Source organism: Cibotium barometz, chromosome 41, assembly GCF_041138505.1.
Source record: "Cibotium barometz isolate CiBa-2024 chromosome 41, ASM4113850v1, whole genome shotgun sequence".
NCBI lineage: Eukaryota > Viridiplantae > Streptophyta > Polypodiopsida > Cyatheales > Cibotiaceae > Cibotium > Cibotium barometz.
The window spans coordinates 36,391,794-36,463,882 of NC_141086.1; the positions used below are offsets into that span (position 1 = coordinate 36,391,794).

The 72,089-nt window shown below is 41.1% G+C and overlaps 1 protein-coding gene across 1 annotated transcript; it reads right to left on the minus strand.

Annotated features, from left to right (window-relative positions):
- Positions 1–7,530: 7,530 nt before the first annotated feature.
- LOC147614918 (uncharacterized) lies at positions 7,531–47,115 on the minus strand. Its single transcript, XM_086780002.1, has 5 exons — positions 45,918–47,115; positions 45,398–45,773; positions 26,984–27,010; positions 11,423–11,445; positions 7,531–9,145 (listed from the first exon to the last, which is right to left on the minus strand). The coding sequence occupies exons 1-5, from the start codon at positions 47,113–47,115 to the stop codon at positions 7,713–7,715; spliced, it is 3,057 nt and encodes a 1,018-aa protein (XP_086636128.1). The 3' UTR covers positions 7,531–7,712.
- Between the last annotated feature and the right edge of the window lie 24,974 nt (positions 47,116–72,089).

A 72,089-nucleotide genomic window follows, 5' to 3' on the forward strand; every position in this document is an offset into this window, starting at 1 on the left:
TCCCAAAACATAATATCAATCCCTCATTATTGAAATGACTTCTCACAGGGTTCTTTGTTGAAAACAAAGAGAACGCAAAGGTGCTAAACTTTCATTCCAAAAAAACAATATGCCCAGGCAGCCCGCTTTTGCATCTCGGGTATCTTTAGTTACTTCTAATCTCTATGGAGCACACTACATAGTTTTTTCACCCTTGAACCCTTAATGACTCCTGATCCTCTCTACACATAGACTCAATTACCTTTTCTAGGAGAATATCAAAGTTAGAATTCTCTTTAATTCTATGTTTAATTTCTATGAGTATTTGATAAATAAATAAGTAAATACTTTGAGAGAGAGTGTTTTGCTTTAGTTTGCAAAGGTTTTTAAACTACCCAAATAGAAAAAAATTTAAAATACAAAAAAAAAAGGTTTGTTTCTCTAAGTCTTTGATTGGACTCTAGCCTTTGGAGAATATGTAAGAAGGAAATGTCAATAGTGACCAAGGTAGATTTGGAATGTTGGACAAATAAGATGCAAGGAGTGAAAGTGTCCAATAGTGTCTCAAATATGTCTATACACACTTATTGACTCTCTCTATTTGTCCATCCATTTTCGAATGATAGGCGATGCTAGGAATCAATTTGGTTCCCATAATATTAGCTTCATCCCAAACTTGTATAGGTACATGTGTGTAATAATGTACTATGTGCTTATATAGGTACATGTGCATGTTTTAAATTTTTGGTCATTTTTAGTTTCGTTTTGGGTTTTAAGTTTTTTATCATTTCCGAGCATATGTGTATGTATAATTAATAGGAAGTGTGCGCTACATTACATAGGGATAAGATTTACCTTATACTTCATCATACAAGGACAAGATGATGGAAGAGATGTATGCAACCCCTATGTGGCAGGGCATTTGGGTCTATACAAAACCGTACATATGCAACAAGATGTTTTCCATGCCAAACTAAATAAGGATCCAACACAAACCAAGAGGTTTACTTCAACCCTATTCAGGAAGGTAAATGGATGCATATATCCATAAATTTTATTACTGGTCTTCCTCGTACAATGAAGGGTTGGGATAGCATGTATGTAGTGGTGGATCAATTAATAACAATGGCATATTTTGTTCCTTCCAAGGTAACATACATGGCATCTATGGTTACATGCAATTTGTGGAGTATGTGTTCAAAATACATGGAATGCCTCTTGCTCTCTTGAAGGTATTGTATTTGATGAAAGATTTGAATCCTAAACTACGAGATAGAATGGCTAAGAAGAATTTGCAATTGAATGCTTCTCTCTTGAGCTTGTCCTTCAAAGGTACGGCTATGTGCATGTACCTCTCAAAGAATTGCCTATAGAACAAGGTAAGTCCAAAGAAACCTCTCAATTGTGTTGTATTTGTTAGAGTCACCCACTTTTGCACACACTTAACCTTCTTGGGATCTACCCTTATGCCACCTTTGCCAACAATGACCAAGGTATTCATTCTACTTCACTAGCATGAATGTGCATTTGCTTTCCTTGGCACACATGATTGACACATAAAACATCCAATACCATGCACACATGCATCAAGTGCTCTTCTTTACCCTTGCTATACACAAATATATCATCAAAAGAATACCAACACGAACTTGCAGAGGAGTGAAGCACTTTATTCACACATCAATGTTTGAAAAGTGGTGGGTGCATTACATAATCCAAACAACATAACCATGTAATGATAGAGACCCCTCCCAGTCCCAAATGTCATTTAATACTCATCACCAATTTTCAGCCAAATCTCAAGTTAATATTTATGAAGAAACATGCACCTTTCAATTCATCCAAAAGATCATGAATCTATTGTGGTGTGGGATACCGATTCGTGATAAAGATCTTGTTAAATCCCTACAATCCACACATATCTAAAAGATACCATCCTCCTTCACAAGAATCATGGGAGATGCAAAAGTGGATTGCCTTGGTTCCACCCAACCCATATCCATCAATTCTTGTACTTACATTGCCATTTTCTCTTTCTCCACTTTTGACACTTTATATAGTGGCTTGTTGGCAGGCCTAGCATTAGGCTCAAGCTCTATTCCATGATCAATTCACTTCCCTCTTTGATGGCAACTTCCTTGTTATCCCCATTACTCTCTTGTTATTTCCATGATTACTCTTTTCCTTGTTGCAAAGATGTAACACGTACGTATATGTAGCCCATTTTCTTGAGCTCTCTCTTGAGTTAAGTAACATTGATTAAAGTGAGCTTAACCATATAAATGGGCCCCATGTCAAGAACTAATAAATCAACTTTGTATGTGTAATTTTTTTATAGTTCTAAGTTCACAGTATGACACACTATTGTGCAATCCATAAAATGACCCATTTGCCACTTACAATTCATGTAAAGTTGCCAAAGATATGTGATGTAATTTGAGACTGTAAAATGACTTTGCATTGACAAAGCTATGTGTACTTTCATTATCCACCAAAACATGAGCCACTCTACCACCATTGATAAATGCCTTGAGCCTTCGAGTATTTGTACCCTTGTATCTCACATAGGAATCATGAGAGAGAGTATATAAAATCTGCTTCATGATTGATCCTTCATTAGTACACATAGGTGTAGACAAACCATCATTGTAAACATATTGCCTTTGCATAGCACCATCGGGATCAAAAGGAAATTCCCCATTTGGCTCATGATCAATATCACCATCCACAAACTCATGGAAATCATCAAAAGCCTCATTCTCTTCCTCCTATTCATCTTCAATTCCGAGAGAACCATGTTAATAGTGACTACGGCCTTGGCCCAATTATTATAGTTCACCCATAAGCACTTTCTTACAGTATGAGAAGAGTCATGTCCTACTAAACATCTACCTTCTTGAAGGCTAAGATGATGGCTATGGAGGTGATCCCTTGCTTGTCCCCTTGATGTTTCTCTTGTCCATGCTTTCACCCCAATACCCAAGCTTTGAAACCCATGCTAAGGGGGGGCTACCCAACCCTACTTGAAGCACTCTTTTGAAGCTTGCAAACCAGCCCAAAAAATTGTGCAAATTTGTTGGCCCCTTCCTCCTACGTGTGTGTGCCTTCTATAAGTACTTCCCTTGATGTTTTTCATGCTCAAAATCTTGCCCACATCAAAAGCTAAGTTTTCCTTTGTTTAGATCCTTACATAAATGTATTAAGGTGTCCCAATTTCATCCCCAAATTTGTAGAAAAAGCTAAAATTTCCCCCCTTCACTAAATTAAGTTTTATTATCTTAATTAGTGAAGATTGAGTCTATGCTCAAGAAAATTGGTGGTTGAGGATTTGCAAGGCTCTTTGGTGATCTCTTGAAGGGGTGGATAGCCCTTAAGAACCCTAAAAAATCATTAAGTTCTACATTCATCTCTACATCTATCAAGGTATTTTCCTTCACCCCTACCTTTTGAAATTAATTATGCTTTAATTACCTTGAACTTAAATCTAAATTCAATATTTCTTGCTTGAAAAAGAATTATGAACCCATTCTAAGTTCCTACTATGGTGCTATGATATGTTAATTAATCTCTCTAAAGTGATGGTTAATTAAGTGATGCTAGTAGGATTCCATAAATTATACAAGGGCATGCAAAATTAATCACTCCATGATTTTCTCTCATTCTATAGAGATATGTAGGAATTAGATTTAGATACCTTTTGTGTGGTTATTTCTGTTTTGTGCTAAGATTGTCTTGTGGACTAACTTAAGCCTAGCTTGGCAGGTAATCACCAAAGATGCAAATTAAAGTTATGATTTCTTGATGACTAGTAGGTTTTACATGCAACTTTTTTAATTCTTTAAATTATTTAAATTGTTAATCAGTGCTTAAAGGAAAGTAAGACATGTTAGTTACTCTAATGCTTGTTTTTCTGTGGTTATGTCATATAATTAGAAGTAGATTTTCTCGTACGCTAAGACAAGAGGAGTAATAGTGGAATTAGCAAATTCGTGCTATTAAATCTTGCTTAGTTAGGCAGTGATTTGTTCAAGAATCAATTGTTGATCTATAACCTAAATGATCGGGATATGCTTGAGCAATTGGATATGGCTAATGTGGGTGATGGCAATTTGCTTGTGCTGGTTGAATGCAATGTCTTTTTTTATCTCTCCCTCTTTTAAGGACGACTATCGGTTTACAGTTTTGTCCCCCCCCCGCCACCCAAAAAAAAAAAAAAACTCCCTCTAAACTTCTCTGCAAACTTTGGTAATGTCAGATCTGGCTGGTAGCCAGTTTCGTAACGTGTTGTCAACAAGCTGGTGTCTTGGTGCACAATGTAAAAAAAGTGGAAAACAACTTGTGAGGGTATTCAGCACCAACGGAGTTTGGTGATAAGTAATGGTGGCTCTTTTTCATTTTTTTGCAGTTTGTGTAGAGAATTGCGAACCTTACAAGGCTGGTGGGGACAAGTTGGCAAGAACGATTCATTTTTCAAATCTTCTAAGGTTCAAATCAGAAGGGAGCACTGAGCACCTAAAACCCTTCATAGAGCCTGAGGATGTCTGCTTGTAATTGTGACAACGAACCTACAAATCATCAGAGCATACTATTTAAAAATTTTCAAATCGTGCATGCCCAATCGTGGAGTATATATATATATATATATATATATATATATATATATATATATATATATATATGCTCGTGTCGTTTGGAGAGAGAGCTCTCGCTCGCTCTCTGTCTCTCTCTCTCTCTATATATATATGACACTACTTTCTTAAGAGTGTCAAATTACTAATTGTGTACTCAAGCTCCATGACGTTGCTCACGAGCTCATAGAAAGAGCAACAACTGGCTCCAAAACAGACTCTTAAAGTAAGATAGAGGGGATTTGCATAGCTGAATGACTATAACTTTGAGTTATTGAATACAATTTGTAAGCTTAATGGTGATGCACACACCGTAGCATGCCAAATCAAGGCTGCCTATGTGTAGACATCAATTATTTTCTTTGTGCCCACCGACAAGTCTCTAACTCAATTCTGTCACTCTCGTACATTGCATTTCTACACCAAGAATATGCCTTCACGCTTCTAGCTAAATCCTTGTGCAAGAACGTTGTAATGTATCAGATATCTTACATATGGCTTTCTTTAACTATATCATGTTGTTGGATCATTAGCTTGGTTCGCCAGCCATCCTTATGTTTATAGGAAAGTGCGTCTATAGTATGCAATTCATCTTTGTATAAAAATAAATTTTATATTAAATCTCTTAACTTCTCGAAAAAGAAAAAGAAACAATTTTATCGTGACATAACCAGAACCTTAAAATATGTGCGTGGAAGAGAGACGTATATAAAGTCAATATTAGATAAAATGGGAAAAATCCCTCAAAATGAGAATGTATTTAAAAAATTTGTTTTGGCCATAACTTGAACATGCAAACTAAATTTGTCGGACGAAGTAGATCTAGATTCTACTTTTCAAGCTCTTTCCAATGATATGTCACATGAATATGTTTTGACAAACTTTTGGATGAGTTTACCATACCCCCACTTTTTTCATGGGAATGAGATTTTTTCCACTTTATCTAATATTGACTTTATAGCTTTCGTTGTCTAACAACATGACTTCGTTTACAATAAATAAAAACATTTCAAGTCAAGGCCCATTTGTAACTTGTATAAATATTTTTTATTCATTTCTGTTACCGGACTCGAAAAAAAAAACTTTAGCATTGTTTGAAGAACGCATGCTAAAACCCACTACGTCTGCGTCGTGTTGTTGTGTTGTCAACAAAAAAAAAGAATGTCCAAAAGTCGTAGCTTACACTGATAGAGCTTGGGTCTCTTATTAGAGAGCTCCTAAGTTCAAATCTTCTTTGGGACATCTTATGTGTTCGTTTGAATGGTTTGTGTGAATGTAGGTTATCTTATATTAGTCATCGATGATTTTGTGAGGTGAATGACAACAGTGTGTCGTCATATATGCTTAAGCGTCTCTCGTGTTGGTTTTTCATGGACATCAAAAATCGCAACTCGATTGCGAGTACGAGTATCTAACTCTGTAACTTATTCATTCCAATGAACCGAGTATCTTGACTTGCGGGGCTCATTCTGTGGCCTTCACTACATCCACAGGCTAGACTTAGGACCCTATATATAAATATATATATATATATATATATTTATATATTTATAGTTATAGTTATAGTTATAGTTATAGTGCATACAAGAGTAGAACGAAGTAAATTACTCAACAATAGAACCATGGATATTTTTATGTTAAATCATATAGAAAGATAAACTAGAAACATAAATAAGCCATTTACTTGGTAGACATGTAAAATGCTTCGCAAAAGAGATACTTAAATTTGTTGCGATACAATACGCTAAAAATAACTCATTTTGAATATATAAATATCAAAGCGAACTTCAAATAAAAATCTTAAATGCTCTATAGAAAACAAGATTCAACTGTTGTACTAATCAATGTGTGGTTATATTTGTTCATAGGGTGGTGTTAAACTACCTACAAGAACCTCACAAGAAGATTTCATGAAGTAGATGAGGTGAGTTATATAAGCTAAAAGAAACAACCTCCTATACTTGATGAGGTGAGTTATATAATAAGCTAAAAAAAACAACCTCCTAAGTCGGTGAAATTGACTAATGCCCAGTGTCAAAAATAAACTTGTTTTCCCACTAGTTTATAATTAAAAAAAATCACATTTCGAGCTCGACCGCTTTTATTGAAAATATGTATTTAAATTCTCAAAATTTTATTTTTTTAAATTTAAGGGAATGCAAAATGAGAACCGGATTTTCTCAATGTGAGCGGTGAAAATTACACTTTAATAAAGGGCACTGCAATTGCCAATTCTCTCCTAAGAAGCAATGTTATTTATCACTAAAGTGCCAAAGAAGCAATGTTATTTATCACTAGCATTGTAACTGAGACGTGATATTTAAACGCATCAGTTAGTTTGTCTGTTTTTTTTATTTTTATTTTCCTCGTTCACCAGTAAACGTGACTATATGATGTATTGCAGAGTTGTAAAATTCTTTATTTCCCCCTCTCGGACGAGCGCGTAAATATGTCGATCCTCCTTGTTACCAGATTTGGGTACCTTCTACAAGACATGTGCAAGTTGGGAATGACTACTCTGTGCAATTTTAGACGCTTGCGAATGAATGGTCTTTTTCGACTTCTTTTGAAAGTAACTTTCATCGGATATAAAATTTATAAGGAATTGTGAGTCTAGTACAATCGAATTCTGATAAGAGTTGATTGCCATTTAGTTGCAAGAAAGTTAATAACAAACTTTCAATATATATCATTGTTTGGAACTCGCTCCTTCTTCAGTCACATATGTAACATATCCCTTGTCAAGCCCTTTGAAAAGAAAGGTTACAATCCTCAATTCACAGCCTGCCCTTTGATTTACCCTTCAAATAGAAACTATTACACGTGTTGGAAAAAGACACTATTGGAAACCCCACATCTCTTCCGTAAGCAGAGCATCAAATTATTAAATTTGTGACAAAAATCAATTATAGAAGATGTCCACTCCACTGGGTGGTTGGTTTAGCTCATAGTGTGAAGATAAAATATGGTCTAGCCTACCTCAAAAACTTCCAATTACATAACGATACAACGGATGCATGCATAGCTGCTATACAAAAATTTTGTTTTTTTTGGGGGAATAAATAAATATGGTTGCCTTTCCTAGTGGTTTTTTTTAATTTTATTTTATGGGTGGTAATGTGTGAGGGAGGACTGCACTTGCATGAGTAGGTAGAAGCAATCATCCATGGGAGGGCGCTGGTCTGGGTCGGGATCCATGAACCTCCGCTGCAGATCCTTGAGGTGTTCTGGGAGCTCGAGGCCGCACGTCTTGATGAGGTAGCCCAGGCCCCACACGTCCACCTTGAGGCCGTGGGGGCCGCGACACATTTCGGGCGCATGGCTGGCCGGGGTGAGGCGGTGGGGGTAGTAGTAGTGCAGCAAGTGCTGTTGCGACGATGACACGGAAGACGCTGAGCCTGCCCCTGATCCCTCTTCGAAGGCAGCATCTTCGAAGTCGATGAGGAACCACTCGTCCTCGATGTCGCTCCTCTTCATCACATTCTCCCACCGGAGATCCCGGTGCATTAACGATATGCTGTGTAGCGACACCAGCGCCGTGCACACACACTTGAGCGCCTGCAGGAGCGTGTCGACAGACGCCGGCTTTATGGGCTGGCCCCGTGGCTTGAAGTCCAGCGATAGGTTGAGTTCGTCCCACTTCACCAGCCGCTCCACACATGGGATCCTCTGCTCCGCCAGCAGCTCGTACATGTGCTTCACGCCAGCCCACCGCCGCCGGCTCGGGTACGTCTTCCGCACCTGTGACACCATCACCTCCACTACCTTGCAGCTTCCGCTGTGGACCCTGCTGTAGTCACTGTGCACATTCCTCATCCTCGCACAAGCATCAGCCAGCAGCGGCAGAAGCTGTGCGACGTGCCAGCACGGAGTGAGTGCACTGAGCCTCTCAGCCGGGTTGGAAAGGCTGATGGTGACCAGGTTAGTGCACACCAGCTTCTCATGCTCTCCCCTGCTCAAAGCACAAAATGTCACCTTCATTCCCACTGCGTAATAGCCAAGTATATAGGGCAGATCCCCATACGTCCACAGCAGTTTGTTCACAAGACGGACTGCTGGGTCATCACTTCCAGCACTAATAGATAAACCGCGCTCTTCTCCTCTCCACAAGCACAATTGCCGAACGAGGCCACACACATTGGCTCTCTCTTCTTCACAGGAACTGCTCCTTGTATTGTTGCGGATCAATTCGACCTCCTCCGCGCAAAACACCTTCACAATGCGGTTGATACAATCATCCCACAGACCTACCAGAAACTCCTTCTCCACTCCAGTGCTTATTGACCGGATCAATGGAGCCACTACTTCATAGACAATCTCCCTGCAGTCTATTTCACCTGAAGCAACAAAAAAAGTCTCACGCCCAGGAGGGAGATCCATGAAGACATCTGTGCGAACTGGAAAACGTAGATCTCGGGGTGGTGGTTCTTTAAGGAGACACGGTAATTCAGAAAGGCTAGGAAGCTGCATTGTTGGTGAGATTTTCAAGCAGCTGAGATAGTAGCTAGTTCGATCGCGTAGTGCAGAGGGTATTGCACCTGTACACAAGAATACTTATCAAATACTCTTAACCAGCAAGTTAGTCACAAACATACGTTTGAAACCTTGAAACCTTGTTTTTCATAATTGACTGATTGACTCCTGCATATCAATGCAACATAAATTTCCCATCAATGCAACATGAATTTTCCATCTGATATATGCTGGATATTCATGCAATGACAATTTACCCCTCGTAATATAAAGCAAGCGTACACTGCCTGCAACAACATTATGGGAGTGGGATCAATCCCCCGTTTTGACCTAAGCGAAGTTGTTTTATATAAGCATACACCTTTCAAATCTACACACATGATATTTTATAATCACATTTGGCCTGAAAGGGACACTAGAAAGCTCCTCATGTTTTTTTGCTACTACGGTATTGATCACTTACGTCTCTAAGTGTGATGCCCAGGTCCCCACGGGACCCCAACGGGGCTCAATTCACCTTGTCGACGTGCCAAACGGCACCCGAAAACAATGGGACCGGTCGACGTTCCCCGCGGCTCGAGCAGAGCCAGGAACCCATGTTTTGCTTGCCAAGAACGAGAGAGAGAGAGAGAGAGAGAGAGAGAGAGAGAGGACTCACGGAGGAACCGTCATTGCTATTAACCAAGAAATATTTACAAGAGAAAGGGTTGCTTGAGAGCGGGCATGAGCCACGGCCATTGGGGGAGGAGGCCGAACCGTGACTTGGCGGTAGACAGGGAGTAGGGAGTTGGGCGCTTGAGAGCTTGAGTGCAACAAAGTCTCTGTTGGAGGTTACGGGCAACATTCTAAGGCCATGTTAGACCCCTTCTCAAAAAAACAAAATATCAATCACTATGCTAAAGCAAGAAGCTATAGGCCTCTCATGGTACGTTATTGCGCTTCAATCAGTTACCATGTGAAGCCCTAAGAAAGCTACTCATGTTTTTTTGGCTACAGTATTGAAAGGTCGTCATGTTTTTTCCAAAGAGAATCTCCAGCTCCTCGTTTCAACAAATTGTGGGTGACCGCCCGACGTGCAGACAGTTCAGGGATCTGTTACAAGCTCTCTTGGTGCGCCTGAAAAGATCACTGACATGCATCCTTCTGACAGAGTCATCCAGCTCAGCCTCGTTCCTCCCTCCCCGGCCTTTAGTTCCCCTCCCATCCCCCTCCCTTCCCTCACCAACGCGGCCTTCATGCTTTTATAAAGCTGCAAAAAGTCAGTGCAGAAATGATGGCTCTAGAAATGTCAGTTTTTCCCGCCTTCGAGAAACTTCTGGCTGGACCTTACGGAAAACCATTTCTTACCTCTTTCGAGCTCAAGATTTCTACCCTTAGCGCTTCTAAGGTTGGGCCTCCCTTAATAAGGTGCAAAAAAAACATTGAGGGGCATGCCGTAAAGTAATCCACAAGGTGATAAGAGGCATTGGTAACGCAAGCTGAGACTGGAGCTCTCCCTAGCACCCTTCGCGCTCGCCCAACTCTCCCGCCCCCCTCCTTTCTGTCTCCCGCCAGTCCGCCTGCAGCTCGCGCCCTCGTCCTCTGCCTCCCGCTTCTTCCATCTGCAACCCACACCTCATCCTCCCCTTCCGCCTCCAGCCCGTACCCCATCCTCCCTTCCGCCTCCCTGTCCCTCCCACCTACAGCCTGTTAACACCCCATCCTCCCCGTTCCGCTTCGCCTCTCCACTGTTTTGCAGGGCTGTCATCTCCCGCCCAACCTTTTCTAGCTAAACCCCCCTTGCCTCCCTCGTCCGACAGCCTAAGCCCTACTGCTTCCCGCCTTACCCTCTTCCCCGCCTCCCCTCCTTGCTTCCATCCGCTCCCCGCTCCCCTCCTTACCCTCTCTTGTTTTCCCGTACCTCATCCTCCCCTTCCGCCTCCCTCTCCCTCCCCCCGCCCTAGCCTCTCCAATGCCCCGTCCCGCTTCACATCTCCCACCCAACCTTTTCTGGCTACCCCCCTTGCCACCCTCGCCTCAACAGCCCAAGCCCTGCTACTTCCTTCCCGCCTTCCCCACCTCCCCTCCGTGCTTCCATCCGCTCCCCTCCTCACCCTCTCTCTTGTTTTCCCATCCACGTGTTTATCACTCTAGGGTTTTTTTTAAAAAATCCGTGGCATGTTTTGGTGTCTTCTGGTCTTGAACCCCAAGAGGACTCCGTGGCAACCGCTCTGTCATCCGGCCGCCGTCCCTTGCCTCTTTTTTGCTAAAGAGGATTTCCAGCTCCTCGCTTCAGCAGTTGCCTCTCGGTGCGCCTGGAAAGATCCCTGAAGGCTGACATTCATCTTTTGGGATGCGGCTACTACCGATGCGCCTGGGAACATCCCTGACATTCATCTTTTCGGCTACTACCGAATATTGATGTGGCCAAGATGGGCCCACAGAGTGCCAATCTTGTAAGTTATAGGGGAGCCAACAGCATACGGTGGAAACGGGGGCTATGCATGAGCTGGTTATACATAACGGATCTGGTCACATGGCCTTAGCAAAGCCTCTTGAACAGTGGATTTCCTCATGGGGTCTCCTCCTACTCTCATACCACATCCTAGACTTCACCATTCCCCCTCCCCATACTAGCTGACCACACATACCTCTGCATGATCTCATGCCCCACCTTAATCCCCACACCACATCCACTCCTACCAGCTTCACTAGCATCCATTTCAAACATAATCTTGACCGAATCTATGAAGACGACTTCTCCCACCACATCTTAGCCCTCGAATTCTCTCTCCCTATCTTCACTATCACAGTTCTCCATCATCCATGACTCCGCTAACGTCACCATTTGGCCACCGAAATGGCCCTCTCCAATCTCATGCCATTTCATGAGGGCCAAGCAACCTTCGTGCCACTTGTACTAGGCCGTTGTGTGGATTCAAGTATCCGAAATCCCAATTTTCATGCCCACTTTGTAGCCAATGCGTGGATTCAAGTGTCTCAGATCCAAGCACTCGATCCACATTCACCCAAATGGTCCTCTCCAGTCTCATGCCATTTTATAGGAGCCAATCAACCTTCGGGCCACCTGTATTGAGAGCAATGTGTGGATCTGAGTGTCCGAAATTCCAATTTTCACGCCCATGTTGTAGCCAATGCACGGATCCAAGCATCTCGGATCTCAGCTCCGTGCTTTTCGATGAACGAATCAAGTACCAAAAATGCCATTACTTTATATGTTCCATGACCGAGTGTTTGTTCATAACAAGATTGCACATGCACACACGTTTGCATGTTTGAAATTGCTTTAGCACGAACTATTTTGTTTGACTGCCTACTATGGATGTCTAGTTTACAAGCCTCCGACGCTTGCCTATGAACAGTGTTAATGCCGTGTATCAGGCCTGACAAGTTTGGCAACATGTGAAAAAGTGGCAAGTGCACCCCAAAACTTTGTTTTAATATTATTAAAATACTTTGTAATGTTTATAACCTTTGTGAGTTCACACATTAAAATTTCACTTGACAATTGTGGCCTTGGTGTAAGTGGGAGGTGATCTCCCAAGCAGCAACGGGCAAGTGTAGAACATGTACAACCTCTTCCTTACTCTCTACAAGATGAATCGCCATCTTCTCTACAAACAAGCTCTCCATCATTTTAGCTCATATAGGAGGCTACACTCATCCATTTGCAAAACAACACAAATAACTATGATCCTCATCAGAAAGGTGACCTCCACACTTGTTTTCGGGCTACTTCGTCTCAGCGACCTATACGGTTGCCACATCATCAATTGGCTATTTTATGGCCTCGTGGTGTTGCCCTTGGTCAACCCGGCCCCCTACTACTTGTCGCCGGCTGGTCGACTCCTTATGGGAGCCGCACGAGTTGTTTTATGGGTTGTTCCAAGTGTCCATAGTGCCTGTTTGTGCCTGTGAGTGGTGCACATGGCCAACCCATTGATATGTACGCAACATGAATTCATCTACGACTCCACTAAGTGCTTGGTTTTGTACCCAGAGTGACCTCCGGTGCCAATTTCATTTTCAACATTCCCAACCCTCTAAGAATGCAATCCAGACGCTAGTACTAGCACGCCGGGCACATGGGCCCGAAACGCCAGTTTCAAGATTGCTTCATTCCAATGAGTGGTGGAAAGTTGAGTTAAAATTCACTAAGCAAAGGTGGTTCAGAGTACAAAAACAACTCCATGATTAATTAGGATACTAATCAAGCACTATTAACAATAAGACGTACACATGAGAAGCAAAATCTATAGACTAGATTCCATTAACCAAACTTTTAAAATGAGCCAAGGAATACATGATTTTATGGATACATGCCCCTTAGTGCAAGACATGTGTACCATAAATGTGTCACCAAACATAAAGCCTGTGACTAGCACAAACCATGTGACTCCCACATTGGACATGTGCCCCTAGCACTTTCCATGTGGCCATCAATGGCCTCTTCTGCTTTACCATGCACTTACACATTGTGCATAAACCCATTGAATAATTCTAGGATCCAAGATCAAAAAAATTCTAACCTACCTAGATCTGGTGAACCTAGGGTGGATACACATGCACGTGATCTCATCCTCATATTCGAGCTACAAGCAATGAGCCTATGCCCATGGTTTAGGCTTCCCCTCATCCAAACTCAAGATTCAAGATTAATGTTTTAACACCCCACTTAATCTGGTTATCCTAGGGTGTCATAGATCTCATGCTTTCATCTTGAGAGTCACAAAGCAATGACCCAAATGCAAGAGAAGACTCTAGAGGGTTTTCAAAGCGACTATTCCTCCTCACGTCGAGATGGTGACATGTCGCTGACCTCTAGTCTCCATGTTAATTGGCAAATTGTCTTATAACACCAAAGGCCTTTCAGATGCTAATAGAGCTAGAGTAATAAAAAATTGGCTATTTCAAACCAATATCCAAGCGGATAACATCAGTCTTCAAGAAGTCAAAGCGGCTGGCAACCTCCTCCAACACAACCTTGCAAATATATCTAAACAACATAAGTGGTACAATACTAACCATGCCCAGGGAGCTGGTGGTACTGTTGTAGTCTTCATAACTATTGGATGCCCTTCTATGAATCCCATGAAAGTGATCCTAATAATTGATGGGTGACTCTCCATCTGGACCATCAAGATTTCAAGTTTGTTTTGGTCTCTGTTTAAGCAACTGGCTCGACGGTCTCCAAAGCTCAACTATGGAAATCTCTAATGCACTTTACAGATCCCATCATCAATATAGGGGACTTCAACATGGTTGAATCCCCTCAAGATAGATTGTTAAGTATGTGACACTATCAGAGGTGTTGAAAGGACTAGCTGGGCGGATTTGAAAGGATTACATGCCCTCCAAGACTTGTCTTGTGATCAACACTCGAGGAAATGGGAGACAAGGTAACCAACTGAGGAAGGCAAGATTGGACAGATGCAGCCATCAGCAATAGATTCCTCGGCACTAAAGTAAAAACGCGAGTCAATATAGCCCTCTCGGACCACTATCCTATTCTCTGCTCCTTTTCGCAAGGAACCCAAATGGTCAGAGCAAGTTGGTTCCATACGGACCCCAAACTCTTCTAGCTCCCGACGATTCGTGCTAATCTCGAAGTGATATTGTCACGTAGGCTGTAACGCCTGTGACCGACGACAGACCGGATGGCCATGTTCGGGGTTCAGTGGGAGAGGACGCCCATGCGGAGTCATGGGCGGCCAGGCTAGTGTGGACGGCAGGCCACACACTATATAGCCTGGGGGATGAGGGGCAATCCTCATTCTTCCTCTATGGCTGGGTGGTGAGCCAGAGGCTGTTCCCTCCTGTGGTAACGCCCGTAGCGGCGTTACGGATATCTAACACTGGTATCAGAGCGTCGGTTCGATTGGGTCGTCAGAATCCGCGCGTGACCGGAGCCCACTCAATGGTTTTCAACCATTCATCTTCTCATCCTTATCTCCAATGGAGTGTGTGGAGGGAGGCGGCCAAGACAGAATTGGAAGGGAAGAACTCTCTCTCTCTCTCTCTCTCTCTCTCTCTCTCTCTCTCTCTCTCTCTCCCCCCGTCACACACAACAAACGAATTGCAGTTTACTACTTGCTCGTGCCGTCGACCTTCGTGGATCATTGCATCGCGGATGTTTTTTCGACGGGGACAAGAGTCTTGTTGCAGGGGTGACTATTACTCTTTCTTTTACTGTTACTGTTGTGTATTTCTGGTTTATTGCATTGTTTACATTGCAAGTAAATAAAAATGTCTGCCCGTCCCAGTGTGACCCCACCCACTAGTCCGGTAGATTTTTTCAGGACTTCTCTCCTCGGTCGCGGACCTTACCCCGACCGAGTTGTCTAGCCGTAGACGCCAGGCCGTCTCCTGTTCGAAAGGGCGCTCTCTGGGCACGTCTCGTGACCCACAGGCGCCTTCCACGTCTCGTGACCCTGCCCTTGACCTTGGCATGCCCGTAGAGGCCGCCAACCTGGCTGACCCCGCTCCAACCGATGAGCTGGATTATATGGAGAGGGGGACGATGACCTCTTGGTAGACCAAGACTTTGACCAGTACCTTACTGACCCTGCCGACATCCTCACGAAGACGGAGCGCTCTAGTGGGATGTTTAGATATGTTAACACACAATTCACGACCTTACAGAGGGTCTAGGATGACGTTGTCACGATTCTGCAGGGCATCTCCACACGACAAGACGTGTTGTCTGCTATTTCGACATCTTCTCCTCTTCCTCGTGATAGACGCCCGCCTGCGACACGCGTCAGCGCAGCCTCACCCGTGGTCCCGGGAGGACAGGCCGCACTGCCTGCTGCGAGGTCGCCCGTAGAGATAGCCTCGGCGTTACTTAAAGATTTTAAGTTGCCTAGTTTTGGCGGCGAGGAACGAGAGCGTAACAAGGATTCTGTTAATATGTTCTTAGCGAAATGGTCGAACATTCATGAGCTGCGTAAGCAGCCTAGTCATGTGCAGCCCGTAGAGGCTAGTTTCTTATTGTCTGGCAAGGCATACAAGTGGTGGATGAGTCTTACCACTTGGGTAGCTTTCGAAACAATGTTTCGAAAGGAGTTTTTGCTAGGCAATGAAGAAGAGAGAAGTTGGGATGCGTGGGACAAGTGTTCGATAGAACACAAGACCCTCACCCAGTACATCTCTGACTACAGAGAGCTCATACTCAAGTTGAAGGGAACCAATGCATTCCAAACATTGAGGGGCTTCAAACGAGGCCTCACAAATGATTATCTTGAGTTTGTAGAGCCCTTGCAGCCTAAGGACCTCTCTCAGGCCATCAAGTATGCGCAAATCTATGATGACATCAAGCGCCGTGGTGCGCGAGATGGGGCAAGGAGATCAGTGGATAAAGAAAAAAAAAGGGGTCGGGGTTTAAAAGAAAGGGTTTCCGTAGTGAAAAATCAGAGGAGAGGACGGAGGGGAGTCAGGGGGTCGTTGGTCTAAAAAACCAAGACCCTTCAAGAAAAAACGAAGTTCTGAAACCCACAAAAAGGAGCAGTACTTGCAAGCACAAAAGGAAAATTGTTGCTTCAACTGCAATGAAGTGGGGCACAACAAGGCTGATTGCCCAAAGTTAAAAGCAAGCACTAGTGGCAAGGCCCCTAAGAGCGATGGTAAATCCTCTAGGCAGTTGCACACGGTGCAGACGCTACCTCTCAGTGCCGGAGAGTTCAGAGAGGTTACGATGAGTCATTGTGATGAGCGTCACGCTTGTTCAGTGACACCAGCTATGTGGCATGACATGGTGCGCATGTATGGCACCATAGGTGGCTGTAGAGTCACTGTCTTTATAGACGATGGGGCTAGCCATAACTTTTTGAACTATTTATTGGTCAAGAGTTGAAATTAAAAGAGACCGCAAGTGATCATGAGTATACCGTTGGTTTGGCCAATGGTTATGATAAAAAGGTATGGAATACCGTGGTCTTGGGAGTCCCTTTGATCATGCAGGACTATGAGGCCGTGCTTGACTTCTAGGTCATGCATTTGGCTAGAGCAGATGTTTACTTAGGCAGGGAGTGGCTGTATAGCCTCGGTCCTAGCCTAGTTCGGAGTTATTTACACACCACATTACAGTTTGAGTATGGGGGTAATATCATCACTCTACAGGGAGACCGTAGTGTCCCCTTTTCACCACTTATATCATCGCTCGAGTTATGCCACGCGGTCCGCAACGGCCAGGTAGCACAAGTATACGCTTGTTACCCTCTTGTAAATTCTGTTTCCGTAGCTGAAACTGAAAGTAATGTTTGCGTAGACAAACATGGAAAACAAAGCCTTGGAAGAGACCCACTATTTTCTGAGAACCCTGTTTGGCATGCATGTGATGATGAAACAACAAAGTCCAAGGCAAAAGAGACTCTAAAAACAAAGTACGTAGATGCTTTGAAAAGTTTATTGCAGGAATTTCAAGATGTCTTTCCTACAGAGCTTCCAGATGGTTTACCACCATCAAGGGAAGTAGACTATGGCATCGAAGTTATGCCTCGGTCCAAATCAATAAGCAAGCCTACTTATATAGGTTGAGCCACTCTGAGGCACAGGAGGTGGAAAAGCAGTTGACCGAATACTTAGAGAAAGGGTTTATTCGCCCTAGTTCGAGTCCTTGGGCATCACCGATTCTTCTGGTAAAGAAGAAAGACGGTTCTATGCGCATGTGCATAGATTATCGAGCTCTTAATCAAGTGACGATTAAGAATAAGTACCCTATGCCATGTATGGACGAGTTGTTTGATCAACTCTATGGGTCGAAATATTTCTCTAAGATAGACCTGAGATCTAGGTATCATCAGGTTAGAATTAAGGTCGAGGATGTTGCGAAGACAGCATTCAGGACACGATTCGGTCACTTTGAGTTTTTGGTTATGCCGTTTGGGCTAACCAATGCTCCAGTGACTTTTATGACGCTGATGGACAGTGTTTTACGTCCATACTTAGGAAAATTCGTAGTAGTTTTCCTAGATGATATTCTTGTGTACAGCAAAACGCGTAAAGAACACTTGGCACATTTGCGATTAGTGTTCCAGTTATTGCGACAACACAAGCTATTTGCGAAGGACAGCAAATGTGAATTTTTTTGAAAGAGAAATTCACTATTTGGACCACATTATATCCGCCCATGGTACGCGGATGGAAACTGAGAAAGTGGAATCTATTCTCAAGTGGCTAGCCCCGAAAAATCTCGAAGATCTGCAGATTTTTCTTGGCATGTCGGGGTTCTAACGACAGTATGTAAAGGACTACCGGAAGATCGCAGTCCCGTTGACGGATCAATTGCGCACAAAAACAAAGAATATATATTGGGAGGGAGACCAACAAAAGAAGCTTCGAAAAACTTAAGGTAGCCATAACAGCTACACCTGTTTTGACTATAGTTGACCCTACTGAGCCGTTTGTCTTGGAGACAAACGTTAGTGGTGAGGCCATTGGAGCCGTGCTTTTGCAAAGGGGACGCCCTGTTGCATTTGAGAGCAAGAAATTAGATAAAGCTTAGCGTAACTACTCAGCTTACGAGCGGGAGTTACTAGCCATCGTACATGCACTTAAAAAGTGGAGACATTATTTATATGGTGCCACTTTTGAAGTATGTACGGATCACGAAAGCCTGACATGGCTTTCGAGTCAAAACAAGTTGAAAGGTCGGAAAGCTCGGTGGGCGGAGCTCCTACAGGAGTTTGACCTTCAGATTCGCTACCAAAAAGGTAAATATGATGTTGTGGTGGATGCGATTAGCTGCATGCCACAAATTAATGAGTTAAGCTTTACGGTTTTCAAGAAGGAGTTCTTGGAATCACTCCGTGGCTTGTGTGAGCATGATCCTGTCTTTACATAGGTCTGGCACGCTGTACGCATACGCACTTTGTCACAGCCGCGCCCACCTTCCTCGCCGGCACGTAATGCTCGTCCGGAGAGACTGGCCGTAGGTGCTGCGGGTAGAAGCGAGAGTTAGTCCGGAGAGGCTAGCCGAGTCTTCGGGGTGTAGTTTTGAGCCGGAGAGCTCAGACTTAGGCCCTTCATCACCTTTGTTTTCGGACACGGTTTCAAAGGATGATGCTAAACTTCGTCGGGGAGAGAAGTATGCTAACTACTCCATTGACGACGGGTACTTACTCTACAAGGGTAGGGTGTGTGTACCAACTATTGGTGACTTTCGAGCATGCATTCTTAGAGAAAGTCACGATAGTCCAAGTGCTGGTCATCCCGAGATACAAAAGACCTATGCACTAGTCAAACGACAATTTTATTGGCCTAGTTTGTTCAAGGACGTCCAGACTTATGTGCTGCAATGCAATAAGTGTCAGGTCAATAAGCATGAAAAGCTAAAGGTTGGGGGCTTGCTCCATCCTTTAAGCATTCCTCAAGGGAAATGGAAAAGCATTTCCATGGATTTCATCATCGGTTTACCCACGACAAGTCGAGGGAATGACTCAGTCTAATTGATGGTGGATAGGTTAACCAAGATGGCAAAATTTATTGCCACCAAGAAAATGGTAAAAACGCCAGAGTTGGCAAAACTCTTTATTGAACATCTCTACAAGCTATATGGCTTACCCGCAGATATAGTGTCAGACAGAGATAGAAAGTTCAACAGCCACATTTGGAGGGAAGTCTTCAAAAAGCTGGATACTACTCTGAGTATGAGTACGGCAGACCATCCGGAGTCTGATGGTCAAACGAAAAGGGTTAACCAAATACTCGAGGATATGTTGCGTTCTTATGTAAGTAAGAAGCGATCAAATTGGAAAAAGTACTTGCCCTTATTGGAGTTTGCTTATAACAGCTCCAAACACTCAACGATTGGATTTACACCATTCATGTTAATGTATGGATTCCAACCGAGATCTCCGATGGCTGTAGGCCTAGTCTCTAGAAAAGGAGAAGATTCAATCTGTCAAGGATTTCCTTGAAGATATGAATGATATGCTCAGAGCCGCACGTGAGAGCATTCGTAGCGCTGAGGATCGCGCTAAAACTTATGCGGATAAAGGACGAAGAAAGGTGACCTTTGCAGAAGGTGACTTTGTATTCCTCAAGGTTCCTGCGCAGTCAGAAACCATGAAAACGGGAAAGTGTGATAAACTTTCTCCGAGATATTGTGGTCCTTTTAAAATCCTTAAGAAGATTGGGGACGTAGCATATAAGCTTGAGTTACCGGAGAGTTCTCAAGTCCATCCTGTCTTCCATGTTAGAGAACGCAGTTTCTCCAGAGATTTTGGTGGACTTGATAGAGCCACCAAAGATACCACATGAACCTGAAAAGATTCTACAGTATCGTGTGACAGACAAACCTGACATAAAATGTACCAGGAGGTACTTGTTAAATGGACAGATAGGGATGAGGCGGTAGCTACCTGGGAACGCCGTAGTGCAATTTCCAAAAGGTTTCCCCAGTTTCTTTTTGAGGACGAAAACTCTTCTTAAGGGGGGGTAATGTCACGTAGGCTGTAACGCCTGTGACCAACGGCAGACCGGATGGCCATGTCCGGGGTTCAGTGCGAGAGGACGCCCATGCGGAGTCATGGGCGGCCAGGCTAGTGTGGACGACAGGCCACACACTATATAGCCTGGGGGATGAGAGGCAATCCTCATTCTTCCTCTATGGCTGGGTGGTGAGCCAGAGGCTGTTCCCTCGTGGTAATGCCCGTAGCGGCGTTACGGATATCTAACACAATGTCACGTAGGCTGTAACGCCTGTGACCGACGACAGACCGGATGGCCATGTCCGGGGTTCAGTGGGAGAGGACGCCCATGCGGAGTCATGGGCGGCCAGGCTAGTGTGGACGGCAGGCCACACACTATATAGCCTGGGGGATGAGGGACAATCCTCATTCTTTCTCTATGGCTGGGTGGTGAGCCAGAGGCCGTTCCCTCCTGTGGTAACGCCCGTAGCGGCGTTACAGATATCTAACAGATATGGTCAACCCCACTTCAAAGCTTTTAGATCCCCTACCAAGGCATGGGGACACGCGGTGAGAGATTCTCAAAAATTGTTTATAGGCATTAAGTAGGAAGTTAGCAAAATCAAGACTAAGAGAAGGGCTAAAATGCTTAAAGTTGCAGTCTTGAACAAAAAATAAATCAAGGACAAATCCATCTTCAAGATCATCTTAACAAAATAAAGAAAGACTTAAAAAAAGAGGATGAAATCCAATGCCAACACATTACTCTTTTTTTAGAGAGTGGTGGGTCGACAGAATAGATCGACCTTCAAAGGAGATGTTCTCCATCCTCAAAAAGCAGACAGTGGGGCAGACCACATCCCCATGTTAAGAGGTAATAATGGTGTCTATGTAGAATCAATATAGCAGAAAATCTTTACAATGTGAAGGACCACTTTTCCGCTATTTTTTTAACTGACAAAGGAATGTCAAAGAATAATGGCTATGCGGACGATTGCAAATTGCAAGAAAAATACAATTCCCCAAAGTATTACAAGCACTCTAGAACATGACCTTTCTTGTGGAGAATTAGAGGATGCCATTATGACCATGAAGAATGGTAAAAGCCCTGGTGTAGATGGCATTCCATCAAAATTCTTAAAACATTTAAAGATTTCTTGCTAGTCCCTCTGCTTGAAGTATGCAAAGAATCATTAAGATTCGGGGCCCTTCCTTTTTGCATCATTGAAGGAGTCAGTAAGCTTATTAACAAGAGAAAATCCAAAGAGGAGCTCTCTAACTGGCAACCGATCACCAAGCTATCTACAGCTTATAAATTAAATTAGTCAACCGGGTCACAAGTCATTTAAAAGACTGGATAAGACCAAAACAAAAAAGCTTTATTAAATTTAGGTAGAGGTATATTCTTGACGCCATTATTGTTCTTTGAGAGGAAGTAGAACAATATATGCTCAACAAACCCAGCAAGACTTTATCTTCTTCAAAATAGGCTTTGACAAAGCCTATGATAGGGTAGAATGGGACTTCATCTTACAATCTCTCAAAGATATGGGATTGGGCCCAACTTCAAGAAGATGGTGCAAGTACTCTTTGGATATGCTATGGCAAGGATAACTATCAACGGCAACTTAATTGAATCCTTTAAATTGACCCGCTCCATTCGACAAGGATGCTCTGTAGCTCCACTTCTTTTTGCAATTGCTGCTGATGCATTAGTTGGCTAGTCAAAAGTGCCATGGAAAAGGGAATCCAGCTCCCCAACAACAAGGGTCAAACCTGTCTCCAACAATTTGCAAATGACGCCAATGGTCTTATCTAAAATAACCCCGGCTCAATTAGCACTTTTTGGGAATGCCTTTATGTCTTTTGTTGGCATCAGTGTCCGTTATAAACCAATCTAAAACGGGAATCAAAGCAATGCTTGCAGATCCACCACAATGGCTATTTGATCAAGGATGTAAACTTCAGAATGGACAAATTTTCACACTTCTAGGAATCCTGATGAGATTTGGGGTTTCTATGCATCAACGAAGGCAATGGAGCCTGGATAAAATAAAGAATAAATTCAGATGTTGGACAAGCATACAACACACCTTTGTAGGCAGAATTCTAGTGCTCTTCCCGACCGCTATATATTTTCTGTCTTGTTGGTGCCCCTCAAACTCTGACTTAAAACAATTAGAGAGAATTTGCAAAAACTTTTTGGGGTCAAGCAATGCAGAGGAGATGAAAATCCCTAAAGTAGTTTGCAAGGTATGTACCAAACCCAAACAAGAGGGAGGCTTGGAAATTTCCAACATCGTATATTTTGCGGATTGAATGGCAACTAAATGGATAATCTGAAGTTTCTTATCACCTCCTGGAGATTTCCCCATCTTACTCAAAAGCAATGTGGAACATTACAGTATTGCAGGCTTCCCACAGTGGAAGAAACTCCCAAAGCTGATGATCTTCTTTAACACTGTCAAAATAAAACCACAGGGCAACCCTCTGATCCAAGCAATGTGGAGATCGTGGAATATATATATATATATATATATATATATATATATATATATATATATATATATAGAGAGAGAGAGAGAGAGAGAGAGAGAGAGAGAGACTAGAGTGTATGTATGAGCCTTGAGGGAGGGTGTGTATGAGACAGGGAGAGAGAGAGAGAGAGAGAGAGAGAGTGTGTGTGTGTGTGTGTGTGAAAGAAAGAAAGTTGTATTAAACGTCTGCAAAAGGCCAAAATGACCTATGAGACCAAAATAGTCCATCCTCATCATCTTCATACATCATCAAGATTCAAGGGTACAAAGTAAAATGAAATGAACTGAAATGAACCAGTAGAGTATAGAGAGAGCTCCAAAAGTGGGTATAAACAACATCATCATCCTAGTGTGTTTGAACTTTGAACTTTGGGTCTTGAGAAAGGCTCAAGGGAGGGAGGGAGGGAGAGAATGAGGGAGAGATAGTGTGTGTGAGAGGGACTGCCTTGGGCCTTTAAAGCCCCTGTCTAAAGACTCACACCAACAAAATAAAAAATAAAAATAAATATATTTTATTTTTTTGTGGATGCCTCGATCAAGCAGTCGTACGCCTCGAACTGTTAGAGGCGCACCTCGCAACAGCTATGCTGCAGAGTTATGGTCCATGGAACATTATTCTGGCTGAATATCTATGGGCTATATGGATAAACCGAAATAAATGCATTTTTAATCATATATTTCTCAATGTGATGCCTTGTTTGAGGGATGGTCTGAATTTGCAGATGAGAAGCCTTCACAAATACTAAGGTTTTCAACTCTTAGGGTTCTCAAAATAAAGAACCTTCTCATTGCTTTGCTCCTCCGAATGTGCTTCTCTCTCAACTTCTCTCTATTGTGAGTTACCGACACCTTGCTCGGAAAAGCCTGCGCCAAATTACCTGCACCTCGAGTGGACCTGTCCGTCACCTTTGTCTGTTGAGATCTACCTAAATACTACTCTAAATCTACCTTGGTAGAGCTGTTGTGCTACAAGGCGAACTGCTTCTAAGTAATTGAGGTCGTGGAAAATATCCTATATAATGAATGTTGCGTCTTTATGCGCCAATTCAAAGCTAGAAAGCGTGGTGATTAATTTCAACAGCTTTGATTTTACTGAAGATCAACACCTTCTCTCTCTCTCTCTCTCTCTCTCTCTCTCTCCAACCTTCTGCTGCTAGAGGCTTCAAAGAAGGCTACCACCTTGTACACAATGGCCTTCAAATGCCACTTCCTTGCTAGCCATGTTGCATGCGTAGAAGCCTTGCTGTACTGATCCACAGCCCTAAGCTTGACTAAGAACAAGATGCTGATTTACACATGATTAAGATAGAGGCGAGAGAATAAGAGAGGCAGTTGGTGTCAGGTTTTCTTGTATTTCATATGGTGCAATTGACTTTACATCGTTAGGCCCTTGGTCAGTCCCATCAGGGTTGACCTCTGGCCCTACATCACTTCTACTGATGAAATGATGAGAATACTAAATGTATGACTTGATTAATGACTCCATCTTACATCCTTGATTGGAGTGTTGGTCAGCTAGCAAAGTTGCTGTCGGCCAGCTCTTGGACAAGAAAATTATTGCTTTTCTTCTATAAATGTTGTGTTGACCTCATGCCTTGCCCAAGCTGTTGTCCGACCTTTGATATTTGGCCGACTGGCTGTTTGGATGCTCCATATGGCAACCGACTAGGCATCCATGTCCTCCATGATCATATTGCTGCAGGTGATGCTAATGATGTTGATGATGATAATGATGCTCCTAAGACTGTTGCTCATGCTAATGATGCTCCTAAGACTGTTGCTCATGCTAATGCTGCTAGTGCTACCTAAAGATGATGCTAATGATACTCTAAATGCTAACTTATCACGGATTCCACTATTTATGCCAAGGATTAGCCATGGCATGGGCATGCACGTGACATCCCCTCTTGCTAAACTTGATGACGGGGTGGACACTCGATCATCCTTCTTCCCTGGACTACTGACATTAAACTTCTACTTCTAACTTTGACATTGACTTTGATATTTTTTCTGAACACCTTCCACTTATGGTCTCTACTTCCAAGTCTTGCTGAAGGGCATAGCATCTATTCCACTGTTGTCCCCATGCTTAAAACAGCGATGGGTCACCTATTGGAACTAATCATGCTTGTTGCTAGGCCTTTGGAACTCATCTAAGAGCTTAATGATGTAATGTTTGTGAGTACATACCCTCATGAAATGCCTCCTCTTGCTTTGCCTATTGCAGACCACTCCATCTGCTGCCCTAACTGCATTCTTCTATTGGATATGTGCATCTCCTTGGGAGTCACTTAGTGGCTGAGCCAGAATGCTCTGATACCTCTTCGTGCTTTTCAGAGTGTGCCATTTCTAGCACAACTGTTGTACTGAAGTATATTAAAGGCTGAAACTCATGGTGAACATGGCACATGTAGGACATGGCACTTTGCCTATTGAATTGGCTTGTGGAGAGATCACACAAGGTGATGTACATGAATATGCAGCCCATGATACTCATGTCTTAAGAGTATCCTCATGAGCAAGGAGATGCAAGAAGGGATGCGCCCATGTATGCAAGAAGGCCACCATTGCCAAGGTCACCAGCTCGGAAAGAGCACATGCATCATATCATGTCGATAATGAGCCCAATGTTGCAAGGTGCAAGCTAGTGCCACAAATTTCTTCCTTTTCTTCTCACGGGTGCCCCCTATCCTCTCGAGTGCTGGACATACGTGAGTGGACTTGGCAACGCACGAGAGAGGTGGTACTTCCAACTCTTCGGACTCTCCTATTGAATACTACAAAGGAGCTTGCGGAAGCTCTAACGACTCCCCAAGCGCAAATGCCCGAGAGAAGATGAGTTCCAGTTTCCTTTTTTCTTCAACATTGGATCTCATGGAAGGTGGCTTCAAAGCTGTCTTCAATGAGATTATGACCACGGCATCCATACAAGAGAGGCTATCAAAGGGATTGATCCATTTGATTTCCAAGTAGGGTGGTGGCAGATTCGAGATTCGATAGTGGAGGCCCACCATCCTCCTAGCAACCATCTACAAAATCCTAGCCAAAGTCATCAAGAGGAGGAGCTATCCCCTTCAAAACATTGGATGAAGTCCAAATGAAAGGATTCCTCAACAGGAGCAAACTTATAAAATTCTACGCACCTCTCTCCTATGAACAACTCGAGGCCATCCACATGGTCAAGCAAACAAGAAAGAAGGAAGAGGAAAGGAAAAAAAAAGCTCAACAAGAAGCCAAGGCTCTCCAAGAAAGCACCTCCTTCCTCTTGTTGAGCTCTCGCATTCCCTCTCCTTCCGATGTGCTTATGGACGAGGTGGCATGATTGGTATTCTAGCCATGTCCTACTTTCTCCGATCATTCACCTATCATTCTATCCCTCAAGACCCATGGAGGCAGGACATACATTTGAGCACCCGGATCCCAGACAGTCTCATTCAATATTTCAAGATTTGCAAGACAATAGAGGAGATTTGGGAGAGTATGGACTTTCACACTGGTTCACACAGGCCTTGGAGAGATCGGCAGTTTATTACAAGAGGCTGCACAGTTTACAGAGCTGACTGGTTGGCTTCTGAGAGCAAGAGAGGAGCATCCGCCACACTAGCCTCCTTGCAACAGCTTTAGTAGAGTACCCTAGATAGCCTGTGGATTAACGCTCAGTTGGCTGTAGCCCATACAGAGCTTAATTTCATCAAGGAGCAGAGAGTACCATTTTAGAGCCTCCTTTTGGAAATAAGTAAGAAAGATTTCTTTGAGATTTCAAGCCCACACAGGTACCTTCCCCCCCAAGTACAAGCCATTAACATAGATTTCTTTTGTTATTATCTCACGGGTGCCCCCCATCCTCTTGGACGTGCATAAGCGGGTCTAACAACAAACGAGAGGTGGTACTCCCACTCTTTGGACTTTTCTATTGACACCCGCAAAGGAGCTTGCGCACGCTCTAACGACAACCCACAAGGGAAAATGCCCGAGAGAAGATGGGCTTTATGGTTTCCTTATGTCTTTGACATTGGAATCTCATGAAACGCGACTTCTACAGTTGTCAACATATACCTTCTTCTACAGTCGTCAACATGTACCTTCTTCTACAATTGGAGTGCAAAAGAAACAACTTCGTGAAGTAGGCTAGAAAGTCGGTTTCCTTGAGAGAAGATGCTGTTATGGTCGATATTCACCTCCTAAAAAAGAGGTTCAAGGGTTCCATCCTATCCATTCTCGAGAGTGTCCACCGCCGCAGGTGATCCAGTTGTAAGTCAAACTAGAAGTTATGCTTCCGTCGAGTGAAGTATGATATGGCATTGTGTAATGTAATGATGCAATGGGGTTTCTCTGGAGGACTATATCCTAGAGTTTGAAGTGGTAGCTAGAGTATTACGAAAGGTGCCTAAGTTTCAGCTATCAAGGAAATCCTCCAAATAGAGCATGGGTGAAAAGATGGTAGGTTCTCTTAAAGTTGGGGACATTTGTAGTTTTTTGATGCCCAGGGTCGTGTTAGAATATGCAACGGAGATGAAGACAAGATCTGAAAACACTAGAGCAAGTGCACAACAAAAAAACGCAGAGAAAAGAGAGAGAGAGAGAGAGAGAGAGAGAGAGAGAGAGAGAGAGAAAAGCGTATAGAGGAGAGAGAGAGAGAGAGAGAGAGAGAGAGAGAGAAGCATATAACTCTGTTATATACACAAGAAATCCCGAATACAAGATACAATGTGTGGGGAGGAAAGAAGCCATTTTATATGGCCCCCAACAGCCAGTCGACTTGCTGAAAAGATGGTCGACCTGCTCAAAAGAGCCAACAGCCAGCATATCAACTGACACCTTATCTCCTTTAGTCGGCCAATAGTAGCAGTCGGTCAGCACACAGATCATGTCAGGGCAGCCAGTGAGACTAGTCGGCCATTCTAGAGACTGGAATAGTTATAGCGCCAGCTCATTTAGTTGGGTTCACACTATAGAGAACCCTAGTATGTATTTGGTTGAGTACCTTTTCATATTGTGTGTACTCTTATCTTTGTATATGGTGTGTTGAATGTTGTGTGAAAAAGAAGAAGATTTTCAGCCTCACCTTGTGTGTTCACTTTTAGGGTTCTGTGAGTGTGTGTGTGCTTGCAAGAGCTCAAGCTCTCTTCTCCCCTACATCTTTTCAAAGCTTTGTACCAACCTTTCTAGATGTTGGTACCCTCGCCTCCCAAATCAAATCCAAGAGGGTTCTCTTGCGTAGGTACATCCAGGCTTAGTTTCGTACATCGTACGGATCAGATCGTACGTACGATTCGTTCCGTATGATCAAGTACGATTTTGCCCTGTTCTGCCCGTTGAAAATAGCCATTTTTTTGTTCGTTTTTTGCCCATTTTTTTTGACCGTTTTCTGTCCGTTTTTTTGGCTGTTTTCCTTTCATCTCTCCTGAGTCCTTCTATAAAAGCCTCAAGGACCAAGCCTCTCCTCCACCATCCTCCATCTACTCCAAGCCTCAAGGACCAAGCCTCTACTCCAAGCCTCCCCTCCACCCTCCTCCAAGCTCCTTCCATCCCACTTGAGCCTCTACTCCAAGCTCTTCCCATAGTTCATCTTCTCTATGCTCTCTCCTCTACTCCACGCTTTAGCCCTTCTCTTATCCATCATGCCTCGAGAGAAGCATGAGGCTTTTGATTTGCATTGCCTCAATGTAGAGAAGGACACCAAGAAGTGCAACTCCCATCATCGGACATGCCGATATTGCGGCAAGTCATACACCAATGGTGCAACAAGGCTTCTCCAGCACCTTTCAAAGATTGGGAGACAAGTTGCCCCATGCAAGGAGATTCCGCAAAGCATTGCCGATGACATTTCGTGGAAGATGAGCAACGGCTCAAATTCAAGTAGAGGAGCATCATCAACACACGCACCGACACCACCACTAGCACCACCATCGGCACATGATGAAGCAGCCATCGACTCTTTCATTGGTGTATGCTCCACTGCCACTTCCACGGATTCACGGTCCGCCTCCGCACCACCGGGCAAAAGGCAAAGGGTGGTGGAGCGTAGAGGGGTGCACAACCCTCTCTCCACCAAGTCACGGGTAGTGTGAGAGGTTCGGTTGCTCCACCGGGCATCAATGTCCTTAAAGAAATTATTCAATCCATGTACAATGCATGGAGTGAATGTGATGTGCGGATACCTTGTTAAAAGCTTTTCACCTGCTGCTCGATTTGAGTTCTCTCCATCGTCAATGACTTGGATAACGCTTGCAACACCAACTTGCTCGATTACTTCTACCCACTCCTCCACTATGACATGAATGTGTCTGTCAAAGAGGCATCATGGGAAGACAAAAAGAATACAGTTCCCCAAGAGTAGCCATAATGCCAAGGATAGAACAAGAACAGCTATCGGCTTCTTTCTCGTGTAGAGCAGAAGGGTGGTCCTGAGCTACACAAAGGAGGGGAGAGTATAGGTAGGCCCAAACTTGACAATGAGACGAGAACCATTTCTTGGAAGTAGGGAGACCTTGCTACATTGAATGCAATATAGTCATGGTTAAAAAAACCTCGCAACAATTGCATCCATTGCTTCCCTTTTGCATGGATCACAAGAGGTAGCAAGAGTGCGTTGGTGCCTCTAGGGAGTGGTTGATGCATAGAAGAGCCAATCAATGCAGAGAAGTTCATGGGTTGAGAAGGATTGAAAGGAGCTGTAAAGAGTGAAGGGTAAAACCATAGACCTCGGAGGGGAAGCATGAAAAAGGACAACATTGTCCTTGGCTTCAAGCTCCCTTTTTTTTCTCGACAGGGATGGATGGCTCTCCAAGGTTGTATTTCTTTGACAGCTTCATGAAGAAAATGTCCTCATACGAGTGGACGTGTGCAGTATGGGCGTTGCAAGCCATTTCGAAGCATGAGCCTTGTGGAAGTTATGCCGTTTTAAAGTGTGTAGCTGGCCGTTGGCCGCCACTTGAAGGCACGTTAGGCCGTGATTAATGAGCGACCTGGGCAACAGCCAAAAAAAGTGCGACGTGACTAATACCAAAAACGGCAAGAAGTTGTGCACGTCCGTTCCATTCCGCCCATCTGTTCCCAAAACGTGTTCCATACGTTCTCGGAACGCACCTTATGTGACCAGCACGTTCCACAACTTTCCCACGCAGGCTAAGCGACGTTCCCACGTTCCACGCATTCCGGAACAACATTTCATGTTGACTATGAATTAATCTCTAATACTCACGTTCATGGATTGCATGATTCTTGTTAATGCTCTCAATCAAGCTAATTTGTCAACTATTGAAGACATTCATCATAGAGCGCATTATCATCATCATCGTTAACATATCATTGCTCACGACTGGTTCAACATGTGCACTTACAATGGCATTTGCATTTGCACCATCATCAACATCTCACGTTCATGGATTGCATGATTCTTGTTAATGCTCTCAATCAAGCTAATTCGTCAACTATTGAAGACATTCATCATAGAGCGCATTATCATCATCATCGTGAACATATCATTGCTCACGACTGGTTCAACATGTGCACTTACAATGGCATTTGCATTTGCACCATCATCAACATTAATGTCCCCCATACTTGGGCTACCCCCAAGCCCATGCCTTGGCACCATTATTATAGATGGCCCATAAGCACTTTCTTTCAGATATCATATTTGAATTGTACAGCAACTTATTGTGGCTCAACTGTCAGCGGTGATCTAGATTGGTTGGATAATGGGCCATTCTTGAATGTTTCACCTTTCGTGACTGTACTTTCCTGCCCAATAAGAAAACAAGCCACATCATGGGTTCATGGGTCGGCAAACCCGACCTCAGGAGTAAGGGAGTCGGTAGCTGGCAGACCAACCAACCGCCTCATTGGACATAAAGGAATGCAGGGCAAGGTGGGTTGTGAAGTAAGACTACTAACTTGACTTTCCCATGGCCCAACTCAGTTAACTGAGCCTTGCCCAACTATGCCAAAATCTGCACAGTTGGCATTTGGCTTGGCCAAGTTGACTGACATAAGCTGCCACGTCTTGGCAAAATTTACAGCAGCGTGGGGATGGCTCAGAGGTTCCCTTCCCTCGAAATTGTTACCCTTGGCCAATGAGAGTGCCAGGCAAGGTACAAAGAAAGCAATTCAGGCAGCCAAGAGTGTAAACATCAGAGCAGCCAGGGTAGGCAGCAAAGGCTATCACAAGAAATTTTCAGTCCACACGCATCTCTTCCAACGGTATTCAACAATAAATAATAGAATGAAACTTACCGGTAGGCGGGACAATCACCATCTGAGACGTACCTGTACCCAAGAAAATGGTTGTAATAGTCAGTTGAGAGATCTAGGACAATCCACAACCGACATTAAAAAGTCAATCTGAATGGAAAAGAAAAACCAAACATTCATTTTAGAATCAGGAGAAAAACTGTGTAAGGAAGCCTCCCATTGTTCTGATGGAGAGGGGCTAAAACATTAAACATAGTTTTTCTACCTTCACCTATATATTTTCAATGCTAAAGCCAAAAAAGAAATGCATTTATGAGCCAAAGTACGCCATAATCTGTACTTAACATGTATATGTGGATAGCTATGGCTAGAGCATGGTACGAGTATTCTATATTGTGCATATGGCACTCTTTCATTTACAAGCAAGCCCGCTACAATCACAAGAATTTTGAAGACCTTATATCTCGCGGGTTAATAAATAATCATCCATCAAATCAAATATATTTAATTGCATATCCAAGGAAAATTTATATAATGGTTTTGCTACTTTTCCAATTTTGAGGAGGTAGTGTGGCCCGTGCAAACTCATATCACCTTGCGCAAAAACCTTAGATAGAACCCCCAATATACAAGTTGACTTTCCTCATTAAACTAAAACGTACATACTCATTTAATAGGCAACCAAAGTTATTTTTTGGCATTAATTAATCAACCGGCCGGCTGCGATGGTTTTACTTAAAATACAAGTTGACTTTCCTCATTAAACTAAAACGTACATACTTATTTAATAGGCAACCAAAAAAAAATTTGGCATTAATTAATCAACCTGCCAACCGCCATGGTTTTACTTTTGAGTTGTTGAGTTTAAAATCTCAGCAATTTTGATCGCTTTGTTTAGAAAGTACTGATAACTGGGATTTCTCTAGTACGTGCTCGTGGTTGTATTGTAGGTTGGCTCGTGGCTGCATAGTAAGCTGGCTCGTGGCGCTTGGATGGGGTGGATGACATCTCCCACTTTCCCCCCCCTTCTCTATTGCACATCACACATACACCGATAGAGGAGAGGACAAGCAGGCGTAAACAAACCAAGAGAAGGAGATCTCTCTCTCAATGCCTGATGTGGAATCCAAGTGGGCATGTGTGCTTGCCTCCTTTCTTCAAAAGTTTGATTCAAGGAGGGGACGAAGTAGGATAAGGTGGGTGATAGTGTAGAAGGCCAGAGAATCTAGGGAGTGCAGGCTAGATGAGGAAGAGAACTCGTGGTGAGAGCAACCTTTCAAGCTTTCGAGCCTTTGAGAGAGGAAAAAAGAGAGGCAGGCGAAGGTGGTAGAGGAGGAGTGGCGGAGCGGATGGGCGGAGGCTAGCCGAAGAAGACAGAGCACTATTGGGAGAAGAGAGAGAGAGAGAGAGAGAGAGGGGATGTAATATAAGTATATTCATTAATGCCACGTCAATGACATTAATGAATATACGTACAAAATTTTGTATTGAATATTCATACAGATTTTGTAGAGGGAGAAGAAGCAAAAGGACCTTCGAATAGCGATGTAGAGGGCATGCATGTATTCAAGACATTGGAAAGCATCAAGTCGTTGATTCACTTAATAAGCTAATAACCTTGGTTTCTAGCAAAGCTTTTAAAAAATAATTTTCGAACAAATGAAAAGAAACTTATTTGAAAATCTAGATTTTGTAGTTAAAAAATCCAAAATATGGTACCATAATATTTTTTTGCATTTCCATTCAATATATTGTGTGAGATTTTCAAGAATAAGAGTGTTTTTCTAAGGTTTCATTTTAGCATGTAATGATTAATGCTTGAAAAGGTTGCTTAAATGATGACTTCCATATCCTCTCTATTTAAGGCAATAAAATGATGTCCCACCATATCATTTCTATTTGCATGTATCTATTTGCAATCCTATCTATTTAAGACAATAACTTGCATGCATTCACCCATAGCCTTTCTATTTAAGGTCCACAATTCTTTATAAAATGTCTCATAGGGCTCACTCAACTAGTAGAGGCAGAGAGAGAGAGAGGAGGTTGAAGATGTGGCATTTAATTAATACATATCAAATAAACTGTATCAATATTATACATATCAAATGGGGCAATTTTTGCTTAGCTACTTGCCCGTTCTCTTGGGCCCCGACAAGTGAGAATGGGCCCGACCTAGAAAAAGGAGTACATTGTTCTGGTCATTGCCATAATATTTTTATATTTATATTCAAAAATTATACATTCTGGATACAATCTGGAATTTTTTTTAAATTTTTCAGACTTCTGTTTCTCTCTGGCGGACAGCTTTCTCTCTTCCCCATTGTTTGAAGCACTAACAGTGCTTGTACTGGAACAAACGCAAGTCATTGTCACACAGGAAGGAAGACAATGGTAGACATACCAAGTCGCGGCGAAGACAATCTATCGTGGGCATACTAGGGCTCTACACATCCGCGTGACTGGACTCCCCGTACTTATTCGTTCACCCGATTATGATAGGATTAAGTTATGCAGGCAAATGGGGGTGGGTGAACACATCATTCGCCGATACACGGTGAGCAAGGAAGGATGTGACCAAGGAAGGGCCCCTTCTCTTTTAAGTTTAAAGATGCAGAAGCTCGCATGGATTTTTGAAGAAGAAGAGGAAACTCGAAGGAACCAAGATTTATATGGGAATTGACCTTAAACGCTAAGGATGGAGTAAAGGAAAGTTGGGATGATTCAACTCCATGCAGCATGCAAGGAATGTATGTAAGCGAGCGGTGTGTACCGAGATGGGACGGATGGCCACCTAAACAACAGTGGGGGTTATGAGACGGTAGATACAATGGAGTGTGAAGAGAGAGTATGATCGTAGTAATCCAGCCCTATTATGACTAATCCAACACTTAACTTATACTGAGAAAGATAAGAGATAAAGAAAGATGACTGCAAGATAGCTTTGAATGCAATGCAATGCAACTAAATTAATATGAAATGATTACAACTAAGATCCAAAGGATCTATGCTGGATGCTACTGCTGATGATCCCTTGCCTTTCCCTATGCTAGAAATACTGAGGCTGAGGATGATGGATGATGACCTAACTCCTCTGAGGCTGCAAAACGCTGAGAAGAGGAGATGAGATGCTTGAATGCGTGGGCTGGCCCCCCTCTTATGTATGTCCTCTATATGCAGGTGGGCCAGTATTAAGGCCTGTCGGCCTGCTATAAATCCACGACAGCCCAAAACTGCTGTCGGCTGTTATTATTGTCCTGCTGTGTGCAGTCGGCCAGCCTATAACAGGCCCTGACCTGCTGCTGATGAGGCCTATGATGGCTTGAAAGGCCTAGGCACTGCCCTGGCCTGTGGTACATGCATATGATGATGCTGTGACTGATGTCGACCTCCTCCAGATGGTCCAGAAACTGTCAACACGTACTGATGCTCTTCTATCTGAATTGTGCTGCCCCTAGGGTTACCCCAAGGCCATGATGATGTCCTTCCATGGTCCAGATCACTGGTGCATGCTTTCATCTGCTACATGATTTCTTGATGATGATATGATGGTAAGCTATATGCCTATGATGTTGTGAAATGATGCCAGTGTGTCACTGTGCACCCTGTAGGGGTGTGCACGTGACATCATGGAGTTACAATGGAATTGCTATAGGACCTTATGGTATGACCCAAGAGGTTTCGTGACAGACTAGGATATGGTTTTGTACAGGGAGATACACCAAAGCCCCAAGAGAGGGCTACAAGAGCTGTCAAGATACATGTGGGAGTTTGCATACAAAGGCTAAACTTGTATTCTGGTATCCGGAGGAGTCGGGAGTATTGTCCAAATCCCACCTACGCAAGGTGATCATAACAGTTAGAGGTGGCCCGATTCATGTGGATACGCTGAAGCCCTGCCCGAAGCTCAGGCAATATACATTGTAGTCTGTTACTTTCGCAGATTGACTCAAGCATCCTTGTCCAAAGCAAAGCATATGTAGTCTCATTATGGACTATTGTTGGATGATGGGATTTTCAATATAATCGTCTTTTTTAAAAATGAACTTGAAGGAATTTCATCAATCATTCCTTGAGTGATGACAAAAAAGATCCATGCCATCAAATCATTCCTTGAATCATGGTCAAAGCTGCGATCTTCCTCCCTTTGCTCAAGGATTGACTCAGGAACATTTAATCCCCTCCCCTTTCCAATTTCATGATGTGAATACAATATATCCACCCCCTTGTTGACCCTTAGTTTTTCCTTAAATTTTTCCACTAGGGCTTTAGTTGTTTCAAGTTTTTGAGCTCTCTTCTAAGTTTGGGTATTCGCATACTCGCTCGAGGAGTACTAGTTTGTTGATCATTTTTATAAGGATCCGCCATTATTTCTTGTAGTAGCATATATTCTTCACTAGATGGTGTTGACTCTAATTCTATGGTTCCTTCCCCTTATCATCTTGAATTCAGACCATAGTTTCACCCTTATCCATTTGCTTGACCCGCCTCCTTTGGCTTGATTTAAGGATTGAGATGAGTTATCCATTCGCTTGACCCGCCTCCTTTGGCTTGATTTAAGGATTGAGATCAGTAGTTGAACATCAACCTTTTCTTTACTCTCTGATTGGGCATGGAAACCAATTAAAATGTTTAATGGGATCCTGATGAAAAGGTCTCCAAGTAACCATGAGAAGATGGCTTGGCCTTGACTAAGAAGATATTCCACCAGCCACCATGTCGTAGTGAGTGAAACAAGAGTCGCAGGTCCATGTACATGCAAAGAGGGACCTCCATGTCAACACACTATACATCCAAGTTGTACACAAATTATGGTAAGGTTTATATGGCATGACTGATAGAAGTTAACACCTCTCCATATGATCTGTACAAACAGTCTTTGATCAGATGATCCACTCCAAACTTCCGATACATATAAGCTAGAACATTTATAATTTGCACGAGAGCTTGAGTTTGCATACTTTCTTTGAACGGACATTCTGCCTCTCAAAAGCATCCTTGGCAATGGAAACATTGTAGTGGACCCTCTTCATTCTTTCCATTAGATATTGGTTTGGAACACTCTATTGGCGTGGCTCTTTGAATAATGTTCAATTAGACATGATATCCTACAGCTCCTTGTAATAAACATTATTTAACGGACTCGCGAGAATACCTACTATCTTGTAATGATTCCTCGATCAATACCTGATCGAGTGGTGGTTTTGATCGTAAGACAGATGGTGGTGGTTGTGATGGTAAGAGAGACGATGGTATAGGTACATTATATAACCTATACATACTCCTTGAATAGTTTTGCACACTTTTTTGTACATGGCCGTGTGATTTTATCTACATATTGAACACAACATTAGTTCTCTTCATGGGTAGAGATGTACATTACTACACCTTTCGGAACTCGGAGAATCTGCAAAACAAGGGAACGATATGAGAGGTCACCTTGGCACTGATGACGAGAGAGAATGATACCAGGTGAACATCCCTCCCTTTCCAAGAGAATCGGGAATTCCAAGCTAACGATCGAGATGACCATATATGTATATATATATATATATATGTATATGTATATGTATATATATATGTATATGTATATGTATATATATATGTATATGTATATGTATATATATATGTATATGTATATATGTATGTATATATGTATATGTATATATGTATGTATATATGTATATGTATATATGTATGTATATATGTATGTATATATATGTATGTATATGTATATATGTATGTATATATATATATGTATGTATATATATATATATATATATATATATATATATATATATACCATCATAAGGTCAGATGAATCTGAACTTACGAATAATTTTAAAAGAAAGAAGAGAATCACTAAAAACCAAAAACAAACAACCTAGGGACTCTCTTACTTTAGCCTTTCTAATATGATCGTGCTTAGCTCACCAATGATCATGTTGTTTACTTGCTTTTTTTCGTATTCTAGAGTTACATGATGACTCAAGTTTTGAGATAGTGCATCCGGATTAGATAATTCTAACATTTTATCTTCAAATTATATAGCCATTTTGCAACAAGTATCCGATGAAGTTGGTCTTGATAAGAGCATATAATTATGCATCTTTGGGTTTAGTGCTCCCTTATGGAAGCAGAGCAAAAATCGATCACTGGTCAACCTCTCCAAAGTTTACACCAAGAGTTCAACTACTTTAATCAAGCGACACTTCATTAACATTCTAGACCTTTGTTAGTAATTCTAGTTACTCACGCAAACCTTGACAGCTTATTTATATAATTCATTGAACATTTGAGCATCAAATCTATGTGCAGGTCATGAAGTTGATCCCTTTACTTAAATTTTTGTGCCTAGCATCAAACTCGCTTCTTCATTGTTCCATGCATATGAACTATTCAAGTAGGTGGCTTGCCATCGTACATGCAAAACCACACATTGAAGCTTGTGAAACGCATCAATCTTACACTAACCAAACTCATATGATGTCATTTTGGGCAAACCTTTTTAAGGGAAGCAAGTTGGTGCGTGGCTAGACATTAGATCACATTTAATTGCAAAAAGAGACCCAAGTTCTATAGGAGAACTACATACATGAAAAATGCATCTACTGGATAACAACTTGTTATTCCGCGCATATCTCATGGATTGCGACCAAACACTAGACTTATAGACTATCTCAAAGTAAAAGACTTCGACTATCTCAAAGTAAAAGACTTGGAGCTCAGACTTGGAGCTCACAAGGACCATTGAAGAGAAGACAACACCACAAGCACAAGCCAAAGAAGAGGATCTCAAAGTAGCTCAAGACAAAGTCAAAGAGTTGGAAGAAGTAAAAGTGTCCTAATATGCTCCAAATTTTCATCCAAGAAGAAAGCCATCGAGGCCCAAAAAACCCAAGTATGAGAACTAAAAAGACCATTACGAAACAAAGAGAGTCAACTACAAGAAGCCCAAGTGCAGCATAAAAAGGATCTAAAGGGATTCACTGAACATGATGCATGTAAGGCTTTTACACATGCAAGAGAGGCAATGACTTCTGAAGAAAAAAAATCTCACAAATGCAAGCCCAAGAGGCCGCACTCAATTAATTGGCCAGTAGCCTTCAAAAGGAAAGAGAACTATTAAATAAATTCCAAACTAAAGTTGTTACGACCTTGCAACTACAGCATGAAAAGCATCTTTCAATTGAAAGGGGACAACTGAACATGATACTTGTAAGCAATGCTTTTACTTGTACAAAAAGCAGCAACTTCTTATGCAAAATGATTTCCAAAGATGGATGCCCAAGAGGTCGCACTTAAAAAAACAGATTAGTAGTCTCCAAAAAGAAAGAGCTCTAACAACAAATAAATCTCATATGCAAGTTGTTAGAACCTTGCAAGGAAATGTCAAAACCTTGCAAGAAAATCTAGCACATGCTGAAAATCAAAGGGCCTAATATTCATCAAGATGTACTGATCCATCTATAGGAACAAATGCAAGAAGCACATGCCAATGCAATCAAGGCTCGGGTGACCTAGCTCAAGCAAAAAAACAGATGTAGGCATCACCGAGCTAGCTGAATCCACAACAAACAAACAATATGTAGAATTATAAGAAGACAGAGCCACTAGAGAGGTAATGGTAACTCAATGAGTTGAGTCTAAGGAGGACATAGGTATACAATTAGAGTAGTAGAATTGGAACAATAGCTCGCATAGCAAACTAAGCTACCACAAGACCAATACATTTACTAACAACTAAAAGCCATGCATAATTTAGTGGTCAATGATTTTCTTTAGCGCATCTCAAATATCCTCAATATGCAAATCTAAATGAGTGAAATGAGTGAAATGAGTTGAAATTTATTTATTTTTACTCCAAAAGGCCACAACCACCACCCAAGACGATAAGGGGGAGAATCATAGGATATACCAAAGTATACTTACCTTGTTCACCACTCCAAAACTATTAAATTAGTAAAATATCACCCATTTCTCAATCACCCTCCAATGTCACTGACACCTGTCAAACTACCCCTTCTTATTCTCCTCCACAAGAGGACTTTCCCACTAGCCCTCGACCCCAAAGAGTTACCGACTTCGGCATAGGCTCAAGTTCATCACAAGCTACTTAGAAAAATGTGCAAGATTTCTTAGAGCTCTCTATTTTAGATAACCTTCTCTCTGTGCCCTCTAAATAAGGTATTATCCAAGTTAGTCTGGAAGGGTTCCAAACACACAAGGGTTGCTAGTAACATACAACACCAACCTATATCGTAAACTTCATAAAAGTACTATACTTGTCACGTAGCCTATAACAGCATACGTTAAACCGTAACAACAACAGAGCTCAATCGGACATGGAGTCCAAACGCCGGAGTGCATGAGGCGAGTGTGTTCGAGATTCAGGGGTGAGGCGCCCGAGTCGAGGACCGTGGACGGCCAGGCTAGTGTGGGCAGGCAGGCCACTATATAAGCCGATAATGTGGACACTTATCCACATTTCTCTATGGTTGGGTGGTGAATAGAGCTTCGGCCCTCTTGTGCTATGGCAGAATAGTAGGCTTGACTCGAGGGATCGCCTAGGGAAAGAGCACAACTTCAAAAGAATTTCAAGCACTCGGAGTCCCCATCATCAATGCTGACAAAATAGTTCACGATACGAGGGAGCCTAATCAAACATTTTTGGCTCCAAGTATGCATAGTCATACATGGCATTATCTACGAGAAGGGTTCTCGCGTAGCCCCCTCCCCCCAAAAAAAAAGGAATTTTGATTCATGGCCGCAATGGCCATAAAATTGGTGCCATCATCGTATGAACCCTAAACCAAACAAATGTGTACATTTGTGAAATGACTGTGCAAGAATGAACATGAGTCATTTGCTTGCTTGTACAACCTGGGTGGGTTGTAGAGATAAGCAAAGTTGTGGTGCTCATAGTAATGATGTTATTTTACTCGTGTGGCCATAGTGTTCTCGTGAATTGTACCATATTTTGAGCCACAAATAAGTATTTTGAGAATATGATAACTATAATGTTTGTTGCTAAACAATCAAAATGTTTTATGCTTGGTCTATAGGTAGAGATGCAAGCACTTGTGCATGGTCCTAGACATCAATTATTCTAAGATTTTTAGTAATCTTAGAGTGAGGTCCGTAGTGATCTTTCAATTTGGAGTTTACCGAAACCAGGATGTTCATGATGTTAATGGTCTAATTGTTCAACACGGCTTGTAATAGAGTGCAAAGCTACTCAACCCGCTTTTGGAGTATGTCATTGCTCCTTTCGCTTGATAGGATGGGAGTGTCCTTGTGAGGTCTTGCTCTAAAAGCTACCTTGTGGCTAGTCTTTAGAACTTCCCTTGTTATTTCATATACTAGCTTGATCAGTATCTTATGTAGTGGGCCATTAGGACGTTGTTGGATTGTTCTCATAAATACTCTACATTGAGTATGTGAGGCTATGGAACTTGATGTAGTTCTTAAAATTATAGCTATATTGAACTTTGGAGCAGACTCTCCATGGTTCGTGTAGTGCAAACACCTGCATAGTCATCCATATGCTTAAGATGTTGTAGCTCTTTCTCAAAGAGAAGAAAAGTGTCCCACTTGTGTCACAATGAGCTTCATGCTCACTTGATGGTATGGAACGCCAAGTGCTCATAAAGATCATTGTGGTCTTGGTGGAACGAGACAAAAAGACTCGTACACAGAGGTTGACCCTTTGATTTGTTGGTATACTTGTTTCATAGTGAAAAAGTGTTTGGACAAGATTGAGTTTGAGACTCACTCATAGCCTTTTGTTGGAAAGAAATCCAACGACAAAGTTCGGAGAAGCTCTGCGTAGAGCATAGCCATGATTAAATACTAGTGCTGACAAAGCGGTTTCTAGTTTTTAAGTGCTATAGAACCATTGATGAGTAGGGACACTAGTATTGTTGGATAGTTTCGATACGTGAGGAATGACCAACATTCAACGAGTGTAATCTCACCTATATCCAACACTGGTGTTCATTTTTGAGCACATGTTTGGCTGCTATCATACAAATTATGGAAGTATGGAATGACTTTCATAGATTAAAAAAGTAAATTCTTAGTTTGTTTGGACTGTTTAGTGTTGCAAAGTTTATGTCCTTGTAGAACCTACTAGTTGCAAGGCACTAAGAAATAAACGGATCATTACCAATATCTGATGAGTTTACTATTTGATTAAAGTGAGTACTTCACTCCAGACGAGCATGGTTATTTATTGTCATTGGATCCAACATAGTTTTATAAACCATGGCTATGTTTGTTAGAAAGAATTATAAGCCAAAGAGCTTAGCGGAGTATTCTAACATATCTAGCGAGTTTAGGATTAAACATGTTGATTCAAAAGTAAACCCAAGGTTTAAAGCTAATCTAAAGAGATTATAAACAAACCACACTAGATTTGACATTAATCGAGAGTGATTACACAAATCTTGATCTTGATGCTAGTACGAAATGCATAGCAGTTATCTTGGTCGTTTTTTTATACTTTGGCATGGTATTGTTATATACGCGCGCACTTTTCAACAATCATCACCTTTCTCGTTAGAAAGGTGTGCTAATCCGAAGAGATTAATCGAGGTTTCTACAAGAAGAAGAGTGAGCGTTCATCCAAAGAGATCATACAAATCTCCTGGGTTATGTATTTAGACAAAACACTTAGGGGTAAACCCTTCATGCCCACTTGACCTTGTGTCAAATGGAGGTAATAAATTTATCGAAAGTAAGTGATAGATTCATTTAACCGAGATAGGTGTTGACTTCCAACAAGCTCAAATCTTATGGAAAGTCACAAACCTTAGGTGGTTGTTATTCTAGATAAAGCCCTAAACTTGTCAATTGAGTGTGGCCAAATAACCAAGAGTGTTCAATGTGTATTTTGCATGGGCGTGGAAGTGTTTTCACACTATGCTCAAGCATGGCAATTACCCATGAATTGCATCCACAAAATATTTGAGTCAAGTTCTTAAAGAACTTTGCTATTTGTATTCACACTGAAGCTAAGTCTAAGGCCTCTATCACTGCCTAGCGGGACTCATAGTTAGATACTGAACCATAGAGTTCAAAAATTGGCATAGTTATTGATTACATGTTGGATCATCAATAATTTAGTGCTGAAATGTCCCGTACTTTGTGTCGTAGTGCCAAAGATTTTCAGTCAATCTAAATGAGCACTTCGCAGTAAGTGGCTTGGGCATCTTGTTTAAAGAGAGCTCTGTAAATATCTCAACTTGAGAAGGCTATATTCATGGATACAGAGTTACTATTACAGAAGTACGGAGTTACTCAACCAAATCGAGGAAAAGATTTGGTGTTTTGATAGATAAGCACCACAACATGCATCCTTTTCTTCAAGTAATTGAGAAGATGTCACTTTAGATCTTGGCCTAGTATAACAAATGGCTGAAAAGCTCTGGTTCAATCCTCTTTCTTTGATTATAAGATGGAAGAATCCCCTTGGCATGGTACTTGGTGCCTTTCTTTGGTTATCTAAATCAAAATTAGTTGGTTGCATTAGAAAATATTTTTAACTCCAAAAACCCATAACCATCACCTAAAGATGATAAGAGGAGAGAATAAAAGGCTATGTCAAAGTAAACTTATCATGTTTACTATCCCATAACTACTAAATTAGTACATCTCACCTATTCCTTGATCACTTGACAATGTCACTAATACCTATTATTGCACCCTAGCTACTAAATTAGTACCATCTTACCGATTCCTCAATCACCTCACAATATCACTAATATATGTCAAACTAACACTTCTTATTCTCCTCCATAAGATAACTTTTCTATTAACCCTCTTCACCCTGAAGAGTTACTCACTCTTGTCCTCTTGAATCACCTGATAATGTCACTAACAACCATCAGACTGACACTTCTCGTTCTCCTCCTCAAGAGGACTTTCCTATAAACTCTCGACCTCGAAGAGCTATCGACTCTTGAGCAAGTTCAAGACCCCTCAATGTGACAAGTTCATCAAAGGCTACTCAGCAAGATGTATGGAACCCAAAACAAAAAGTAATGCAGGCAATTTCATTAAAGGAATATCTAGCCTTGATCTGTCCAAGTAACCCACTTCTCAAATCAAAGCTTTGTGTTGAAGGCTTTGATGAAAATCAATCAATTCAATCCAATAACCTGAATCTATCCAAAGACATACACAACTATACTTGATATCTTATCGCATTAGAGCACAAATGATGTAAATTTTAAATGTACTTGAGATCATAAGCACAACTATCCAAACATTTTATCATTTATAATCAAAAAGTACTTTGCATTAACGATTGACTTTGATCCATTACTTGCAACAAGACCGCTACCCAAGCAGACTAGTTCCCACTTTCAACCTTGATAATTCATTTCGCACATTTTGTATATCCAATTCATGGTCACTCCTTTAATATGTTTTTAAGTACAATAAGAATATAATCTCCATCTTAAACTACATTTCTCTAACGTATCACACAATGAAATTTAAATGGTTTAATGCATAAATTAGAACAAGTAATGAAAATGACACCAATGTTTTATCTAAAGTATGATGATATAAAATTTATGGTTAAAGCATAAATTTGAGCAAGGATAAATAATAAAAAATACCTTAATAAGGGCATTTTCATATTTCTAAGGCATAAAAAATGCAATGCACAAAAGAAAAAGTAATATGCTAATAACTAAAGCATGAGCAAAAATAAGTTTTAAATTTGTAATAAGGATTCATAAGAAGAGAAGCTTAACCTCAAAAATTCATTGCCTAACCTCTCTTATTCAAGGATAAAATAAAAAGAAGCTACCTGAATCCCCCCTTTTGATTGTCACAAAATAACAAAATTGCATATATTTGCACATAGGTTGATTTATGCTAAGTCATAAGCCAAAGGCTTGGATCACTATGTATAGGTTGATTTATGCTAAGTCATAAGCCAAAGGCTTGGACCACTAATACATAGTGATGCTTTGGCCATTAATACATCACTAAAGTCTAAGACAAGTAGTGGGCAGTCACCATGAAGGAGCATTTTGAGACGATCATTATACTTGGGCAAATAACACTAGGCTGAATAAAAGAACAACGCCCTCGAGGGATTCACTTTAAGAATATGTAAAATAGTACGAGAGTTTAACAAAAAGAATATTTTTAGTTTTTTGGATAAATTTACAAAAAAAATATTTATATAAAGGTATTATTTAAAGGATTTTAAAAAAAGTTAATAATTTATAAAGAAATTTCATTTTATTTTTACTAAACTCATAAAGGATTTTATATATAAGGCTCGAGCACACGTGATATATACAATTTTTATATAGTGACCTTGATTCAATGCCTGTATTTGAAGTCGACACATGGATGGGTTAATGGCACATGTGTAGAGGTTGATGTAAAGAAATGTACAGCTTAGGAAAGCAATCAATATGCAAAGAGGCCATGCCATGGCTAGACAACACCCTGCGGTAAGTTGCAATCGATCCCATATTCACACTCATGCTGATGTATAATATCCACAGCTGCATGGACGCTTACTTCAATAGAAGGGAAGTTTGGCGAGTGTTGTGTTGAAGCAAATAGCGGCACGGTGTTGAGTTGAAGAGGCGGATGGCTAGGAACGTCAATGTGTAGAGGCATTTCCAGGGATGCATTTTCTAAGTACAACGAATATAAGTATAAACTGATGTTTACGTTTAAAAATAGGCTACCCAGTGTGAGCGTACGTAATTACAATCAAACCGCAATGCAAACTCGGCAGAAAGGATGATGAAAGCCTCTTTAGATGTCGCGATGGCATGCACAATATTACCATTCGTCGTCATCGTGGGTGCTAATGGCAACGCAAGTTTGACACATATAGCAGCAGGTGCAAGCTAAGGACACAAGTATAAAGCTTCGGTATGAGGACCTTAACCTAGAATGATTGCCAGCTGGTAATAGATTATGTCCGGACAGAAATACGATATTGCAGTGTGCCATAAGAAGGGCCTTGTGATCCCTGCGGTAGCGATAAACCAAATCCGAGCTGGAAGATAAGAGTCTACTACAGCAGAAGAAAGGAAACTCACGATACTAGATAGTCCCATGTCACGTTTTTTCCAAGACGACGACCACATCCAATCACAACCTGACTCCGAAAAAACTCCAAGAGAAGAAAGCAGACGAGGACTTACCAGCTACGCGGCGACCGAAGACCTTGAGGTGCTGGCCAGAGGTGAAGGTATCCGTGGAGAATCCGTTGAGCGAGCCGCTCTCAAAAGCTTCAATGGCGTTTGCGGTGAAGTTGTCATCTAGAAATACCAGCTGATCGGCGTGTAGAAAGTTGAGGTTTTCCACTTTCAACCGGCCCTGCTGAGTCCCATCATCTTGGCCCCATATGTGAACACTCTCCTCCCACACCATCTTGATTCGCCCTATGCGCTGCAGGCCGCCCGCTCCTCCTCCTCGATTCGCCGCGTCAACTCCTGGCGAAGCCTTCCCTCCTACCGCGCCGCCTCCTGCAGTCGTAGGATCTCCTACTAGTGCATACTGCACAAGTGCTGCGGGACAACACAGCTGCAAGACATCACAATCCAGCACACACACGAGAAGTACAGATCCACCACAACATACGTGAAGGTGGAGCGCACCCAAAGTTCTCAGGGTTCGTAAAATAGTGACTCAAAATTTTCCGTGCAGCTCACCTCCGGTAGCGTCCTTGGAATCCAGCCTGGTCGGAGAGGTCCGGTACTGCGCTTCCTGCGAGGCTCCTCGGAATGCTGCGTCAGTGCTGTCACCACCATGAGCAGCGACTCCTCGACCGCTTCGAACCCCGAGCGATCGAGGCCTATGCCCTATATACTGCACCATCTCCTCGTAGACATCTTCATCAAAAGATGCAGGCAAGCGATGGAATTTGCGCTCGGTGGAGGAGAGACGGAAGTAGCTCTTTCCACCCACTTCATCTCTTTCCGGATCCTTCTCCCACATATTCACTCTGCGAAAATCACCCAGCATATTGTCCCACTTTGTTGCTGCTGTTTTCACGTCACGCTGAACGCCGTGCTGTTTCAAATACTCCGCCACCTCCCAATCCTTCTCCGCCCGAGTCTTAGCCTTGTGAGTCATGGTTGCGTCGCTTGGCCCTGTAGAATCTGCTGTCTCTGATTTCGAAGAGCTCCCGCAGTACTGAAGTCTCCAGGCTCTAGCGAGTACTAGCATTTCCAACGGCTTCCAGACCGGAGAAACAAATTTACCTTTTCTTGTAGGCAGGTGTACATCCGCCGTAGAAGACGGTTCGTGTGTAGGTACAGGCTCTGCCTGCGGATAAGTCGCGGTGACGGAAGGAATGCGGGATTGAGATGGAGAATGGGATGCTGAAGGGGACGCAGCGGCTCCTATCATCGCTAATTGGGCACCGCTGCTTGGCCTGGCAAGAGTAGGCGGCGGAGCAGTCGAGCTGGGTTGCGCTGACCCGGGAGACGAAGACTGCGAAAACGATGCGGCACTTGCTGAACTCGGGCCTGAAGAGGGAGAGAGAGCAAGGGGATGATTGAATACTGGATTTGAAGGGGTCGGCTGTTGTGCAGCCCCCACTATTGGGGGATTCATCTGCACTGGCCACGCCTGCGCCATGCCATACTTTCCTCGTTTGGCGGAGGGTGATTCTGTTAGGCCTTCCCTAGTAGCTGTAGAAGTGGTTAATGTGGTGGTGGTAGTAGTAAGAGGAAAAGAAACCTGCCTCGCGCCTAAGGACGAGAGAGGGATGAAAGAGGAATGGCCGTGGAGTGCATGACGGGAAGGAATGAGAGAAGCAGGCGAAGCTTGATGATCCCTAGTTGCAGATGGTGCTGCGGCTGGGTTAATCTCGCTTCCTGAGGGCTCTTGAACGTCCTCTTCCATAACTCTCTCAATTCCTTTTCGCTCTTTCGCGACTTTTAGAAGAACGGGCTCATGACGGAGGGAAGAATGATGGCCTACTCGAGAATCCGTGCAAGGGCAATCAGTTACCCGTCCCGTTGGGCAGGTCGGCACTGCCTCCTACCACATTCTGGCTGCTACGATCACACACTAGAATATTGGGCCCCAACTCTCCCTAGGTCAGTTGAAGAATGCTAGCAACTCATGAGTCAAGACGCGTTGTGCTGCACAGGCTCAAGCAACTCTCTGTGTGCTAACACAGAAGGCGCTATTCTAGCAGAGTGCAGGAGGTTCAAACCCATCGACAACAGCAATTCACAGAGCGTGAGCGATATAGATAGTGGAGTGTGTAGTGGAAAAACACAAGGCTCGAGGAGACACGAAGAAAGGGGGAAATTTAAAATAATTAGGTAGATAGCGGAGGCGTAGGCGTTTTCCTTTGTAAAAGATGCGTAATACTAATATCTATATATATATATATATGTGTGTGTGTGTGTGAGATACATAGATCGGTTCGCTCATGAGCTTCAGGAGGAGGACTATAGTCTGCCGTCTGGGACGCCCTGTCGTAGACGTTTCGTTTTTCTCTCGTTAACTATTAAACAGGCGGCGCAAAAGTGGCGATTAATACTATTTATGGTGGCCACCCTGAATGAGCTCAGCGTGATCGGGACCGCCGGCCGCCAATCAATAAATGCCTGCCAACTTCATGTATACATACATACAACATACACATGATGAGAGTGAGCCTGTGATCACATCTTGAAACCACTGTATATAACACCTAGCTCCTACGTCTGCAAGGTGGAATTTTCCTTGTTGGCATGATGAGTATCTGTATATGTATCAAGTCGCTCTTCCATGCAATGAAACAAATTTAGGTAGCACATGTTTAGTACCTATGAGGCCAAGCTCTCTCCTTATAAGACTTGCTTGGACTCAGGATACCGTTAACATTAGTTTTTCAAGCTCCTCTCCACGTCCGGAATCCAGATCCCAGGAAAAGCCCGCTATAAACGCTTCGGCGTGTTAAGTAGAGTCGAATCACGACGTCCTTGTGTTGTTGTTTTCTACGCATCTCCCAACGGGATTTTCATGCCCATGAAGAACCATAGATATATATATGAAGATACATAATATGCATAAGTGCATCATGCATACGAGCTCCACGCACCCCAACATTTGAAACCCATGCATGCTCACCCTCCGCGCAGGCAAAAGGTGTTCTATTATCCGCAGCTCGAAAATCGGTTCACTGTGGTGGAGTGAGTATACATACAAAGCAATGTACAGATATAATACTTTTCTATTCTATGAACGAATCAAGCAAATGAAATGAAGACCAAGTTTGTGTTGCCGCGGGGTTTTCAAACTAATATTAGCCTGAAGAAATATGTCTCTTTGGGGACTTTACTTCTTATAAACATTGCTTGATGATTTATTTCTCCTGGTGGCTCGTAGCTACTCACTCGTTAGCCATTTTGCAATAGTTTCTAATGCAGGCAACTGCTGGCACCTTGTTTGAAAATCTAAACTTTTGAAGCTTTGAGTTTGCAAAAGCCTGCCAGAAATTTTACGAACCCATCTCAGATCTGTCGCTCAACAGCGGCAGAAAGTTTTGGTCAGGAGTCAGGACTGTGGAGTGGTTAAAGGACCACCAGGTCCCAGGACGTTCATGATTGGAGAAATTGATGAGATAATACGCATCATTCTAGTCTGCTGACACGCGCAGAAAGACTCCCAGTCTACGGGCTACCACCCGTCACCGGTGAGGTGAGTCTACGACTATCCTCTCATCGGCTACCGGGCCGTAGGCGCCCGCTGTCCTGGAAGTCAGCGCCTGATGGATGGATGCATCACACTATATACTACTGTGGCAACACATATAAATATGTATTTTAATCGAAATATATTCACAAGTGGCAAATTGCAAGCATCATATAGGTCAAACTTCAAAGCGTGGAATGACATCTTGCCCGGAAGCCAGAACCCTCCAAGTCCGAGAGGGCACAATCAGAAAGCGCAGGGGCGGCCAGTGCTCCCTGTCTAGTCACTGTTAAAATGAAGTGTGGGAAATGCCTTGTCGAGATTTTCGAAAACCATCAAGGCAAAGATGCGCACCTTGGACTGTTGGGATATATTGATTGTCCGAAATCCTTATTACATTGTGAAATGTCTTCTCGCGCTTCTCTCTAGTTTTATAAATAAATAAAAAGAGGGTTGTACCGTTGCCGATTTTTTAACCAAACCGCTGCAACTCGTCACTTTCGAAATTAATTAATAGGCACGTCTAGACAGGGTGGGTGGGTGTCGTAATCAACATCTCTACTTACTATTGCTAGTATTTTGCTACACGGTTGATTTTCGGCAAGCAGGGCAGGCCAGTAACGGGTTTCCCTTGAAACTGACGGGGTAACGAAATTTCCAGGGAGTATTTGGCCGAGTCGACGGCCGGAAATGACGGCGGCCGTCAAAAAAATCAGTTTTATAGAAAGCATGCGCAGCAGCAGTGTATTATTGTGATTGTGGTGTGGTGTGGTGTGGTCATCGCCGTCGGCGGCCGTGTCTCGACTAGCTGGGAGCGAGAAAAGGAGCGTCCCTGCCGGGTGGGTGAGTGGCTAAAGAAGAGGGTGCCAGCCTTAGCCTTCTTCAGGTACACTTGTCTCGACTCTCTCTTCTCTCTCTCTCTCTCTACCCACTCCTCCAGTTGACCCAACGGGCTAAACTAGAGAGTAGAGACAGTTCGTCAAAGCCGAGTCTGACGTTCTGACCTCACTGAGTTACTCTGTGCAAATGTTGGATATTCCGAAAGTTTTAAAGGCCTTTTCTCTCATGTACAAGGAAGATTACACCAATTATTTTATAACGCACCAAATCTCAGATTAATAGATAGTATAGTATAGTCTACTCACTCTACTGTCTATAGATAAATGGAATGCTCCTCCATGGCGATGCAGCAGTAGCGGCACATCTTTCGACAGTAAATTAACTGTTCCACTTTTGCCCACTCTAAGCCGAGCCTCTGTACGACTAAGCCAAAAGTTTTCAACTCTAACGCTCAAGTTAAAAGTTTAATTTCTTGGTAATAGTGTTATAAAACTTGGTGCGCTATTTCTGAATGGAACGCAGAGCTTGCTGGATAGTAGATAATAGCCTAGATCTAGTGGCCTAGAGTTGTAATTTTGTTAACATTCCAGACCCCAGTCACCTGAGGCTCTAGAGTCTGGAGTCTGCCAGTAAGCAATCACGTAAGATGTAAACTCTGTGTGCCTTCAACCAAGAGCATTGGAATCTGGGAGGCTCACCCGGGTAGGGTGAGGACCATTAGTAGTAGTATGCTAGTTTATTATTAGGTGTGCAGAATCCGTAAATCTGTGGCAAGCAAGCAAGTACTTGGTCAGATGAGCATTATGTTGAAAAGCTTGTCACTCTTCAAAGTTCAGATGACCCATCCATGTATCATCATGATGTATATGATATACATGCACCATATCAAACAGGGAGAGAGAGAGAGAGAGAGAGAGAGAGAGAGGAGCCGAGATTCAATGTGTGAGAAAAGAATAAGAAATTATTTTGCAATTACAAAATTTAACAAACACTAAAAACCTTTTGAGAGCTCTAAATGGATTATGGACCTAATACACAGCAAATTTAAGAAGGGCTTGAGGTTTGGGTACCTATTTAGCTTTTGTCATTAATTAATAACTGCCCATTAATTAATTAATGCAAAACTTTCGTTTCACTAAGGTTATTACAAAGTAATTCAAACTTTACTTTAACTAAAAGTAAGGATAATAAATAACAAATTTTTTGATCAATAATAAGTATTATATATTAACTTTATGACAAAAAGGATCTGGGTTTCAACAAGTATTAAAATTAAAAATTAAAAAATGCTATCATAAATGTGAAATGAGTTAAATGACTTTAAAATAATGTATGAGACATAAAAAATTTGCATTTGAAATAGAAAAATTGTACAAAAAATATATTTTATATATTAACAGTAGTCGAAATTTTTACAATAATAAAAGTGATGATCTACACTTGCTTCCTGGAGCGCAGAGATACAAAATCATGACCATTTTCTATTGCTTTCCTCATATTTGGTGGGTCTGAAAGACAGCGATATTCGCCATGCAATACATGCTCGTTGCAAACATCTTCATCACTATCTACATGGGTGGGTTTGCTTCTTGATCCTGGATTACCATCGTCATTCTTTGGCTATTCATCTTCAACTCCAACAGTGCCTACATCTGGGAAGTACTTGAAACCTGGATGATCCATGAAAAAATTTTATGAACGTCAAACAAACTGAGTGATATGAGGAACTTTCATCGCTTTCCAAATAATAGGCAACTTTTTTTCTATATATTCCATTGCCCACTTTAGGAATAAACCAGTGCGTAGATGGGTAGTATTTCCTAGTGCGAAGCATTCGCACTAAAGTAGACTCCATGTTAGCCCCTAGCTTATTCAAGATGTAATTATCCCCATGAAGACATATGCACGGTCAAATACATTGACGAGAGTTAAACATACTTTTTTTTTTAAATCCCCTTGCCTGTATAGCATGTATTCCTTATGGCCTCTAGTTATTTCTTCGGCATTGACATTATGACTGAAAAATTAAAAGTGTCACTTGTGCAAGTCTTTCATACAGTAACCTAACATGCCCTCATATGTGTGGAGACGGGCTTATTTCAAAGCTCTGCAGGATGACAATGTCTCCTGTAGGTTTAGAGACATCCCAAGCAAGATGTCTTTTTATCATTTTGTGCTGGTAGAATGGGATTTCTCTCATTTTGTGCTCTAGTTTAATGGGGCACCTTTGTTGTGGTTTAATTAGGGTTTACATCTTAAAGAATCGGCTTCACGCCTCTACTGTGGTTTAATTAGGATTTATATGAAAAAAGTCGGCTTAGGGTTTCATGCATCTATGCATGCCTCTGGTTTGGTTTAGTTGGATTAAATTTTCCATATGCAAGGGCTTGGTTTAATTAGATTTTTTTTTTTTTGCCATGCATGTCAATACATGTCTATGCATGCATGTCCCCTACTCTAGTTAGGTGTTTGTTGCAGTTTTTAACTTGCATGCATTAAAGAAATACAAAATTTTCATGTCCTTATGCTATGGTTTTATTACCATACCCTAATCTCTCTCTCTCTCTCTCTCTCTCTCTCTCTCTCTCTCTCTCTCTCTCTCTCTCTCTTCCAAGTTAAATGTTGGGATTTCTCTTATCATGTGCTTTGGTTTAATGAAGTGCCTCTATTTTGGTTTAATTAGGGTTCACATTAAAAACATCGGCTTCATACCTGGTGCATGCCTAGTTTAATTAGGTTTTCATGCATAGTTTCATTAGGTTTTCATGCATCTATCGCATGCATGTGGTCTGGTTTAGTTAGGTTAATTTTTTCTTACGCAAGGGCTTTGGTTTAATTAGGTTAGTCTTTTTAAAGCCATGAATACCGATGTGTGTCTGTGCATGCTTGTCCTCTACTTTAGTTAGGTTTTTTTTTGGCTTCTACGTTCATGCGTTCATGTGGTATGGTTCAATGAGGTTTCCTATTTTCTTTTCCGTTATGCTATGGTTAACTAGGGTGTGTTTTCCCGCACTAGGTATGTGCTATAAAAATAAATGTCGGTGATTTTCTTTGATGCCTCATGTCTATGTGTTATGTGCATCTATCTTAGACGGCTCCCTCACGACGTCGTGTCCTCAATGTGATGATCCTTCTACTTTTGTTCCTAGACATCCTATTCTGTTGGGTTTGGCTAATGCCAGAACTCCTTTGTATGATCTATGTTCTTCTCCTATTGTCCATCTACATGCACATGGCAAAGCTCATATCTATGCCCCTCTGTTGGATGATGGTGATGTACATGTAGATGTACATGTCGAGGCTAGATAAGCACTCTCCTAGCATCCAAGGGTAGCATATAGGGGTGCCCTAGGGAATTCACCAAAACTCATCCACCACTAGTCACCAAGTCGAGCTGAAAGTGATGCGAACCCAGACACCACATGACTTATGCCAGCAATTGATCGTTGCCCCTAAAGCCAAGAAAAACTCCTTAGTTGTTATTACCAAGCATTGGAGGTTTCCCTTCATTCTAATAAGATAAGTAATAGTATCATCGACAAACTCTATACCTAGAAGGTCCTCCCAAAGTGCAAATGGGTGTGAATGGACATCTACAATCCTTTGGAGACATATAGAACAAAAAGCTAAAGGGGCAAGCAAGCAACCCTGTATCATTAAGAGAGATATGACAAAACACTCTCATAAAAACGGCCGCATCATGGGCACCTGAGTAGAGATGTTCACTCATTCCATACATCTAAAATCCTCCCCTTTAGCCTAGGAATATTTCACATTATGTTTGTGGGCTCAATGCTATATATTAAAAGCTAGCCACCATAAGCATTGTAGATACAGATAGAAATAGACAATAGGCACCTACTTAAGTTGGACAATCGATCAAATCCCACTTGTACATATACAAGTTTTGATAGTGTGAATGGGGACTTTAATCATTTCTCAAGTGCAAAGCTTTCTTCTTCTCTTGAGCTCTTACCTTCTTGCTTACTTGGTTGTAGGAGGATGCATGCTTTGTGTGATTTGAATATGTTGAGTGTGCATGCTTAAGTGAGAGCACTGTGATTAAGATTGGAGAAGAGGGTAGTTTAAGGTTCCTAGCTTAATCATTGCCTTTTGGAAGGATTACTTAGGTAATTGAGGGTAGAGGAAGGGCTCAAACAAGAGGGATTGACACACCTCTTAGCCTTTTTTTTGTGTCTCCAATTGGGACTTCCATGATCTAAGATAAGATGTCTAATCATTAATACTATGTTTTATTTCTAAAAAGCAAGAAGGTTCTTGACATGAACAAATGGCATCGCTATCATCAAGGATCCAATTAGTGTTGAATGAGGGAAGGACCTAGAGCTATCATCTACTCAAAAATCTTCTATTGTTCTCAGTCTATCTTTCCCTTAGATGTAAACCCTCAGTATAATGTTAAGGAGATGTGTTATAGCCTAGGATCTGAGTTGTTTTGAGTGATTATAATGTGTGTGCTATTTGAGTGTTTAGGAGTGAATTTGTGTGATTAGAATATACTTTTCTTCTAGCCTTGACCTTTTTGTGTTTTTTGTCGATTAATTTGTTATGTTCTTTGTCTCACAGAAGTGATGGAATGAAGAGCAAGCTCTCTACGTATATGCAACTTACTTTCTCCTTTAAGTTTAATGTTTTAATTTTAAAAAACTTGAAAAATACAAAAACATTAAAGAAAATCATAAAAACCCACAAGAAACTTTTTAAAACATAAAATCCTCATAAAAAGACAACCGATTCTAATGCTGGATCAAATTCTTATACATTTGCGATCAAGTCAAATCATTACCTAGTCTTATTTTAACCTGACCTTTGAATATGAGACTTCATCTCATGCTTCAATATTAGGGAGTGGTACTGAACCATGTTTGGAGTTGACCTCCCTAATTACGTCAAATTACTAACAAACCAAGAGTCCTTCACAATGGAAGAGAAGATCAATATTGTGGGGTATAAACCTTATAGAGCTTCCATAAGTGAGAATGGACCCTAGTGAGCATCAGGTACTCATGGGCAAATCAAGTAGGGATGAAATAACTCAAACAACTCCCGAGTTGGAGAAATATGAGACATAAGTGAGAAAATGATGGGAAACAAGCTCAAACTCAAACAGCAAGTGAAACCCATGTGCTACAACATTATGATTATTACCAAACTACAAATGTCTCAATCTACATTGACCATAATGGGGTGCTCTTGGCATGATAATCACTTCCGGTGATGTCAGGGCATGAACCAGAGATCCTAGACGACCCAAAATTTTGGGACATTCATAGCTTACGCTCAAAGAGAATCTATGCTAGGAGAAGACACTGCAAGAAATGAGTGTGGGTGTCATGACAATCAAAAGGAAACTCATTACAAACCATTCCTTTATACATCAAAGTTAATGATCATAGCCAATGTGCCTTCAATAAGGCCATAATTTAAAGAAGCCAGAGCCTTGAGAGCAATCCTCTCTTCCCTTGTGATTCTCTCTATGGTTGAGTACTTAAAAATGAAACCAAAAGCATGGAATAAAGTCCACTGATGGATGAAAAAATAGATTAACCTATTAGGAGACGTGAGTGATACTAACCACAAAAGCAAGAATAATGCACTAAAAGTATATACAAAGACATGCATGTCAGCGCGTAATCTGTAAGTCATTTAAAGGTGATGATATGAATTCCCATTCCAATTTGAAGTAATGTCATGTGAATTAGCGTAACATGAGTGATACTAACCACAAAAGCAAGAATAATGCACTAAAAGTATATACAAAGACATGCATGTCAACGCGTAATGTGTAAGTCATTTAAAGGTGATGATATGAATTCCCATTCCAATTTGAAGTAATGTCATGTGAATTAGCGTACTGGCATACATTTGCTATTGTTAACTTTAGAAAGCCCAAACTATTCTTGGACAGCCTTTTGTATACCTAATAATGTTAGTCTATGCCTAGGGAAGACATGACATCTACCTTCACCTACGAGGATAGGACCATTAAGGTGAACCTAAAGAACCATTCTTATAGAGATGTGACCAAGACTTTGGTCTCATATGATAACACGTTTGGAGAGCTTAAACCTATGTCATGTGAACGAGTATATAGTTGTAAAAGCTGTGAGCACGATGAGAAAACTTCTATTGCTTCACTACTAGACCCTAAAAAGTAGGAAAATTGGATGCATCTATTGGCTATAATGGACACATGTCCTAGAACCATAGGAACTCAATTCTGTGAGACAAGGATGAAAATGACATTGTTTCTATTAGAACTATATCTTTCATACTGTTCAACTATATCTTTCATACTGTCTAACTAAAAAGGGGTTGTGCCAATTGAAAAACTCAAAAAACTATATCTTCCTATTAGAACTATATCTTCCATACTCTCCAAACTAAAAGGGGTTGTGCCAACAATTGAAAGCTAGAAAGAATCAACTCCTAATACATATAAAGTCATACCACCTAGGGTGTTTGAGCCAAGTTGTGCCTCCCTTTTGCAATGATGTGATGGAGTTGGTTGCTTCTTTTGCGTTTAGGTCTCACCACCTTTACTCGGTACACAAGAATGAAGAGGGCGAGGAACATCAAGCTCTCCTAAGAGAATTCCTCAAAAGTAGATAAGCTTCTTTGAAAAAATAAAAAAAACCAATGCATGTTAGAACAAAACACCACTGAGCTCAAGGATGAAGAACACTATTTGCATTATGTTGAGGCCTTAAGAGATATAGAGGAGTTTTATCCTGCTTAGAAGGATCAAATGAAGAAGCCAAGTTATAACATTTTAGAAATAGATTCTACTCTTGCTAAAACCTTAGAAAAAGAAGATACCGTAGATTCTTCCCTAAGATCCAACATTATACGTGGGATGAATTAGGGAAGAATCCCAAAAATTTAGTTCCAAATATAGTGTCAAGAAGAGGACTGGAGAAAAGTCTCTTCACATTCCAAGAACTATAAGATAGAAAACAGGAAGATATGCATACCAACACTAAAAAGACAAAAACAAAAAGAGATAGGGTTGTCTTATGATATACTTGAAGATGCCAAACAAGTTGACCTAGCACAACCAAGGGAGAGTCCGAAAAGGGTTGGATCTCTACTAACATGAACCCCAAGGAGGACGACACCAAATTAACGGAGTTACATATGGAATATCGAGATGTGTTAGCTTGGAGCTACTCAGATCTCAAGGGAGTCCCTTTAGAAGTCAACCAGTACTCATGATTTCATAGGTGGTGGGTGTGGTGTAAGGCCAATTAAACAAAAGCCTTATGTCTACAATGAAACCTATTCCAAAACCATTAAGGAAGAAGTCAACATACTTTTTTTGGTATCATATATAAAATCAAGCTCACTGATTGAGTATCATCGATAAAAAGGAATGGTAAGATCCATGTATGCATGAATTTTAAAAAGGTAAATGTAGCCATAGTGAGTGATTATTACCCATTGCCTTCTACTTAACATGTACTTGAAAGGGTAGAATAGAAAGAAGCTTATAGCGTCTTAGATGGATTTTCAAGATACAACCAAGTATCCATACATCCCAAAGACCAATAAAAAATTTCTTTCGCTATAGAAGATAGGACATTCACATACAAAGTAATGCCATTTCAATTTACAAATATGCTAGCTACGTTTTAAATGACTAATGTCTATCATCTATATGGATTTCTTATAAAAATTCTTAGAGGTCTTCATGGACCTTAAAGTTGAGAGCAAGGCATCCCCCTTATCTGTGACACAAAAAATGTTTGAGAGATGTTGGTAGGCCATGCATGAACCCAAAAAAAGTATAAATTCATGGTTAGGCATGGTAGAATCCTAGGGTATGTGGTGTCCAAAAATGGGATCACAACTGACAAAGGAAAGTTCCGAGTTATTTTAGTACTCAAGAGACCTAAAGTCTACATACTATCTAAAGGTTTAGGGAACATACATGGGGTATTATAGAAGATTCACATTGATGTATATACAAATTGCTAAACCTCCCTCTATATGCCATGTTAGTATGTTTCACATGGATACATGAATAAAAGGAAGCTTTCCATAAGCTAAAGCAGTGTTTGATCTCAGCTCCAGTTTTGAGAGCACCAAGATAGGATATTGTCTTCCATGTGTACATAATAGTGGCTTATGCCATAGGGGATGCATATTAACTTAAGTAAAAGAAAAGAACATGGATTTCCCAATTTGCTATCATGTGTGATAGTTGAACGAGCTAGAGAACAACTATATGATTATAATGGTTTATGTTATGAACAAGTTTCACCATTATTATTGTGGGTAAACAAGTTTTTATTTTACATTGACCATCAAGCATTACTCTTTCTACTAGTGGACAAACTGGCACCATGGGGCGAATCACAAGGTGGCTATTGCTTCTTCTAGAGTTCAATTCAACAATAAATAATAGCATGAAACTTATCGATAGGCAGGACAATCACCATATGAGAAAACGTACTTGTACGCAAGAAAATGGTTATAATAGTCAATTGAGAGATCTAGGACAATGGACAACTGACATTAAAAATTCAATTTAAATGCAAAAGGAAAAACAAACATTTATTTTAGAATCAGGAGAAATTTTATGTAAGGCAGCTCCATTGTTGACTAATGGAGAGAGGGGCTAGTTTTTCTACCGTTACATATTTATTTTCAATGCTAAATCCAAAAAAAAGAAAATCATTTATGAGACAAAGCACGCTATAATCTGCACTTAATTTCAATACTTACATATATATGTGGATAGCTATGGCGGGTCAAGGCTAGAGCATGGTACGACTTTTTTTTATTTACATGCAAGCTCGCTTCTACAATCACAATAATTTTAAAGACCTCATGTTCATCTTGGTTCTTATATCTCGTGGGTTAATAATCATCCATCAAATCAATATATTTAATTGCATATCTAAGGGAAAAATATATATTGGTTTTGCTACCCTTACAATTTTGAGTAGGCAGTGTGGCCCGTGCAAACTAACATCACCTTGAGAAAAAATCTTAGACAGAACCCCCAATATACGAGTTGACTTTGCCTCTTTCGCGCCACACTTACCATAAGAAGATCATTAAACTAAAACATACATACTATTTGGTAGAGGAAGAAGTAACGTGTGGGCTTTCAAAGGACCTACCACCAATAGTAGTGATGTAGAGGGAATGTAGAAGCACTAGTCAAAGTAGAGGGCATCTATGTAAGACATTCGAACGCATTAGGTTTTCATTAACTCAATAAACTTTGTTTTTAGAGTGCACAATGCTCGAAAAAAATAAATTGTGAACACACAGAAATGAAGGTGATATTTGAAAACCGAGATTTTGTAGTTATAAAAATCAAGATTATATCTAGAATGTATAAATTATGTTACTTGAAACTAATGGCAATGCCAAATTTCAACCAGAAAAACATACTCCTTTTTCTAGGTGAGGCCCTTTCTCAATTGTTGGGGCCCCTCTCTCTCATTAAAATAAACAGGCCATAGGAACTAGGGCTAAGCAAAAATTACCCTATGTTTCTCTCTTTGGGGCGGCCACGCTATAGAGCTCTCTTTGTCTCTCTTTTTGCAACTATTTGAAGAACTATAGATCAATCAATGGATACATTAAAAGCACTTGTATTGGAACAAATGCAAGTCATTTTCATAGGAAAGAAAGATAATCCTAGACATACCAGGGCTTGACACATCCTTGTGATTGGTCTCCCGGTTGTTCATTCACCCGATTAAGATAGGATTAAGTTATGTAGGCAAATCGGGTGGACACATCATTCACCAATGCGTGATGAGCAAGGAAGGATGTGTCCAACCAAGGAGAGGTCCCTTCTCTTTGAAGTTTAAAGATGCAAAAGTTCACATGGATTTTTGAAGAAGAGGACACTCAAAGGAGCCAAGATTTATATGGGATTTGACCTTAAACCCTAAGAATGGAGCAAAGAAAAGTTGGGATGATTCAACTTCATGCAGCATGCAAGGCATGTATGTAAGTGATAAGTGTCTACCCAGATAGGCAAATCCTCACAAATGGCCACCTAAATAACGGGTTGGTGTTTATGAGACGATAGATACATTACAGTTGGCTACATGGACTTGCAATGGGACCTTATGGTATGACCCAGAGGTTTCTTGAAGACTTTCACAGACTAGGATATGGTTTTGTACAGGGAGACACACCAAAGCCCTAAGAGAGGGCTACCACAGTTGTCAAGATACATGTGGGAGTTTGTATACAAAGGCCAAAATTGTACTTTGGGGGAGTGCGAGGATCCCGAAGAGTCAGGGTATTATCCAAATGCCACCTAACCAAGGTGATCACAATGGTCAGAGGTGGATTTGCTAAACCTTTCTTGAAGCTCAGGCACTATACATTGTAGTATGTTACTTTCCTAGAGACATCACCTTTTGCATGGAAACTATCATTGGATGGTCAATTATCCTATGACCACTTTTTCTCATATTTAGTGTAGTTCATTCAATAAGAAGACATTCTTCTTGTGGGGAACTTATCCATTTTTCATGAATCTACATAAGCTAAGATTTGGGACAAATCATGATGTGGATTAACGAATCGTACATAATGCCTAAGATTTAACCTTTCACCAAATGATGGAAATAACCTTCCATAGGTTAATGTATGGTAGCTCAAGGCTCCAAAGTTCATCGAAAAGTCATATGATTAAAAGATACAAATGGGGTCCATGAGCCCCTTTTATACTTGAGCTCTATGACTATAAACCTAAGCTAACTATTAAAAGCGGTCCATGAGCCCCTTTTATACTTGAGCTCTATGACTATAAACCTAAGCTAACTATTAAAGTTTCTACTCCATTACAAACCATCCCTTCCCCAAAGATTTTGTCCTTAAAATCTATCATGTGTACAATTGCCATATCTCCCATATACATCAATGGGACGAGAAGGTTCCATCATATGTACAAGACAATGGTAGGGTATCTAAAAGTAGCCATGTCAAAGTGGTATGAACCCTAAATAGATTCCATGAATCCATAGGATGAGCAATGTAGAATTAGACCCTCCAATCATGAAAGAAGTGCTTTTGAAGCATAGTGGACTGTTATGACAGTCCATGCCGATATCAAAACCATTTGCAAATCTCTCATGAAAACAATTCAAAATGATCCCCAAATGACGTGTGCACAATGCTAAAGCATCTACATATCATAAACTACCACCATAGTAACCATTAGAGTTCATTGTTTGAGATCACCAAAAGACTCCCAAAAGTTCCTCGACGTTGTTGTTGCACATAAGAAAGTGGTTTCCATGTATCCTGATCCATAGGTAAATCCACTATAGCATGAATAACTCTCACATAGATGAATCCCACCATTAGGTCAAATAGAAAATTATCCTTTTGAAATGTTGTGTCATCAACATTGTGTCCATTATTCCAACCATGGGGGTCAAATGGAAATGCATCACCCTCTTATATGAAAGAGTGATCCTCATGTGACTCTTTAACTTGTGTTTCTTCATGGCAGTCCTTAAACTCTTCAACTTCATGAGATTCCTTGGCATCCTCTCCTCCATCCATGAGAATCATGGTGGCTACAACCTTTTAGCTTTGCATATATGCCAGGGTGACCATGTCTCTTTGCACTTGAAGCATAAGCCTTTGTTTCTTAACTCATCAATCTTTGGGTCATCCATCCTTTGAGCCTTGTTAAAGGTTTGAGGAGGCTTCTTGGTGGAAGTATTCCCTTTCTTTGCATCAAAATGAGCTTCACTTTTGGGATGTCCACCTCCATAAATGGTAGGAAATCTAGGAATATAAGAGGGTGATATAGGAAGAGAATTTGTACCCTTAGAAATAATGGGTGGATTAGATGAGTCATTCATGAGTAAAGTGGGTTGTGATTTTCTGTGGGCTCATAAAGCTTCACTAGCCTCATAGCCTCTTTAAGGGTAGGTGGTCTTTGAGCTAACACATCCGCCTTGATGGAAGAATCCAACCCATGTATAAACTTCTTCAACTTCTTTTTCTCATTAAGCCCTTCCACATACATGGATAACTTCATAAATCCTTTTATGTACTCCCTTACTACTATGTCCTTTTTTGAGAAAGCTCATACCATTGCTCATGGTATCTATCAAGCACCAAAGGTGAGATAAAAATCAAGTTCATCTCCCTTTTTTAGTCCTCCCATGAGTGTGGTATATTCCCATGTCTAACCATATGTCTCCACCATTGATGAGCATAATCTTCCAAGTGTAAGGAGGAAAATTGCACTTTATCTTGCTCACTCAGGGTAGAGCTAAAAATAAGTGTCTAGCTTGGTGATCCACTCCTTCAACTCATGCAAAGCGAAACCATCACCCTTGAACTTGGAGAGGGACACATTATCCTTGATATCTTTTGAAGTATTGGAAGAAGGAATCCCATGATATGGCTTGTTCTTTTGTGATTGCATGTAAGGATTGGCAAATTGAGCAAAGTCTTTGTACTCCTTCTTAATAAAAGAAGGTAATTCCATCCAAATATCATGAGCTTCCACTTGTCTTTGTGCAAAAGACACATGCTGCCAATCATGATCGGCCCCATCCTTATCCCAAAGCATCTCCTCATATACCATGATGGACTGATTTGCTTTTGAACAAGATAGTATCCTCTTGGCATCTCTATAGCATGAATCCATAGGGTTGAATGAATCTTGTGGTGGTTTACTATTCACTTGAGAAGTACCGGGTTGAAATGAAGAAGGCCTCAAATCCTTTATGAGAGGTCTCCTAGCATCCGTCATAAATCCAAATGAAGGAGTCTTCATAGAAGCCTCTTGCATAGCTTGTTTACCTCCCTTGTGACTACCATAATGAACTTCATGCATAGCTTTTTTACCTCCCTTGTGACCACCATAATGAACTTCATGCATAGGTTGCTTGCCCTCATGAACCCCACCAATTCTATCCTCAATAGCTTCTTCATGGTGTTGATTCATGGGATTGACACAATTGATCGTCAATGGCTCCCATTTTGGTAGTTATAGACTCAAAATTTGAATTCAAGGTTTGGCTTTGATGATATCCAATCTATCCATGAGTGGCTTAAAGTCAAGTTTATTCACAATAAATTCCAAGAGAGTATCATTTGAAATAGCTTGCAAACTTTGAGAGGTGTGCTTCTGGGCACTTCCACATTAGCATTCACTTCAACTCCCTTTGAAGTTTGACCCATGGATTAAGAGAAATTCTTATGAGTGATTCCCCCAACCATTTTCTCTTCAAGCTCTTCCATTGTGTCCATAGTGCCATGTTCCATCAATTCCTCCCCTTCCATATCCTACATTGCTAATGATAGCTTTCTCGGTCTACCTCTTAGCTTAACAGCCACCATAGTAGAACTATTTTGGTAAATTTGCAATAGGAATATGTATAGGAGTGTCGGATTTGGGTGTTCTAGGCCTCTATAGTAAGGTATTAGGATAAGGGGTAAGCCTATGATGTCACTTTTGGTTCATTTAACCCTCCATATGCCTCTGTTTTGACTTTTTTACAAGTCAAATAGTGATAGTTTGGTCCAGCACTTTGCATTCCAATGCTCAAAATGAGTTGAAACTTGGTGGTTAAGGTATTTGGAAAGTGAACACAATGGTGAAGCCAAATTTATGATCTAAGACGATTCAAATTCTATCCAAACAAGATATGTGGCAGAGAAATGGCCGTAACTCCTTAACCCAAAAACCATACGGGGTGGTTGAGGGCTCTATGGGAAGCCCTAATGATGTGTCATAACCCCAATATTCAATTTAGGTTAAGTCCAAAATCTCTAATATGGAATGGTACTTTTTTAAAAACTGCAGATTATGTCAAATTGTCAACCAAGCAACCAACTTGCAAATCAATGTATGTTTGCATCATCCCAGCATATCCAAAGCATTGTCCCCATGGTTTGAAGGCATGTTTATAGATTTTTTTGACTAATTGATGGAAGTTATGATAAACCCTCTACCTTGTCTCATCCATAAAAGGCATGCCCTCCTCATCAAGGGTATAGTAAATCATACAATCCATGGGCACGATGTTGTCTGTCGCCATAGGTGAAGGTGACCGTGCACCTCCCCCAAAGAACCATTGCATCCACCTCTCTAGATTTTCAATGCCTCTAAGAAGCCCTTGAGCTATCACCACCCAAGTGACATCATGAGGATGCCACATACTTGAGAGCTATCACCACCTGAGTGGCATCATGAGGATGTTGCATGCTGGGGAGATGGCACAGTGGATGTGAGCGGGGTCTACTATGTGGAGGGGATAAGAGTGCCTAAGTAGTAGGAGGATCTAAAGGATGAGGAGTAGGGAAGGTGGAAGAGTGAGGGGTAGGCAAAGTGGAAGTGAGAGAGCTAGGGAAGACAATGGGACACATGGAAATGTGTGATTGCAGGATAGCTAAAGTGTCTTACACATAGAAGGCGGCAGATAAGTCCGAGTGACTCAATTTCTTGGCCTCGTACCTATAGTTCAATCGGTTCCAAGCTACCTGTGCCTAAAAAAACACTATGTACACATCAAGGTCATTTATGGGTATGGGTGGTGTACTAGAGGATGCTCCTCCATAGATCGGATCTTGATCCATCTATAAAAATTAGTGTCTTAGTGTTAAGCTTAATGTAGTAATAATAATGCATTAAGCTTTCAGCTCTATGCTCATGATCCATATGCTCACATAGAGCATGCATCTCTCACATAGAGCATGTATAGATTGTACATATGCTCTATGCATGCTCTATGTGAGCAGTATGCATAAACATATGCATAAATAGCTCACATAGAGCATGTGTATGCTCTATATGAGTGATTCATGCTCTATGCGTATGCTCTACGCAGGCTCTATGTGAGCGATGCATAAGCATATGCATATATAGCTCACATAGAGCATGTGTATGGTCTATGCATGCTTTATGTGAGCGATGCATGCTCTATGTATGCATAAACATATGCATACATAGCTTACATAGAGCATGTGTATGCTCTATGAATCCTTTATGTGAGTGATGCATACTCACATAGTATGCTCCATGCATACTCTATGTGAGTGATGCATGCTCTATGCATAAACATATGCATACATAGATCACATACATCATGTTCATGTCATGCTCTATACATGCTCTATGTGAGCGATGCATGCCCTGTGTGAGCAATGCATTCTCTATGCATACATAGCTCATATAGAGTATGTGTATGGGTGAAAGCATGATAAGGTGGACTGAAAACTTGTGTCCTGGAGACAATGGTTTACAACTGGTTGTGAAACATTTTTATGTAGAGTTAGAGAATTAAAACATGGTTGTTTAATCTTATTGCACATTTATTATATCTAAAAGACACTAGATAAATTACTAAATACATCTTATGATGATATTAAATCCACTAATACTGGTTGCCTTCAACTATGGTAGCAACCAATGCTTTCATCCGTATGCTCTATTCATGCTCTAGAGCATACATGTGTATGCTTAATGTAAATGGCTTACGCATAAAGATTAAACATTTATGCAAAAAGCTTTATGTATAAGCCATAGGCAAGCCATATGCATAAGACTTTTACATTAAGCCTTATGCATATAAGAATATAATGCATATAGCTTATGCATAAACTTAATGTAAATGGCTTATGCATAAAACTTAAACCTTTATGCACAAGTCATATGCATTAAGCTTAATATTTAGTTTTATGAGAAGGATTTTACATTAAGCCTTATGCATTATGCATAAGATAAGCTTAATGTAAATGGATTATGCATATTGTTTAAACCTTTATACAAAATTATTATGCATTAATCTTTATGCATGACAAATGCATAAGCTTAATGTAAATGGCTTATTTATAAGATAAGCTTAATGTAAATATTTTATGCATATTGTTTAAACCTTTATGCAAAATTATTATGCATTAATAATTTTGCATAAGCTTAATGTGAATGGCTTATTCATAAGATAAGCTTAATGTAAATGGATTATGCATATTGTTTAAACCTTTATGCAAAATTATTATGCATTAATCTTTATGCATAAGACATATGCATCAAGATTTATGCATAAGGCTTTTACATTAACCTTATGCATAAGAATATAATGCATAAGCATAAGCATAAAGCCATAATGCATGAGCCTTATGCGTTATGTATAATAAAAACAAATGCTCCCAAGCACTGGGGGTAGACCATAAACAATTAAAGAAAGGAAAATCAATTGTGATAAGCCACTTGCACTCCACTATATGAGGAGTGTGCATACACCACCCTTCGTGCGGCCTTAGAGTTACTAAACTTGCAAACCATGTATGGTTGGAGAAATGCTAGTGTTACAAGCTTCTTTCGGTGAGTCCTTAGCGTTTATGGTTAGCAATTTACAATTTTGACATACACAAGAGCAAACAAGATGCCAAACATAAGAGCACATGTTAGGAGAGTATTGAGGACTCTTGACATGGATTACAAATGTATACGTGCATGTGTCAATGATTATGTGCTATTTAGGGATGCTCTCAAAGATGCAACTCAATGTCCGAAATGTGAAGAGTCTCATTACCGAAGTGATTTGCAAGGTATGATGACTCCTCAAAAGGTGTTAAGGCATTTTCCTGAGGCATTTTCCTATCATACCTTATATTCAACACATGTTCCGATGCTGAAAGTCTATTACCAAACTCATGACATGGCATACACACAATCGTTCCATCGATGGCATGATAAGAGGTCCTTGTTGTGGATTCAGTGGCATGGTAACACATAGAAGAGGAGCGGTTAGAAAATTCAAGGATGAATCATGTTACTTACGACTTGGATTGGGTATGGATGGATTCAATTCATTCATATTTACAACTTGGATTGGATAAGGATGGATTCAATTCATTTGGTCTCAAAATGGTATCATGGAATACATGGCTAGTGGTAGTAGTGAACTACAATATCCCTCTTGGAAATTATAATCTCCCTCCTGGGAAGTCAATAAAGAAGGGTCATGTAATGCTATCTCTTCTTATGCCCAGCAACAAGCACAAGGTCAAGAACATGGATGTGTACCTTGAACCTTTGATCGAGGAGCTTAAGACACTATGGCATGACATTGAAGTGCATGATGTGTCCCAACTATTTACACAACATAGCAAATGTAAGGTTCTCCCCTTCCAAAATAGGGGAAACACTTAAGATAGTCCACTAATTCTTAACTTGGAGAAAATTTCCTATTCATCGTCGGCACCTTGACCATGCACAGATTCAAGGATATGATTCATAGGTAAGACCTAGTCCTATTTCGCAAGGGGAGCGTGATCTTCTAAAAATCAAATCACCCATAGGGTAATTGGTCATAATTTGGGCAACTACTAGTCTTAATTCCTAGAGACAATGCCTTTTTCCTCATCCATGCAAGAAGACACAGCCGCTGGCCTAGTCTTCTAGAATAGAATTGCCCCGAGAACTTATTTATTGCGTAGGGATTTCACTTAATTTGTTGGAAAGCTACCTGACTAATCGGGTCCACTTGTCCGTAGGATGGTGCCATCAGGGCACCATCCTCCCACTTGTCCGTAGGATGGTGCCATCGGGGCATTCCATCCTCCCACTTTCCACCCACTCACGCGACAATTTTGTTTTCTAATTAATTCTACCACACTTTTTAACATGAATAAACATGTTCCTTAATTAAGGTCCTTTTCACGAGGTTTGTTAAAACAGCCCTTTGCCATAGTACAATAATGCCAAAGACAAGATTTATAAAAAAAGTTTATACATGAATCAATCTCATACAAGCCATACCGGCTCTCTTATTCTTTTCCTTTATACTGTCGATGATCTAGAATTCGGCCTTCTAGCCTCTATATGCTGGGAAAAATCCTACGGGACCATACACCTCATCGTCGGCAGCAGCCACTGTGAGGGGCGAGGACTCAAGCTAGCCTGTCGCCCTCTCAGGCTTCGTCGCTTGATCTTCCCACCCCTCAGAGGGATGTCTACGCACTAGGGTGGGCTTATTCACCACACTAGCCTGGGCCCTTAAAACTAGACAGCATCAAAATCTCTCGCCTCAATCGGCAAACCTTATTCTCTCAATGGTATGAGGGATACCTTGGGCCATTCCTGGGCTTTGCTAATGACACCGCTTGGCTACATAAGCACGGAACGGAGTTAGCGTTAAAGCCAGGAAAAACTTGCACTCTTTCTCTTAAAGATAACAATTTCAATACAATTCATTGAATACACCATCAATTCAAATCGTAGCTTCATACATTAAAAAAAAAAAAGAGGAAAAGATACACATTTATTAACATCAATATTAAAGATAAAAAAACTCTTCTTTAAAAGATAACCAAGCTAACCTAGCCACCATTTCCTTGAGGAGCTTGTAACGGGAGGGTTGGAGCCACATTAGGAGCATCTTCTCTAATCTCATTGTTGCGTGCTCCTCCCGAGGTAATATTCTGACGGTTCTGGGATGGGGCCATCTTGGACGTCGCCTTGTAGTGCTCGCTGTCACGGTCATAATACTCCAGTCAGATCTCAATTTCAAGATCGTTTGCTCACCGTATGAGCAAAAGACCACAGCGCATGAACCCTCTCTAAGGTCAAAACCTCTTGCTAAAGTCCACATAAATGGGGGAGGGGGGGGAATTTGTGAGATGTCCTTAACAAAAATGTTTTGCTAAAGGGGAGAGGGGTGCTACTATAAGTCTCTTTACACTAGGGGGGGAGAGAGAGAAGAGCTAAGGACACTGTCTTCTTACAAGGAGGGAGAAGAGCTAAGGACACTGTATTCTAACAAGGGAGGAGTTGAGGAAAGTTTCCTTATCTGAAAAGTGACAGATGAGGGGGTGTTGAGAGGGGCGACAGCAAGGGGCAGCTACACTACAGCAAGTACACTGCGCAGAGACAGAGGGCGGTACAGACGATGACACGATAGGGCGTAGACTACGCAGAAATGCGTGCTGTCCATGGAGCACCCCAGGGGTTTATATAGCTGTGGGGTACAGGTGTGGGCGCTGCGTAAAGTACGGTCAAAAGGACGGTGTGCCAGCAAAGGATGTGGATCAGTGGCCTGCATGGCTCTGGAGGAAAGGTACGGTGGCGGTTAATAGAGGGAAAGGAGTGGTACACATGTACCCTATATGGCGGTTAATAGAGGGAAAGGAGTGGTACACATGTACCCTATATCTGATCAGAGGCAGCATGGGTGTCCACGTAGTAGCGGTGCATGTGGACCACATAGTGGGTGGCCGACCTTTGGTTCTTGTGTAGCCATTGTACGAGCACCCTGGTGAGTGTGTACAGTCTCTTTTTTGTGGCGGGGTTTGGGACGTCAATCACCTTAATTTGTGTGTCGGACCGCCCGGAGGGACGAAATTCTTTTTTGTCCGGGATATTCCCCTGATCATTAGGGTGCAGACCATTCATCAATCGGACGCCCGGTAGTGCATTTATTAAGGTTTAAAGGTCATCGTTTTTAAACTAAAAATAACCAAAATTTACGTATAAGCTTGATCCGGTGTCCGTTTTAGATACTGTAAAATCTTATATTAGGGTAAAATCACGTAAAAATTTTAAATTTGGGCTCAGAATTTTAAGATTCTAAGTAGAAATGGCTCATTTAATAAAATCATTGATTTTTATATCATAAAAACTCATAAATTCATCTAATACATGGATATTAGTAAAGATGGGTATGTTACAGTAAAGAGGTAAAAAACTCATAAATTCATCTAATACATGGATAAATTCATCTAATACATGGATATTTCTTTATTAGTAAAGATGGGTATGTTACAGCAAAGAGGTGAAGGAAATTTTAATGTGGATAATTCATGACTCTATGGGGGTGAAAGCATGATAAGGTGGATTGAAAACCTATGTTTTGGATAATGGTTTACAACCTGTGTTGTGAAACACTTTTATATAGAGTTAGAGAATTAAAACATGGTTGTTTAATCTTGTTTCACATTTTCTCTATCTAAAAGGCACTAGATAAATTGCTAAATACATCTTATGATGATATTAAATCCACTAATATTGGTTGTCTACTTCAAATGTGTTAGCAAACCAATGCAACTGGTAGAAAGTGTACCACCTAATCATGCTTTCACCACCCCTATTATGGGATATGGATAGTGCTCTAGTATGTTTTCTATACTCAATCACCTTCCTATGATTTGAATTATTAAATATGATTAACTCTAAATATAAATTATTTGTGCATTATGCATAATTAGGACTCACAACCACTATAACAAAAGAAAGCAATAGCGACGCTTATTTGTGACGTTTTACGTTATGCCGCTATAAGCAGTAGGGCATCATTTATATATAGACGTCGTTATAAGTGACACTGGAAAAATAACTTTTTAAACCCGTGTTGTGACATCGCCAATGTAGTTCTTTTCCCCCAAAAAATATTTCCTCCACTCCTTTCTTTTTTAAAGGACTGCATCGACTCCATCTACTCCATCAATCTACCTCTATCCCATGCATTTGTACTTTCTTCCTCTTCCTCTTTCCCTTTCTCCTTATTAATCACTGCATGGCTATGGTGTGACCTAATGAAGATATTCTTCTCTTTTGCGTAACCCTTAATAGAGCACCTAATGAGTTCAAAGTACTAACCTTCTTTTAGCTTCTTCTCCTTCTCCTCTTTGTAAGCATGCTTAATATGTGTTGTCTTTTCTATGTCTCTTATTTTTTGTAGGTAGAGTTCATTAGATGTGTTATCAATCACTTCTTTTAATTTGATATTTTGTAAGTCTTGCACTAATCCTCTCCTTTGACTTGACAATAATGAGGTAAGCCCTATTTTTTATATTTGTTAATCTCTATGTTTATTTCACCCTTGGGTGTCGGGTTTAGGTTTAGATTAGTGCATAAAGTTTAATGCATAGAGCTTAAAGCATGAATAGAGCTCTATGCAGCATAAGGCTTAATGCATGCTTAGAGCTTAAAGCTTATGCATGCTCTAAGCTTATGCATAAAGCCTTATGCATATAGCTCTGTGCATAAATCTTAATGCACAAGCTTTAAGCATGCATTAATCTCTATGCATAAGGCTTTATATATAAGCTTTATGCATGCTTTAAGCTTAATGCATTACGCTCATGCTTAATGCATCAAGCATGCTTTAAGCTCTATGCATAAAGGTTTATGCATAGAGCTTAAAGCATGCATAGAGATTATGATAAAGCCTTATGCATAGAGCTTAAAGATACTTTAAGCTTATGCATAAAGCTTTATGCAAAGAGCTTAAAGATACTTTAAGCTTATGCATAAAGCTTTATGCAAAGAGATAAGCCCTATTTTTCTTGTAATTGTTAATGCAAGCTCTATGTTTATTGCACCCTTAGGTCTAAGGCCGGATTTAGGTTTAGCTTAGTGCATAAAGCTTATGCTTAAGCTTTATGCATAATCTTATGCATAAAGCCTTATGCATAGAGCTTAATTCATAAAGCCTATGCATCTTATGCATAGAGCTTAATGTATGCTTAAAGCTTATGCATAAAGCCAATGTATGCTTTAATCTTTATGCATGCCTAAGCTTATGCATAAAGCCTTATGCATAGAGCTTAATTCATAAAGCCTATGCATCTTATGCATAGAGCTTAATGTATGCTTAAAGCTTATGCATAGATGTTATGCATAAAGCCAATGTATGCTTTAATCTTTATGCATGCCTAAGCTTATGCATAAAGCTTTATGCATAGAGATTAATGCATACCTTATCCATAGAGGTTAAATCTTTATGCATAGAGCTTAATGCATTTAGCTTAAAGCATGCATAGAGCTTAGGCTTTATTTATACATAGAGTTTTATGCATGCTTAATGCATTAAGCTTAAAGCATGCATTTAGCACTCTTTGTTATTTAAATTTTATGCATACTCTTATGTTATTTAATCTTTAAGCATGCATTATATTATTTAAGCTTTATGTTTTTTTAAAACGTTTAATGCTCTTATATTATTTAGGTGAAAAAGCTCTATGTCCTATCTACATACGGTGACTCGAGTATCTTGATCATCATATAAACTCCAATACTCTTATTCTTTTCATTTATATTTATTTCACCCTTGGGTGCCAGGGTTTTAATTTTATATGCATTAAGCTTATGCCTAAGCTTAGTGCATGCAGCATAAAGCTTATACCTAAGATTCATGTAAAAGCTTTATGCATGCCTAAGCTTATGTATAAAGCATAGAGCTAATGCATGCATAAAGCTTTAAGCTTATATCTTATGCATAAGGCTTTATGCATGCCTAAGCTTATACATAAAGCATAGAGTTAATTCATGCCTAAGCTTATGCGCATAAAGCATAGAGCTAATTCATGCATTAAGCCTTAAG

Coding starts and splice junctions, on each gene's coding strand:
- LOC147614918 (XM_086780002.1), bottom strand. CDS start 47,115: ATGGAAGAGGACGTTCAAGAGCCCTCAGGAAGCGAGATTAACCCAGCC. Junction 45,774..45,917: donor TTCCAAGGACGCTACCGGAG/GTGAGCTGCACG, acceptor GTTGTCCCGCAG/CACTTGTGCAGTATGCACTA. Junction 27,011..45,397: donor CGCGTAGCTGGTAAGTCCTC/GTCTGCTTTCTT, acceptor GAAACCATAAAG/CCCATCTTCTCTCGGGCATT.